This window comes from Monodelphis domestica, chromosome 6 (genome assembly GCF_027887165.1).
Source record: "Monodelphis domestica isolate mMonDom1 chromosome 6, mMonDom1.pri, whole genome shotgun sequence".
Classification (NCBI taxonomy): Eukaryota; Metazoa; Chordata; class Mammalia; order Didelphimorphia; family Didelphidae; genus Monodelphis; species Monodelphis domestica.
The window spans coordinates 92,584,303-92,656,391 of record NC_077232.1 but is presented as its reverse complement, the minus strand read 5'-3'; the positions used below and the strand labels follow the sequence as shown (position 1 = coordinate 92,656,391).

The following is a 72,089-nucleotide window of genomic DNA, read 5'->3' as shown; positions in this document are numbered from 1 at the left end:
ATAATGTCTTGTATTACTGGATATGATTTCTGTTGTTTACATTTTTCACCCTCAGTTGGCGGATCTATTCCTTGAAGGCAAGGAATATATGATTGATAACAACCTAATAACATCGCTGGAAGGAAATCAAATATGAACTAACAAATATGAATATGGATAATTGAGAGTAATTAAGAGATTGGGATTCACTCAGATTTAAAGACTGATGAATAAAACCATAGTCTTTTAGGTCCTTACTTTTTTTTTTCTCTAATGGCTTTAGACCTTCCCTGGCCTATGAACATAAAACTTCCTTTTCTAATAGAAAGAGACCTTTGTATAGCAGAAAAAACATTGGACTGAGATACAGTGGATCTGACTACTGAACCATACCTTACCTGTGTCCCTAGGCACAAATCATTTCCCCTCTGGGTCTTAGTTTTTTCATCTATAGTTAGGAAGATTGGACTAAATTATCTTTAAGGTCCTATAATAACTTAAAAGTCTAAAACATTAGCAACTCTGAGAGAAAATGCATGGCACCTTCTTCCCTTACTCATAAGTTCTGGAGACTTATTTGGATTTGTAATCAATTATTGTTTTCATGGATGAGATGATTCTCCTGATAACTTCACTGCAAAAGGCATTCCAGTTAATATATTAGAACTATGGTTTAAGGTTAAAGACACTTGGAGGTTTATCAAAGTAACATGGAAATGTGCTGGACCAACACATTTTCCATTTTGACAAGTGAATTTGGTGGAAACCGTCAAGGACAATTACCACTTTGGCCAGGCAATGATGTGACCCTTTAGTGAGAAGGGATCCCTTATGGTTAGTAGCTATAATTCATATTACTGCTTCATTTAACTTCAAATACCATAAGAGTATAATCTGGGTTCAAAGAGCTAGTCATGACTTTCAGATAAGATGCAAGGATGAGTGGGCAAATTATTACCCATTTGTTTTCCATGGACAATTAGAAGCCATAGACCTACTCTAAAAGATAGTCTGGATAAACATTTAAAATGGTGAAGAGCTTCAAGATGTCCAGTATGACAGAAAAGGACACTAGATATGGGTCAGAATACTCAAATTCAATGATGACAATGTAAACTTGTGTGATTATGCTTCAGATTAAAAATGTGCATGATGTTCCCAATCCCATAAATAAGGGAGTCCACTCTCCCTGAAAATGTCCATGCTTGTATGCCATGTCAAAGCTCTGGGAATCAAATGGAAATAGAACAATAGCAGATTAACTCCAAACCCTCTGTTCTCTTCCCAATGGTTGACAAATTAACATGTATCTAGACTCTTTATTAAATTTTTCCTGACATATTGACTCCTTCTTAGTTCCCCCTGCCTCTAGTCTCTCACCTTTCTAATCTATCATCCACACAGTTACTAAATAAATATCCCCAAAGTATAAATATATGTCTCCCTTGTTGAAAAAGTTCCACTGATTACTGATTGCTTCTGGGATCAAACACTAATTCTTTTATTTGTTATTCAAAGTCCTTCACAATCTGGCTCCAGTTTGCTTTTCTGTATTGATTGTACATCCCTTCCCTTCACATCAAACAAACTAACCCATTTGCTGTCCTTTACACCTAAGATTCCATTTCCTACCTCCATGCCTTTTACATAGGATATTCCTTTGTTGGAATGGATTCTACCATCCCCTTTACCACCTCTTAAGATCTCTAGTTTACTTCAAAGCCCAACTCAATCATATGAGACATGTCATGAAGGCCATAGCTACCAGTGTCTTCTCCTAGAAATTGCTTTGTAGTTACAATGTATAGGATCATGAGTTTGTAGAACCAGAAGGTAGATCATTTAATCCAAACTCTTTTTACATATGAGGAAACTGAGATCAACAGAGACCAAGGGACTTTTCCAAGGTCATTCATGTATTAAGTGGTACAGAACTGAACCCAAAATTTTTTAAAATATAGTAGCATTCTTTCAATACATGTTTATATGGTCCCCCACACCCAGAATGTAGGTTTCTTGAGGTAAGGGACTCACTTTATTTTTTGTCTTAATATTTCCAGCACCTAGTACAGTACCTAACATATAGAAGTATTTAATAAATGCTTATGGACTGGCTTATTGATCTATCAAATGGGATCTACCAAATTTACCAAACTATTTACCTTATACTGATGGAAAAAAACAACATAAAACTCTTTCGTTGTTTAGGACACGATGCATAACCTTAGGTAAATATTGGCTAAAAGTCATCTAAGTCTATTCTTAGTTTCAGGGGAGGGGAAAAAGTTGTAGCTATAATCAACCTGACACATCAAAGAAGTAACAGGTGCCTAAATGAATTCATTTGATTGGCAGGGTCAAAATGAATCCCCCAAAACATCTCATAGGACCAATATTATCTAGTCTAGTGAATTTTGATATAGGGAGAAAGTGAGGAAGTATGACAATAGGGTAGGAAAAAAAACACTTAATTTGAAATAAGAAGACCTAAATGGTGACTTACTACCAGAAAATGTAAGTGGATTGAAGACAATAGCATATAAAGATGGTTAAAAGACCTTGGAATGTTTGGCCTGGAAGAAAGAAGTCTTCCTGCACATGAGAATATTTTCAGTCTTCAAGACTGTCATAAGAAAGAGGCATTGAATTTATTCTGCTTGTCCCCAGAGGATAGAACTAGGCATGGTGAGTGGAAGTTATAGAGAAAAATATGTAAGAAAAAATTTATGAATGAGTAGGAGTTTCAAAAACTAGAGTAGGAAATTGTAGAATATGGTAACTCTTCCATAACTGTGTATCTTCAAGTTAAAAATGGATGGCCACTTATCATGAATACTGTAGAGAATATCACTTTCCAGGAAAGGATTATATTAGGTGGCTTCTGAAAACCTTTACAACAATAAGATTCTTTTATTTTTTTCATTTTAGTCCAAACACCTCCTTTTATAGATGAACATGAATAAAGAAACAAACAAGAAAAAAAAAACAAGAAAAAATATAGTCCCAGGGAATCCAAGAATTGCCTAAAGCTCAAGTGTTAAGAGAAACTTGAATAGTAGGTCTTCTTCTAATATTAGAGTGCTTTATGTTACCATATAGCAACATTAGCACATTTCTGTGTTTTTACAAAGTTCCATCCCAAATGACTTCAGGGCCAAATTCTCACCACATCAACTACAGCCTGGAACAGATGTATTTGAAAAGCTCTAGGAATATTTACAAGAGTAGATCATTATTTCCTAACATTTGTATTCATTTCTGTGAGCCATTGGTTTATTTCTGGATATTAATTTAAATCTGCTGCTAATTTTAATTAGAGGTAGAATTTAATGATGCTGAATCAATTTCTGCTTTTTTAAAGGAAAGAATAACTTCAGCAATACAGGATTAAAAGTATCTGTATTTATTCCAGGTATTAAGAACAATGAGTACAGATTAATATTTGCATAGGGAATATAGTAGTGCCTGGGAATGCCTCTTGAAATTAATTTAAAATGTTTTAATTTTTTAATGAGCTATTTAGCAAAATCACAGTAAATCCTAGGCATTTAGATATTAGAATAGATATTAGAATATTTAGACATTCAAAAGTTTCTGGTTCTATCCCTCCTGAATTTTCATTCATTTGTTCTTCTCTTCCCAACTCTTTGACTAAGGCCATGGAGTAGGATCATATTTAGGCAGATTTTATTGATTCCCAGCTATTGAGATTATAAATTTATTTTCTCAGCAGATAAAGATAGATTCCAATCCTGAGCTATATCTAGACTTAGCATTATTCAGAGAATTTTCATCTCCTAGGGGAAGGGAAGGAAACAAGGATTTATATAATACCTACTGTGCCAAATACTGTACTAAGCATTTTATAATTATTATCTCATCTGATCATCACAACAACCATGTGAGATAGATACTGTTATTATTCAGATTTTAAATTTGGGGAAATTGAGGTAAGCAGGGTTTAAAAGACTTGCCCAGTCACACAGCTAGTAAAAGTCTGAGGCCAGATGTTAATCTTAGGTATTTCATATTCCAGATCTAGGGTTCTATATGCATTGCATCAACTAGATATCATTTTGCAATTGGAAATAGCCCTAGAGGACTTCTACTTGAACCCTTAACTAAACAAGAATTCCCACTGTAACACCCTCTACCAGAGACCTGCTTGTAGACCTGTAGTTATGGATCAGTATTATTTCCTGAGGCCAGCCATTCTATTTTTGCATAATTTTAATTGTTTGAAAGTTATTTCCTAACATTGGGCTAAAATCATTCTTTCTGTAATTTCCAGTCTTGTTCTCTGGGATCAGGAAGAACCAGTCTGATCCTTCTTCAAATAAAACACATGACAATCTTTCAAATATATGAAGATGCTGATCATAATTGCTTCCTGCCTCCATCCCTATTCTTCTCTTTTTTTGGCTATCTCTAGTCCCTCCAACAAAGTGGAATACTTTTATAAGCAGTCCTATTAATAGTAGCTAACATTTTTATAGTGCCTTAAGGTTTACAAAGCACTGCACAGAAGTTATTCCATTTGATTCTCACAACTCTATGAATAGGTGCTAGTATTAACTCCATTTTACAGATGAAGAGACTGAGAAATATAAAATGATTTATCCATGAATACACAGTAAGTGTCAGAGGCCAGATTTGAACCCATCTTCCTGACTCCAAATCCAGTGCTCTATCCACTATACCATCTAACTCTCCTTGAATGGTATAACCAATAGTTGTTGATATTCTTTTTTGAAAGAATCTAGTAATTCTACCAATTGAAATTGGCAGACAATGGCACTCCAATAGCCTGTTGGGAGTGAAGGAAGAAAACCTATAAACATACTATATCAAAACTAAAGGGGGAAACAGTCACCTGGGGCCACAGACTATTAGGGACAAAAAATACATTGTTCACAAAGGTGATCCTGAATCTACAGAGAAGTTAAAATATGTCTATACTATTTAACAAGGCAAAGAAGTATAATACATTTCACCAAGATTTCTATCTAATATGACATTATTTTTTAAGTGGGGCACTTAAGAGCTATAAGCTTTATTTAGCTTGGAAATATTCTCTTATAGGATAGCTCATCTTCAATTCACTATTATTATAAGTTTCAGCATTTAAAAATGGATTATGGTGCTCTTGAAATGGTGCAAAGAGTGCCATGAGTAGGGTTAGGACACTCTGACTCTCTTAATAATTAGCTGTGTGACCTTAGGCAAATACAGAGCCACATCTAGTGATTTTAGCACTGGGTGCAAGCATAATAAACAATGCCTGAGGAAAGTGGCATTTAGATCAATTTATAGTTCATGATGCAAAAATATTAAAAGAAATAATTAAGAAAATTAGTTCAGTGGAGGGAGATTGCCCAGGACAGCAATGTGTAAGGAAAACTGGAACCTCAGGAAACTAATCCTTCTAGGTGTATATCCCAAGTTCAATGCTGGAAGACTACGGTGAGAGAGAAGACCATATCTGAGACAGGCTACAGGGGAAATTACTTGGGTTATAGCCCATGAGGTAAGAGTGTACGTGTGAGAAAGAGAGAGGCGCTTTGCCATTTTGTGTTTCCTGTGTTAATGAATTTTCTTGCTAATTAGGTACTAAGATTGTAATTGGTTGCAAAAGAATACAGACAATAAAATGGAAATGGAATTTTTCAATTTGTACAATATTTTGAAGCTATTGTTTAAGTAACAGCTCTGGGCAAATCACATCACTAGCCTCAGTTTCCTCATTCATGAAATGGAGAGTGTTAGGAGCAGGGTCATAGAAAATCCTCCAACCCTGATGTTTTGTGTTCTATAGTTAAGGTCCTTTTGAGCTCTCATATTCTATATTGCAAAGTGTTTCTAACATTGAGATTTTGTGTCCCCTTTTTGAAGTTCTCTCCTTATTTTGAGAACTTTTAATTCTATGAACAGGAACAATTATAGAGATTAGGAACTCCTCTGTAGAAACTTTAGGATTGCCCAGAGTACATGACTTACCTAGGCTCACCCGGTCATTTTATGTCAAGGGTAAGATTTGAATACAGTTCTTCCTGGTTCTAAGTTTGACTTGCTAAACATATGCCATGATACCTCTTCAGAAATGAAAGAAATAAATGAATTTTTCATCTATAATGAATTAACCAATTAATAAACATTTATTGAATGTTTACTAGCTACTAAAGAATTTTTGTGAGAATCAAATGAAATAATTTGATGGGTCCATACCTAGCACATAGTTGGTACTGCATAAATGTTTATTCTCTTCTTCCTTCCCCACTTCCCTCCCTTACCTATGATCTCTTAATCTGAATTCATCTCAGGCTTCATCATTCTCCATCTATCTGAGGCATTTGTAATTGTTGACCACTACTTTTTTGTGAATATCCTTTCCTCTTCTCCTGCCCTTACTATTTCCTATTCTCCAGATCTGATTGATCTTCTCAACCTCCTTACTGATTCCTCATTCACATCATGTCTTCTAACTGGGGTGTTTCCCAGGGTTCTGCCATAGGCTCTCTTCATCTTCTACACACTCTTTCTCAATAACTTTATAAACTTCCATGGTTTTAGCTATCATCTCAATGCTTATTGCTCTCAAGTCAATACCTCCAGCCTCAATGTCTCCCCTGACCTTTAGTCCCTCATCACTGATTTTCAATTGGAAATTTTCATTCAGATGTCCTGCAGATATCTCAAACTTGGTTGTCCCAAAGTGAACTCATTATCTTTTCCCAAAACTCTTCTTTTCTTCAAAACTTTACTTTTTCTGGCAAATGTGTCACTATTCTTCCAGTTTCTCAGACTTTTAATCTCAATATTATTCTTGATTCCTATTCTCCCTAACCTCCTTTATTTAATCATTTGCCAAATCCTGCCATTTCTACCTCCACAAACACCTTGCCACTCTGACCCCTGCTCCCTACTCTCACATTTTCCCTTTAGGTTTAGGGTCTTATCACCTCTTGTCTAGATTATTATAATAGCCTACTAATTGGATTTTTCTGCCTCAGGTCACTCATTATATATCAATCCATCCTATATACTGTGACTGAAGTAATTTTCCTTGAACATGGAACTAACCATGTGACTCTGCTACTCAACCACTTCAGTGACTTCCTAATGCCTTTAGGATAAAATACAAACTCAATTTAGCTTTTAAAGCCAAATAGAGCCTATCCCCAATCTATCTTTAGAGCTTCATTGGATATTGCCCATGCTCCTACATTTAGTGATCCAGTCAAAATGGACTTTCTCTGTTCCTCAAATAGGACACTCCATCTCCCATCTCCAGACATTGGTCATTCCATATACACAGAATGAATTATTTTCTTAACTCTACCTCACAGAGTTCCTCTCTTCCTTTAAGAGGCAATTCAAATACCATCTTCATTATGTCTTCTTTCCTGATCTCTGGCTGCTAACCTGCCCCCCATAAGAGTATCTTGTGTTTACTTTGTAAAATTTCTGTTTTTTTTTATTTCTATTCATTCTTTTATATTCATATATGTACATATATTCTCCCACATGAGAAAATTAAGCTCCTTTTGGGTAGGAATTACTTCATTCCTTGGTATTTGTATCTCTAGTACCTAATACACATTAGATGTTGTTTTTTTTAAATACTTGTTGACTTATTAAATGAGTAAAATAAAGCTAATTGTAGGGAGGAAATATTGAAGGAAAGAATCTAGTGGGATGGACTGCGTTGAGCAAGAAGACATCCTGAAGAAACTACTATTTAAGCTGAGCCTTGAAAGAACTCAGGGATGATAACAGGTGGCAAAAGTAGGAAAATCATTCCAATCATAGGAAGGAAGCCAGTATAAAAACTGAGATGGGTGATGGACTGGTGTGTGAGGAACAGCAAGCAAGGAGGCCAGTACTGGTGGGCCATGTAGTTTGTGGGAGAGAGTAAAGTAAGAGAAGCCTGGAAAAGCAAGAAGAGACTAGATCATGGAAAGACTTAAATGCTAATCAGAGCAATCTATATTGGATCCTGGAGATAGTGGAGAATCACTCAAGTTTATTGAACAGAGGAGAAATAATGGTTGCTTCTAACACCTCCTTCTTGGAAGAACACTAGTTGAGTATCCTAGATTTTAAGTTCTGTGAGAATAACAAGGATGTTTCATTTACATTTTCTTCTCTCCCCAGGCCTTGTATAGTATTTTGCTCTATCAGTGTTCCATAAATGCTTGCTGAATGAATGATGATGTTGAAAGAATGAATCAGTAAAGTTACAGAAAGAAATCCCTTCTGTTTTAAGCATAAAACCTGATGAGAAAAATGAGATATTTGTTTCCATAACTATCTATTATTCCCTTTAGGAACACTCCTCAAAGCTTTTCTCAAACTTTTGATGATGAAAAAGTAAAGGTCTAAAACTGGCTGTTCAATGGCAGTCCATATCATCAGCCTGATCTCCCATTCAGGATAACACAAGATAACAAAAATCTTAGAGAATTTCAAGAGCATCTCTCGTCTGTATCAGGCATCTTTTTCAATGTTTAAATAACCTTGTTTGTCTCCACCTCATGATTTCCAGTTTTACCTGAACCAGCTGGCTAATGGAAATAACATTAGCCTTCTGCCTTTCACAGTCAGATATTTAGCACATGAAAGGGCTTCTAGTCACCCCTTGGTTGTTGTTCCTCTAAGACAGGATGTTTGCACAAAAACAGTAAGAATTGGCTCAGAATTCTAATAGTCTTATAATGCTGCCATCCATGACAAATATCCAAATGTGTCTTTCTCCATTTACCTAAAACTGAAAGCTATTTACAAGGAATCTATAATCAGTTTCAGAAATTATGGGAAAAGTCTTAGGAAATTACACAAGGTTTTTATGCTTACTAAACTAACTGCCAGGTTTGGATTGTTTTTTTAATGCCAAGGTTAAAATGAATCCTATGTGAAGGACTTTTTGGAAGAAAGAATAAAAGGAAAGGAATTTTCTCATCCAGACACTACCTCACTGGGGAAAAAAATAACAAAAAAAATAAAGAGTTGCATTCTATTTTCCAAGAAATGATGGCCAACTTGGAAAATAAACAACTTAAAAAAACAAGAACTTCTAATTGCCCAAAAGAGGCTAAATCCTTGCCAAAATTCTTTTCCTCAAGATTTACAACTCATGCCTACTCAGGAAGTTTTGGTTCTTATATGACCTATTCACAGTTTAAAGGGCAAGACTGAAATGATATAAAATGTTCTGGAAAGAGAATCTTGGTTTGCTTACTTTTCTATTTGAGGCAGGTTTATTGAAGTGTTCCTTCATCTCCTTCCCATGCTTAAACTCTCTTTGTAAAAGAGGGAGAAGGGACATGGAATGTTTAAATTAAAGAAGCCAGACTTGAAAAACTGAACATGAATATGATAGGACAGAACATGATGGCTATTGTAAAATATGAGGAGTACTCATATCAAACAGGGATTAGACTTGTTCTACTTGGTCCCAGTGGGCAGAATTGTTCATTCTTCATTTTCAAAGAAAACCAATGATATCACAGGGTGATGCCTTGTCTTCTAAGTCAATTGGATTTAAGTGAGTTAGGGTTAAACAAAGTCATCAGCCTCACTCTCTCTCCCATAGAGATTGAAGTCCAGTGGCAAGACAAAAGTCGAAAAGACTGGTGATGGCTCAGGATGCAGTGGTTGACCTTAGCATCTTTGATATCTTTCCAAGCTCTAAGAACTCCACAGTGCCTTCTTTGGTCACCCTCAAGACTGTTGAGACAAATTGTTCTCATCTGTACATTCTGCCAGGGGAATATTTATTATGCTTGAGGTAGACATCTTCCTAATTCATTCATGGGTTTGAAATTTGAGTTACCCTCAACCTAATTTCACATGTCTACCCATATGGGTATGGCTGTTGTGCTTGCTACAGCTTCTTGGAGCCATAAATGAGAGCTGAGTGAGAAGTAGAAACCAAAGGTGGATGAGCAATCCTGAAAAGGGCCTGGCAAGCCCTCCCACTAGAGGTTGTCATCTTCTTTGAACTCCTCAAATACTCATTTGAGAAGAGGCAGCTTTTGGTTTAGTAGTGTGAAGAATCACCTAAAGGTTCAAGCTATCCCAATGAATTCTAGGTATCACAAGGGGAAGAGTGTTGAATCACTTGAGATCTTCAAGTAGAACTGCATGGTGCTGGAGAGAATTAATCTTTCAGCAAAAAGTTGTTCTAGATTACCTCTAAAATCCTTTCTATCTCTAAGATTTTATGGTTTTAAAATGCTCTCACCTTTTCCTTCACCTTAGTAAATCTAGTGTAGTTATCAGCATTGATCTGTATCAGTGAGATAGGGAGGAAGATGGAAAAAATACGTTGGAAACTATAGCTCAGTTATGACAAATAATAGAGATCAAAGGCTTCTAGAATTTTCAGAGTATCATGTCGCATATCCATGAAAGTTCTCTTCATGAAGAATTATGTCACTCTACATGGTTAGCACAAAACAAAATGACACAAAAAATGAAACTTACTATACCTTAAACAGAAAATTATTTGTTACTGATATATGAGTCATATTAGAGTGAGTCATCTCTGTAAAGCAACACCATTGACTAGTTCTAGTGAAGGTGCAATTCAATATCAAATTAGAAGGGAAATGATAAGACAACACAAGCAATATTCACAAACCTCAAGGTCAAATATCTGTCTAATGGTGATGAAAAATGAGGATCAGCAAAAGGCAAAGATATTGACATTATTTATTACAATTTATTTAAAGGGTTAAAGAATTTCTAACAGTCATCACATTGAGGAGGCAATAAAAGGGAGTGAGAGGGATAAATGGCCCTAGCCATCAAGAGCTCAGTTCACCTCACAAGCAGAAAGACAGAGGCCAAAAGCATCACCAGTTTTGAATAAAAGCATGCATGCAGCACCATGTGAAAGAGAATTACAGATTATGAGCAATATTAGCTAATTAAATAACAACAAACATGTAAATAAAGACAAATCTGTCAAAATCTTTATGTAAGTTACATCATCCCAAGAAAATTCATAGACAAAAAATGTGGGAGAACAGACAAAAAATGAAACAGATTTGTACACTATCAATTTTCATTACTATCTAATATGTAAAGAATTTGAAAATGCATAAAAGCTACTTCAGGAAAAGCAATTGGACCAAACTAAGCCGACATCATAGAAGTCTGTCCAGGAAACAGTATGATGTTGAGAGTTCCATTTACAGGATATTTCATGGAGAAGAAGTTAAAAAAATAATGTGCAAAATAAGGATTCAACATCACTTTAAAAAGAAATGAGAATATAAGTAATTATTGATCTAAATGCAATTTCTCCTTTTTATAAATGTTTATGAAAATGTGATTCACAAATTAAAAGCATACCTTAATGAAAAGATGAGAAAGAAACAGATAGGGGTTTCCAACAATTTTAAATAGGAATACTCAATGGTTCTCTACATATTCATGGCCACTTAACTGGGAATACAAAGATTACAAGGTGTTTATTGTGTTGTTCTCATTGTTGATCTAAAAAAAAAAAAAGAATATTTGTCTCAGTAGATCCAAACATAGCCTTAGTGTCAGTCTTTCAATAAACTCTCTTTCACATCATATCATACAAGAATTCTGGTTAAATGGAATCACTGTAATAATTCTTTTCAATGACTGATTGCTAGCATTAATTGAAGCAAAGAAAATTGAGATGTCCTCCCAAAAGTCAACGCTAATATGGATACTATCCTGTGTGGGCTTCCAATGGGAGATGAACACCCTACGATTGTCAGGTTCTTTAGACTTTTCTACTTGAAAATACTGTTTATTGATAGAGAAAAAGAAAATAGAAATCAAAGGAAAAAATAGAAAATGTCAAATGTCCAAACTATTTCTTTCATGCAGTTGAATGGCAAGACCTTTGAAATTATTAGTACCTTAGTGCAAATATCTAGGAATTCCATGCAAACATAGTTTGCCCTGGAATTACATTGAAGGAAGCAAATGAGTTAGGGACTGAGTTAGGGAAATTGTCCAGTACTTCAATCCTGCTAATCAATACAAAAACCCAACTTTTGGACACAGATGTTCTTTGTTTCTGCTATACATTTATAAGTTATTGAAGACTACAATGTCTGAGAACTCAAAATATCTACAGAGTTCCAACAATGACATTTAGACAAGTGGAATTAACAATACTGCTGAGGAAATATATGAGCAGAAAAGTAAATGCACTGCCAGTATAATGAGAATGAAATATATTTGATTTTAGTTAGAGACTGCTGCATCACAACCAACAAGACTATTTTTAATGCCTAAGAAAAGGTCTCCAATACATTGGGTGGATCCTTTTACTTCTTCCAAAATCATTTGGAAGAACATAAATAAGAATTTCATATTGACTCCCCCCAAAAGGATGTGAGCTTCCTGATTGCAGGGGCTGTTCCTTGTTATCTTTATATCTCCAACAACTAACAAAATTTGGAGCACAGTCGGGGCATAATAATAAATCCTTATGGATTGACTGATTGATAATTATTTGAAGCTATAATCTATACTGAAGAGGGACATGGCCTTATCACTGAGATCTCAAATACACTGAAATGCCAAAATTCGCAATTTTTACTTTTGATAATTTTTCTTTCTGATAAAACAGTAGGATAGTCACACCATTCAAGGTTCTTACTATACATAACACCCCAAAATACCTTTTACCCTAAACTAACTCATGTAGACTCAATGTATTAAAGACCTCTTGGATTTTTAAAAAATATCTTGTGGATTCTACTATAGAAATTTAACTAAAATCAGTTGTTCTTTAGTCTTGCTGCATGGCCAGCCTTTTCTAATCACACATTTCTTAAAGGATACTCTAAATGCCACTTGCCAAAATGTCATAGTTGGAAACATGCTGATAAAGCCTTCTTGTGCTCCACATGTGACTCTCCATTGCTCTGAGGGTTGCCTGACATTTTGATTCTTCAGAGACTCTGATGTTCCAGAATTTATAGCATCTCATCATCAAGACAAAATCTGTGTCCAAAAGATGGGTTCTTATATGGATTAGTATACTGAGGTTGTTAAAAGCACTGTATAATTTCCCAAACTCAGTTTAAGTCATTTACTTCCTCCTATTTAATTCTGGGTCTTACTTTGTTTGTAGCACAAAAGGTCCTTATTAATTCAATGGACTAGATCTGGGAAGGGACAGCACATATCATGTTAAAATATTATGTTTTCCCCATATCTTAATAATTAATTTGCATATAGTGCAAATGAATGATTTTTAATGAATGTTTAGTGAATTAACAAATGAATGGATGGATGGATGGATAGATAGATATATGAATGGATGTAAATCACTTTTTAACTATAAAGTATTTTTTTTTTACCTTAAAGTTGGGGATACAGTAAGGAGGAAAGACAACAGTTTTGGATGACTAGCAATTGGTAAGAAGGAGGAAAAGAAGTGTTGAGAAGTGGATAGAGTTGATTTTTTTCTAGAAAATACAAGTATCCCTTCCACATCATGACTTTCTGCATTTCAATATGCTATAGTTGGCATAAGAAATTGAATGGGAATTTAGAGTCTTGCAGAAACAGAAGACAACAAGCAAAGGTCAACAGATAACAAAGAAAAAGTTTGGAAACTCAGAAATGTATAAGATAGTGTTATGTGATATCAACATATTTTACCTTTTAATACCATAAATATTTATAATTTCTTCTTTTTTTATTTAAGTAAAAAGTTAAAATGTATGAAAAGAGGGGGTAGCTGGGCAGCTCAGTGAATTGAGAGCCAGGCCTAGAGATGGGAGGTCCTAGGTTCAAATCTGGCCTCAGACACTTCTCAGCTGTGTGACCCTGGGCAAGTCACTTGACCCCCATTGCCTAGCCATTACCACTCTTCTGCCTTGGATCCAATACATAGTATTGACTCCAAGACTGAAGGTAAGAGTTTAAAAAAAATAAAAAAAATGTGTGAAAAGATCACAAAAGTCACCAGAGGACACACACAAAAGCTAGAAATGTAGAGATATCTTTAAAAGTTTAATAACTCATAGGGAAAATCTAGAGAGCTCAGTAGATTAGAGCTAATCTTAGAGACAAGCTCTAATCTGATTGATTCTAAGATGGAAGGTAAGTGTTTAAAAAAGTTTTTTAATTCATAATTGCATAAAATTATTTGCTTAATTTTATAATAAGATATTGAAAATACCCCATAAAAGAAGAGGAAGGTCAAAAAAATTTACATAGATTTTCTGGATAGTGGGGACACAGTGCCCTTAAATCCCAAGATATGGAAGGGATACCTATAGCACCCCAGATAAGAGTTAAGGAAAATTATCATTTGCATCTAGGCACTGGCAAGGACCTTCTCATTGCAAATTCCCAGAAGTGCAGGTGTTGTTGTTGCTGCTGCTGCTGGTTTCTCTTTGTAGTTCTTCCCTGCCTATCCTATCTCCAATGCCTAGCACAGTACATTACACATGCTAGGTGCTTTAAAAATGCTTTGGGGGCTAAATTGGATTAGAAATCTGATGCAAAAGTCTTAGATAACAGAATAAAATGAGAGATAGCCATCAGAAATGATGGACAGAGTGCCTAGTATATTTTCTATTAATTTTTGTAAAACCTAATTTAGAAGCCCCCAAGGAAAGGGCCCCTTGTTCAGTGAACTTTGATTTCAAACAGCTTGCTTCCAAATTAGCAATCAGATCCACAGAGAACTGAATATCTCATTTACAGTGAGTTTGAACAGGATGTTCTAGGAACCCATGAGATCGCACTATATTTGGGGTTTTTTACAGAGCCAAGTAACAACCATGTGTTGATCTCCCCAACTGAAGAAAAGGCAAAAGTACAAAAAAACAAAACAAAACAGCTTTTCTTCTTTCTGTTGAATCAAGCAGAATGGCATGTTCCTTGAAAAATTAGAAATGTACTCCAAGGGTTCAACAAAGAAAAAATAATAATGCAAAGAATCTAATCCTATGTGGGGAGGATAGAATCATATGAAATCAAAAAAGGCAAAAGGAAAGAGTGATACACCCAGTCACACAAGAGATGATACATACTAGAGGAAGTGATCCTGAGAATTGTTAGCATAGATTGTTAAATTCTGGGTTAGAAAGTTTAGGGGCACAGATGGGGTTTTCATCACTCCTCCTGTTTGAAGATAGAGGCTTCCCAAGAGAATGGCAGATATGCGAAGTGAGTATCTGGTTAAAGAGATGATGCCAGAGAATGCCATTTGAATATCTGAACAAGGATTTAATCTACAATGAGTTCGTGTCCGAGAATGGTGCACAATTAATGATATTTTAAAAAGGCATTTACTTAGTAACCTGCAGAACTGGGTTTTAAACTGAAAATTTTCTTCCTATTGCTACTAAATCTATTACCACAAAAAAGAGGATTCTCCCATTGACAGGGAGAATATCAATTTTGATGCTCATTAATTCATAACAGACATATGAACAGCAATAATAAAATCAGCAATTTAGGGCTAGAAGGAAATTTAGAAAATGTTTAGTCTACTCCCATAATTTTACAGATGAAAAAACTGAGTCCCGATTAATTTCCCCAAAGGCAGATATAGATCAAAAGCAAGAGTCAGGATTGGAACCTTGTTCAAATGTTCTTTCCACGATATCAGGAACCCCCATAACCTTGGGCTTCTAAACATAAATTAAACAGTGTAGAGTAATAAAGTAAACTAGAGTTTATAATGCATGGTGGACCCAACAGGATTTACTGAGCCTGTGGGAAAAAGGTCGACAGCAATATAGCAATGGAAGGACCATTCAAAACAGATACATTTGATCAAAGATTAAGAGCAGAAAGAGACTGGGCACCTCTCATAAAGAGAATCACAATCTGGAATTGGTAGGAGCCATTTTTTTCTGCTTAGTAACAAAGGAAAGAGAAAGAACTAGGATCAATGGGTAGACATTGCAAAATAAGGCAGTTGTAGGTTTGAATTATGGGAGAAAAAAATCCTAAGAGCTTGAATATACAAAAAGAATAGGCTGCTTCAGTGGGCAGTATATTCCTCCTCACATAGTGTCTTCTAAAAGAGCCTACCTGGCCAGAATTTTGCCATGTTGAAGAGGAGGTTCATGTCCCAGGACCTAGTGGAACAATTGGTGCCAATGGTCCCTGCTACTCTGATATGCTGTGAGCTCATGAAACAGGAGCTATGTGAATTATTATTATTTCTTTCAGTATCATAGAATTTAAAACTGCCAGGGACCTTATTTTAGTCCAACTCCATCATTTCATAGATGACAGTGTTAAGTCCCAAATAAGGTAAATGACTTAACCAAGGTTATGCAGGTAGCAAATGGCAAAATGAGGACTTCAATCCTCCTCCCACCATTCTCTACCCTACCCCTTCCTTTTTCTGACTCCAGACTCAGAGGTTTTTGGGTTGCCATATCAATGGAATATTGCAAGGCAGTGTATGGGTTGAAGGCCATTTTTAACATAAATACTATGCTTGAGAGTGATGAAAATGTAGTATTTTTATTACAAGCCCTTTTAAGGAGTTGTTTTAAGAGCATGATGAAACCTTGAAAAAATCGCAACTTGGCCTTCTTTACTACTTATTTGACATGGTTTCTGTGACCCACTATATCTCCTTACAAACTGCTTCTGCTGCCATTTTCTAAAGACCTAATTCCATTTTCAGTTTTAATGCCTTGCTGTTTTATTCTAATTCACTCATGGAATGTGAACAAAAATGCAATAAGAACATAAAAGAGTCCACATTCAGGTTCTACTTTAATGCTTACAAAGCACTTCAATAATAATAATAAAAATAAGTAGCATTTATCTAGCACTTTAAGGTTTTCAAAATGCATTTCAAATATTAACTCATTCATTCCTTACAACTCTGGAGATAGGTATAATTGCCCCCATTTTATAGATGAGGAAATTGAGATTAAGTGATTTGTCCAGGGTCACACAACTAAAGTAAGTGTCTGAGGCTAGATTTGAATTCAAATCCTCCTCATTCAATGCCTACTATTCTATCCACTGGACAACCTAGCTGCCTTATCAATCCAGGAGCATGCCTATTTTTATCTTCTTTTGACAGCTGAGAAAACTGAGGCTGAGAGACTTGACCTAGATCAAATAGGGATTAGGTAAGAGCATTGGCATCTGGACCAAGTCCTTTGCTTTCTCCACTTGGAGCCAGGAAACCTAACTTGATTAGGGAACTGCTTTAGAAAAATTACTTTGGCAGCAGATGGAGAGCGGGTTGAAGTGGAGAGAGAATGAGATTGAGGAAACTATAAGAACAGTCCAAGCAAAATGTGCTGAGGGTTAGTAATAGAAATGGAAAGGAGACGATGGATTCAGGAGACATCACAAAATTCAAAGGAGGATGATATATCATCATATCTAAATGTTTGGAAAAAATAAATCTCTATTAGGATGCACATAAATGGTTTCTAGGCAAGAAAATTGAACTGTTAATTCTTCTTAGGGGATCCTGCAGTAAATGACCCTGTGGAGATGTTGAAAATATGTCTTAGAAATATTGAGAATATTTTTTATAGCTTAGAAAACCATCCAAAGAGAAGATTTTAAAATAACAGTTCGTGAAATAGCAGAGCAGGGATCACTGAAACAACATTTCATTTCAGGTCTCAAAGAAACCAAACAAGGCCAAAATAGCTTTCAAAGTGTGTACTGATTAATCCCAGCACAGGGAAAAAAATAGGCCAGTTTTTACCTTGAGGATCAAAGAGCTCCACCCAAGGACAGGGGTGCTGGCTCAATGTAAGTGTGCCAGAATTTTCCTTTTAAAGTCAATCAACATAATGTATGACAACAAGTGACTGCTGTACTTGTCTTGGAAATTTGTTGTGCATATAAATTTACAACTTGTAAGCTTTTTATATATTTCAATATAAAAATGGGCATATTTTTTAAAAGATTAGATTTCACTGCAAGCTGGTCTCCAACATGCATTCTTGCCCCCCAAAAAGGCTCATATTGTACTTTGTTTACATTTGTTAGACAGCATTATCCATACTGGGTATTTTTTTCTAGCTGATTATTATATCATTAATACAGTAATGTGGGAAAATGGTAGATAATCCAGATGTGTACTTGTAATTTGTTGATGTTCCATTAAAGCTTTAGTTTGTATTATTGAGTTCTTTATACCAAAAAAAAAAAGGCATGTTTAGTGATAAAGCATCCCTAAGAATAAAGATCTTAAATAAGACAAAGTAAAAGAACATTCCAGGTCTTAAATCTGGGAAAGAAGATTGAATCTCTCAGTCTATCATCTCTAAAACATTGATGTGCATGAATTTACATTCGATGTGAATATGTGCCATCATATCATAAACAATACACATGTACAAGGCATCCCAAAAGTTTTAGTACAATTTTAGGCAATTCAGGCTTTAAAAATACACTATGACTTTTGGGATACCTTGTAGAAATGTGAATGGACATGTCAAAATGCTTGTGTGAACATAGATCTATAGAATATCAGCGCTGGAATCCTAAAGCTTCCTTAGTCCAAACTCACAAATTTTAGAGGAGATAGGGATCCAGAAAAGTAAAGTAAATTCCCTGACGTCACAATAAATGGCAAAGCTGGGCCTGGGACAAGTGTTCCAATCCCAGGTCCAGGACCTTCCATCTTCTACAACTAAGCTAGCCTCTTAAGTACATATGTGTACAGATATGTGAAATGTGAAAAAGGCATGCAGGCTTATAGAGTACTATTTAATCATGAGTATACTTAGGAAAGTAAGTAGGTAGATAATGTATTCTGAATGCTTATTTGAGTATATGTATACATATATAGACATGCAGGAGAATGCTGTGTGTGTAAGAGAGAGAAAGAGAGAGGAGAGAAATGGATGGATAAACTATTAATAATTCAGATTAAACTTTAAAATGTGACATGTAAAGTCCCAAAATAATCGAGTGTTAAACATTTATTAGAATAACTCTGGGTATGGATAAATGTCCAAAGAGACAGAATCTCACCAGATCAGTGACTGTCTTTCTGTAGGCAGCACAAAAGAGAAAAGAAAGTGCTTAATGATATTAGCCAAAATGAATCTTTGCTGGGTCTTCCCTTCAGCAACACTGCCCAATCCAGCTGAATGAAGAACCAATCCCTAAAGCACTCACTTAAATACTATATTCTAGTTCATTCTCATTTGGAGAAAACAACCCCAGTTTTAAAGTCATACAGACTATTGGAGGTCTCATTCTATTTGTAAAACAAACATCGGAAATGGGTCATGTTTTGAGAAAAACGTGCTTTATGTCTACTCTGACTTCAGTTCAGCCCTGAATGGAAAGGAGAAGCCCAGTTTTAGCTGAGAAGTAATAGGGAGTCATTACAGGTTATCATGAAGGAAAGTGAAAGGGTGGAAGCGGAATTTAAGTGAGATCCCCATAATAGTGAATGAAGGAGGCACGTGCTTGAAGAAGGGATCCCAGAGAATTGGTTGGGTTCTGGGCAGTCTAGAAATGAGTTAACCAGGGTACACCTAAGACTGAATTAATGGTAGAACATAAAACAGCAGGACTAAGATTTTCCCTTAGTATAAATCTCAAGGCTAAAATATTCCCTCAGTACATACACAATGTTCCCTTAGTACAACACATCAGGGCTAAAATGTTTCCTCAGTACATGCAATGTTTCCTTAGTACAAAACACTGGTTCTCAAATGTTCCCTTAGTACATACAATGTTCCCTTAGTGCAAAACATGGGGGCTAAAATGTTCCTTTTATACATAGTCACTCAAAGGGACCTTAAATAAAGAATACAGAATGTCAGAGGTCTAAGGGATCTTAGACTATCTTAGAGATGGGAGGGAGTTTAAATCAGGACACAGCATTAAAACTGACATGATTAGTGATCCTCTAATACAACTCTTTCCATTAAAAGCCCCTTTTTTCATGCCAAGGTAGTGAGTGACTAAACAGAATTAATATTATGACTTACATAATTCTGTTCTTGTTCAGTCACTGTAGTCATATCTGCCTCTTTATAATCCCATTTAGGGTTTTCTTGGCAAAGATCCTACAGTGGTTTGCCATTTCCCCATCCGGTTCATTTTACAGATGAGGGGACTGAGGCAAAGTTATGTTAAGTGACTTGCTCAGGGTCACACAGCTAGTGATTGTCTGAGGTGAAATTTGAACTTAGATCTTCTTGACTCCAGCCCTGGTGCTCCATGAATTAAGTCACCTAGCTACCCCTGCTCTTAATTTAATTATAATTACCGTTTTGTTTTTTTTTAAGAGGCAGGTGGAGAGTCAGGCTATTATCTCAGCAAAACAAAGGTTTGGATATTCAATTATATATCTACAGAAACGTGTGTACGTGTGTGTGTGTGTGTGTGTGTGTGTGTGTGTGTGTGTATTTGGAAGGCGGTTTTCTACACAAAAGCTACTGAGGATGCTCTAATTAGCTTTCTCCTTGAACCTGCTTTGCCAAACCCTTATTTGCTTTTGTTACCAGCTGTCCTTCTAAGTTTCCATTAGCTTTCTAATTGTATAAATTCATTTTCACCCTTTTTCTTAAGGATAACTTTAAAAATAGCATTACAGTGTTTCAACCCTTGGAGTTATCATCTCTCTCTTCTCCCTTTCCTTTGGTATTATTAGAAGGCCTTTCTCCATCGTGCTCCCATTTTCCTACAGTTCTATCTATAAGCAAGCCTGTTTGCTCATCACACTTTTGCTAGTGTTAATTCATCTCATATTTCTGATTTCTCACATAATCTTGCCTGCAGTCTATTTTGACTTGATTTCTTTTTGTCTGCTCAGTTTTCAAGCAGATAAGTCTCCCTGTGTTATTTTGTGGGGGGTGGGGGGGAAGTGGGGAGGGTTTGTGAAGCCTGAAGATATAAATGTTTCCATTACAAATGACTCTCAATTATCTGTGTTGTGACTTGTCCATAAAATCGATTTGATGAAGACCTTCTCTAAAAACCTGTATCGCTTATGGCTAGGTTCCCTTAACCCAAGATGCCAGGGTTTGAGGTTTTGCTCAGACACTTATTTAGCTTTCTGACCTTGGGTAAATTACTTCACATCTCTGGGATTGTTTTCTTCACTGTAAAATTAGGGGGCTAAACAAAAGGTTTTCTATTGTCCCTTCCAGCTTTAAGCACTAGAATACTATGAATCTTTGGAAGTATAATAGCTAATAAATTTGCTATTATATGAAATTAAAATACAGTTCTCTACAACTCCTACCTCCTTGGTACTAGCTTTGCCATCTGGGGTCAAAAAAAGAACTCTAATTTAATTCTGCTTAATAAGAATATTTTAAACTTCTATTATATGTCATGCATTATATTAAGCACTGGGGATTCAGAGACAGAAACAAAAGAGTCTCTGCCTTCAATAAGCTTACATGGGAGGAGAGAGTGGTGAGAGGGTAATATTTATACTAATAAATAATAACAAAGTATATATAAAAAACATGGGGAATAGGTGACACAGTAGATAGAGTGTCAGGCCTAGAATCAGAAAAGCCTAAGTTCAAATCTGACCTCAGACACTCCCTAGATGTGTGACTCTGGGCTAGTCATTTAACCTTTTTGCCTCAGTTTTTTCATCTGTCAAATGAACTGGAGAAGGAAATGGCAGAGCATTACTTTATCTTGGGTAAGAAAACCCCAAATGGGGTCCCAAGGATTTGGACATGACTGAAAAAAAAAGATTGAATGACAAAATACAAAAAAATTTACAAAGAAATCTGGAGGCACAAATATTAACTATTTTATAACTTTCCTCACAATAACCCAATGACCAGCATGGGTGTTCATTTTTTTTCTTGGGATAATCTGTAAAAATTTCCCCATGCATTGGGTCTTTCTGACAATTGCTTCATTCCCTACAATAGTTCCTCACAGCATTTTCTTAGATAAGTCATTGATCTTGGATTAGAAAAAATCCAGATCCTCAAAAACTTCTGGCCAGCTCGTGAGTGAGGAATCTTTTCTAGTTTGCTCAATAAAGTTTTTATGTTCCTGGGGCATAAAAAGTTCAGATAAAAGAATTTCTACATCCTCAAAATCTGATTCATAGAGGCAAAATGTTCTTTAGTTCTTTAATTTCAAGATGAAGCTAATAAAAATTTAGGCATGTGTTTATGTAAAGACTCTAAGTCATGGGTAGTGAATGATTTATGAACCTTTCATGTAAGATGCCAGAGCTATCAGTGACCTTAGCTACATCACACAAAGGCATAATCTTTTGAGCCTTTGATGCATTTGCAAGATTGTTAGCAGATGCATTAATTGGTGCCTTGTTGTTTTGTGCCTGTACCTTATTGGCAAGATCATTTCCTCCTATTGCCCCTAAAGGTGTCCCAGTATTAGTATTAGTATCTACAGCGTCCTTATTACTCTGTCTCGTCACATCCTCAGTCTCCTAGTCAGTTCCCTTCCCCATGCCTTGTTTTCTCTATATATATAATCCTGGCACATCTCAGTTATAATAGGGATCTGACCAAACAATGTCTCTAAACTTTTATCAATGACTAGAGCATGTACTATTTTCTTTTGGAAGATGAAGTTGACACCAACTTTGATATTCTTTAAGATGTTAGTCACTGTCACAAACACAAAATAGACCTGGGGTATGATTTGCCAGAGGTAATTCACATCTAGATAACTCATTGGCAACTGTGTCCATCCCATAGTCATATTGGTTAATGGCCCCAGAACATTGTCTATCTCCCTGCCACTGTATTATAAATGATACAGTAGCCCCAATAAATTGCAATTATTCCTAGCACAGCAGACCACAGTATTAATTGTAACATGTTTGCCATTAGACCTTTTCTAGGCTCTAACTGCCAGGAGTTAACAGTTAGAAAATGGTTGTTATCTCCACATGCTTTGCTTCTAGCTAGATAGGCTCCAAGATGGCTAGATCCTATAAGCTGACAGCCCTAGTACAGCTTCCCTTTTATAATAGCCTCTCTTCCTCAGGTTTTGTAACTGACCAAAGTGGCAGTTGGTAACTGAATTGTTTCCCCCTCCACCAGGAATCACGATGTTTTTGATCCTGTGTGGAAACTCCTAGGCAGAGCCAGTGCTATGGCTGCTAGCCTCAGGAGTTGTAATTGACAACAACTTCACAACTAATACTTGATGACAGTTGGTGACAGTCACTAAAGCTTTTTTTTAAGAAATGGGGTTCTTTTAAATCCAGGGTGTCGTCTGTATTTAAAAAAGGTTAATTTGTAACCTGAGGGGTTTGGCCTTTCAGTATTGAGAGGGAAAGAAAGGAGATTCCCCCCCTTATCAAAGCGGGGCTCAGGGAAGACAGCTGATGTTTAGGGTTGGTTCAGAGAGAGGAGAGGGAGTTTGAAGATTTTCCCCCTTCTGCCTTCCCTCCTTAGGGAAAGCTGCTCTCCCAATTCACTCTTGTTCCCCTTGTTCCCCCTCCACTACTCAAGCCCAAAGGGTTTCCCCTTGATCTGTTCACTCACACTCAGCTTGGGGAAAGAAAATTTTTAATGTCAACTCAATCAGGTAATACAAAAGGAATAATGGGCCAGGAAGAATGGGAAAAGGAAAGTGGGGAAAGGAGGTCCCTGTCTCTATCTAAACCCTTTCCTCTCCCTCCTCAAGTTTGGGAGGAACTCAGACATTGGCAGCCTGAGCCCCCTGAGAGAAAGTAAGGTTGACTCACCCCTGGGCAATAGGAGCTGAGGTAAAGTCTCCTCAGAAAGTCCCTTCATTTGGGAAGTATTGGGGGGAAGGATTTCCAGTCACCAGCAGGAAAAGTGGGTAACCCTCAAGAGAAAGTCTTTTTCCCACCTTCTGTCTTTGGCATCTCAAGACCTAGAGACTGAGAGAGCAACTCCTCTACTAGCTGGAGTCTTCTCCTCCTCAAGATTCGCAAACTCCTGGGCCCCTCCCCCATTGAGGTAATCAATGTCACATACTCTTCAGCTTGGCACTTTTTTTCTTTAGTGCCAGCCTCTGTCACATAGTACATATATTATTATTGGCATTTCACTTAAATATAAAGATGTTAAGGATCAGAGAGTTCAATGATAATAAATAATTAACATTTACATTGCACTTACTATGTGCCAGGCACAGTGTTAAAGTCTTTATAATTATTACTTAATTTGATACTCACAATAACTCTTTGTGGTAACTAGTATCATTTCCATTTCACCAATGAGGCTAAATTGAAGCAATGAAGCAAATTGAAGTTAATTTACTTGCCCAGGGTCCCACAGCTAGTAAGTGAAAGAGGTTGGATTTGAACTCAGTTCTTCCTGACTCCAGTCCTGACACTATCCACTGAGACATCTAACTGGCCCAAGGGGAAATGGTTATACAATTATCTGGGAAACTCACTGTGTAATTGAATCAGGAACAGAATAGAAGTTGTTACAGGACCTATGTTCAAATCATTCCTCTGCCATTTTCTCAACAATGTGTTGTGAAGTAAAGCATTACTCCATACATTAAAGTAAAACTGAGTCTCAATTTTTGCATCTGTAAAATAAAGAGATTTTTACCAAGGGTCTTCTTTCAGACCTAAATGCTACCACTCTATGACTAAAACCCAAGTCTCCTAAGACCAAGTCCTATTTTTTTAATTCACCCAAGGACAGACAAAAACTCTCTATAATATCTCTTCTCCATAATAATCTTTCAATTGAATCCATCCTCCCTCCCTTAAAACCTCCAAGAAAGTGGTCTGGACAAGACTGTGAACCAGGGACACTGGAGACTCTTGTTATTTTGTGTAATCAACAGCTGTGGGATAGTTCTATAACAAGTAAATTGCAACCTGAGCAATCCACTCATGACAACTGCTGTGTTGGCCCAGATTGCGTGTAATGGCTATCCAGGACACAATTTTAAGTGACAGTGGAATCAACTGCATTTTAAGCATGTTTTGGGTATGGGAGGCATTATGTTTCTCTTAACATGCTATTCTTTTATCAAATTTGCATGTGTCCTTTGCTTTCATTCATTATCTAATGACTTCTTACATCAAATTCTCTTCTCTCATCTTTATTCCTCTAAATGCATTGCTCCCTTTTTTGAATATAAGCCCCTTAGGGCAGGTACTGTCCCCTTTTTCCATTTGTATTTCCAGTTCTTAGCACATTTTCTGGCACATAGAGAGAATTTTAATAAATGGGTTTTTTTCATTCGTATGTAGATTTTTTCTGAGGAGCTTCAAAACTGCATGTGGGCAATGCAACAATGATCTGATAGGGTCTCCTATAATCTCTTCCTGGCTAGTTGTCTGACCCATTTAGATTCTGTGGATCAAGAACTTCTGAAACTGCTACCCTCCAGGGCTGACAGCCATCCTGATGTGACAGGCCTTTCCTGAAAACTCTTAAGTGGTCTTGGGCAGGAAAACTGTTTCATTTGAATTTGTATTGTCTATGACACTCTAGAATTTGATTTGACACACCATTTTAAATTTGTTTGAAGGGGAATATTAGAAGGGTTCAAGTAAGTTCCTGCCTCTGCACTGCCATTTTGTTTCCACCCCCCAATATACCCCTTTCTTCTTGACTTCTGGATTCCAGATTCCAGAACTCACACCACCAATAAAGAACAAAGTATGGGTTGGCTTTTCTGCATTATCTTCCTGTCTCTTTATGCACCTCAGCTCTAATTCATCCTCAGTCTAGGAACTGCTTTTCTCATACCAGAATTCGTTTATTGCTCCATCAATGCTATTCCACTAACAATGACTTGTATGTCGGTAGCAACTAGCTTTTCCCAGGAACTCCTCAATCCTCCATGTGGTTACATCTCTCCTAAGAACATGTGGTTGTCTGGAGTCCATGGCTACCCAGAGGGGGCATGAGACTACATTGACTTCCCTTTAAGAGACTAGGGAATATGTGTCCCTCTGGCTTCTTTCTACCCCAATTCGTCTTTTCAATGCTAGTACAAGGTTGAAGCCCAACTGTATAAACAGGCTAAAACTCAATCAGTCATTTCTCATATTGTATCAGTGGGCCAGCTCATATTCAGAGATGATAAATTCACACCAACATAAAAATATCATCAGTGTCAGAGCAAGAGACTAACTCTTCTGAATCTTGTTCAAGAGAAGTTAAGTTTGCCAAGTGAATCCTAGGCTTTGTTAAGCAGACACAAGAGGTATTCAGAGAGTTCCAGCCTGGGACAGATCCTCAATGTTTGCCCTTTTCTGTGTACTTAGTTCAGTATACTGCACACAGCAGGGACTTAATAAATGTTTGTTAAATACTGCATGTTGAACAAACAAATGAGCTCTCAGATAATCTGAACCACAACCAAACTCCTGCCCCATGAGAAGGTTTTATGGTGCTATGTTTTTATGTAACTCAATTGTATTCTTTTTCCTGGATATTAAGCCTCATTTCTAATACTTTCCAATCCCAAGGCTTCTTTTACATTCTTTCTAAGTTTCTTTCTAGGGTTGGTTGCTTCATTGAAACTTCACTCCAAAATTACCGTCTCTATCTCATTCCCCCAACAAAGGGTGTACAGCATTCACTTTTGCTGCAGCCCCTCTGAGAAGCATGTTGGCAAAACAACCAGCATAATTATCTGACACTTCAAGGAAGTGATGCTTTTAAAAATAGAAGGCCAAGGGGAGCCAGAAAAATGACACCTGACTTGTATTACTTCCTGTGGCTATTTATTCTAAAATGTCTCTTTTATGCTCAAAAGTTGTTAACATGTCTATCTATTTATAATGTGCAAGACAACATTTCCTTCTTCTCTAATTCATCTCATCTGTGCTCCTTTATCTGTTCTTCATATCTTTGCCCTCCTTTGATTATCTGGTGCATATCTTTGTATGGTTGAAGGCTCCCTTTGAAGCTCTGTGTTCTTCATTGAAAGTCACCTGAAAAAATGTCAAGCTCTCTCATCTGACCGCCTGGTTTAGAGTTATGGCAATTAACTCATCGAACTCAAAGTATCATGGGGAGACTGGAGGAAATGTCAAGGACATGGAACTGAAATGTAAAGAATTAAATGCAGAAATGTGGGCCATATTTCCAATCAATATTGGTGGGTCAAATCAGACTTTAAATCAGGGAGGTCATTGGCCCAGAGAAAAGGATGAGTATGTTGAAAACTAGCAGAGTGGAACCCATAACACAACTGTGCAGTTGAGGAAAGTATCTCAACTGACTTGTTCTTTTTAGCCCTTTTCTTTCATCTCAGAATCAATACTGTACATTGGTTCCAAGATAGAAGAATGGTAATGACTAGACAATAAGAATTAAGTGACCTGCTCAGGGTCATATAGCAAAAAAGTATCTGAGATAAGATTTGAACCTGGGACTTCCTATCTCTAAGCCTGGCTCTCAATCCACTGAGCCATCTAGCTGTCCCCTCCACTAATTTACAATGAAATCATAAATTATTAGAGCTGGAAAGCTAGGAATAAAACCTATAATTTCATTAGTATGGGGAAATTCTAGGTCTTCAACCAATGATTTCTCCATGCCATAGTCTTAAAAAAGTGTTTAGATGATAGAAAGATTAAATAACTTATATGGGGTTATTATGTGGCACAGATGAAACTTGAATCCCAATCTTCCTGGATATCCTGCTTCTACTTGGAGAGTTTAAAAAAAAAAGCCTTAGAATATAAAATATAAGGAGGCATGATCTAAGAGCTTAAGAGACTTTTAGAGCATAGAATATTAGAGTTGTAAAAAAATTTTAGCATAGGGAATAATCAAATATAAAATGTAAGAACAAAAATAGTCTCTGAAAAATTGAATATTAGATCATAGGATATTAGAGCTAGAAGGGACCTTAGGATATAAAATATCACAATTTATATAATTTTTTAGAGTTGGAAGAGACATTACAAATCATTTTACATTTGAGGATACTGAGGCCCATAAAGAAATAATGCAACTTTCCTTGTCCGACTTTAAGCAGTGAATTTTAATATGTCACATCCTTTTGGTTTCTATTTCACAGCTCATGCCAATCTGACCAGTGTCCTGTTGATTTTCATACTAAACATTACATCTTTGAGTTATGGAATTCTGCTTTCTATTTTTCAAATCAATTTCTTCCCAGGAGAATTTGGCAGTTTCAAAATATCTGCTTGAAATTACATGTAGGAACTTATCTTCTGGGAAAGTTCAAGGATGCTTCTTTCATACCTTATGAGTACAAAGATAGAGGTTTGGGGATTTTATCATGAAATTTCAATTAGACATTAAAAGCCATTGTTATCAAGCCCTCCCTCTCTGTGGACCAGGCCCCAATCTAGTAAATATCATTGGCATGTCCCAGAGAGATGTAATTATATAAGAATCAGTTTATTCATAATTGAAATCTTCTACAATTAAAAAGGTTCATGAGCATCAGAATATATTTCCATCCATTTGGTTTTTTTTTTAATTTTATATTTTTCCAGCTCACATGTAGATACACTTTTAGTAATCATTTTCTGACATTTTGTGGTTCATTTTCTCTAACTCTTCCCACCTTTCCACCCTATCCAAAGCAACAAGTAATATGATATAGGCCATTACATATGCAATCCGACAATACACCTTGCCATGTTCTTCATTTCGTGAAAGACATATTTCACTGTTACTTGAGAAAAAAATCATCAAGGAAATAAATTAAAGAATGATATGTTTCAATCAGCATTCAGATTCCATTAGTTCCTTCAATGGCAATGGATAGCTTTTTTCATCATGAGTCCATTGGGGTTGTCTTGGATCATTTAATTGTGGCTAATATTTAAGATATTCATAGTTGATCATCATCCATTATTGCTGGTACAGTAAACAACATTCGCCACATTCTGCTCACTTCACTTTACATTGCTTCATACATCTTTCTAGGTGTTTTGTTTTGTTTTCTTAATTATTGACCTGTTCATTTTTTCTTATGACACAACAGCATTCCACTGCAATCATATACCAGTTTCCATTCATTTGTCAGAAACATGCCTACTGAATAAAAATATGCATGGGGAGAGCATATATTATAGAACATAAGATAACAAGTAATGCCCAACTATATGAAAGTGCTCTTGGTAACATTCTGAAAAACTCAAAGAAGCTTCAAACGGAAATCAATTCACACACCACCTTTGACATTAGAATCACAGACTCCCCGAGTTGGAATGACCCTTAGACCATAGAATGTCAAAGATGGAAGGGATCTGAAAATCCAGTCCAGCCCCATTCATTTGAAGGATCAGAAAATTATAATCCAGAGTCTGAGATCAAGTGAATTCAATTCAATTGACATAAGCATTTGCTGTATGAAGAGCATTGTTCCAGGCACTGGGTAAGATTCAGATTTTTTTATTAGATTTAGAAAGTTCCCTTGAATCAGAGGTCTTACAGTTCTTATAATTCATATATATTTTATATGTATGTAATATATATAATTTGTATCTATATAACATATATAATGTATATTTATATATATATATATATAATTTATATATATTAACAATCATAATTGTTACAGAGAAAGGTACAAATTCAGAGCCATTACCAGAAATCCTTGCATCCAGAATAAACACCTAAACTAGACCTGGAGCAAAGTACACACACACACACACACACACACACACACACACAGAAAGCCCTTCATTTGTGAGTGTAGACACAAACCAGGATAGGAAGAAGAGATCCTGGGACTAACCTCCATAGACAGAAACCCTACAACACCATAAGTCTACTGAGGAGAGAGAAAGCAGGCTATCTGGATCTTCCTATTTAAACTAATTTTTTCAATATCTTGAATCAATCTAATTTTCTTTACCCTCAGGAGCAGAGAAGCCTAAATACTTCTGACTTTGCTTGGGGCTTTACAAAGGGTGGGGGAAGGGGGGGAATGATAGCCCTCATAGCAGATGGGTGATTTGAGGTAAAGGATTGAAAGAAGACTTGAGGCCAACTCTCATACAAAAAAAGTGTTAGATCTTAAAGCAACCTTAGTGGCCAATAAATCCAATTTTATGAGGGAAAAGAGTGAGTCCCTAGATAGGCAAATTAGATTCTCCATAGACACAAAAGAAGACACACCTCCCTTGCTAAAATTAAGGCTGAGCAAAGGTGTCATGAATAGAGCCCAAACCCTATGATTTCGAGTTTTGTAAGGATCACCTAATCAATGCCCTCTCCCCCACTACCACCAGCACTTTTTCAAAGAGAAGAAAACAGAGACTCAGAGTTAATGTCAAATAAATGGGTGGAACCTAGGATTGCTACTTGTCAATTATTTCAGACAAATTGTTGAAGTTTGGTCTCCCTTAGACATACCAATCCTTTAAAAGAAGCAAACGATGGTTTTATAACTCAGGGCAAGCAGCTGGAATGGGATAGAAGATTACATCCCTTTATTCTTCCAGGTGTGCCAAGGGACCCAACTTGCTAAACTCCTTCCCCCTCCATGACTTCCATAGGCAGAAAAGTTTAAACAGCCATGCTAGACAATGGGAAAGAAAAGATTTCCATGATGACAAAGAGGCATCCCTAGGAAGAGATGGCCCTTAGTGAGGATTAAGTCTACACTTCCCTTCCCTCAACTAAAATACTTTCATTACCATCTCTCTACAAAATACTCCCAGATAATGCTGAGAAATAATAAAGATTTCCTGTACCTGGGGAAGTATGTTTCCTTCCCTCGGTTAGTCTAGATTCTATTTCCTAAAGAAGTCAGGGATTCTGAAGTAAAACTATTGGCTAACAGATATGCTTTCTATTCATTCCACTTGGTCTTTGTGCAATGATTTGGGAGTATGAATAAAAGTAGAGGAAAACAAAACTTCAAAGAAAAAATAACATCAGTTGGGGAAAAGGTGCCCTAGATCTGAATAACACTCAGAAGAGACCAAGGGGCCACCTCCCTTCCTTGGCCTCCTAATGATAATAACATTTATAGAACAACTTATTGGATAGCAATATCATACACACCATATTATTTCATCTTTACATATATAAGGTAGATACTATTATTATCTCCAATTAATGTGTATGGATTATTAATTAATTAAAATTAAATTTAAAAGACTTTAAAATTAATTTAAAAGATATTAAGAAGTGATTGCAAATAGTCATTGTTTGAAGAAGGACCTGAACTCAGATCTCTTTGACTCCAAATCTAGATGTAGCAATTCATGAGATACTCCACAAACTAGTAAGAAAGAGAATCAGGTTTCCCAGTCTCCTGACCCTCACAATCTTGGTCTTAAGTTCCCCATCCCTGTTGGTCATAGCCCTTTCTTTATCAGGCCCAAATCAAATAGAAAAACTTGAAGTTCCAATTTTTTTATTAATGAAATGAAGAAAATAGAAGTTGGCCTTGCCCAGGATTTGTCAAATGCAAGCCTGAAGATAAGATCCAGGAACCAACAATGGCAGATGTGAGTTTAACACAAGAGGCATCCATCTAACTACAAATTCAAATTTCCTTCCCAATGTGAGAAAATGTTGTATTTGAACACAAAATTAAGTCAAAAGCACTATTAAGAAGATTAGTTTATTGGCTGTCCCCTTATCCACTTTCCTCAGAGTCTCTTTAGTAGTTAGTCTACAAAATAATAATTCTTTTCTCGGTTCATTTTTGCATTGAGAAATGAAACAGTCTTTCCTCTCACTCACCATAATATTCTTCAAAACTCCTAGCTTTCTTTTTCTGACTTCCTCCTGGTTCCCACTCACTTTCAAGACTGGCCTTCCTCTGATAAATCCTCCTTAGTTTAGCTTCTCACAAGAAAACTTTTCTAGGGGGAAAAAATTCAGATAGGATTTTCTGCCAGTCAGGTGACTCAGGTAACTACTCTTCCCACTTCCATCCTATAATCTGGCATTTTCCTTCATAAGGATTCTGATTTACAGAACACTTCAAATTAAGGTTTCCTAGAGAGAAAAATGCTGATGGTTGTATTCCTCTTCATTTTTTTAAACAGTATTGAATTTTTTTTCAATTTCTAAACTGTCTTAATGTTCATTTTGATTAAATTATTCCTAGTTCCTGGATGTCAGCACTAATGTGTGATTTTAATTTTCAAAGCTCTGTAGCAATATTAATTGGAAAAATCTTCCTGGAGCCCTTGAGGGGGGTGGGAATAATTGACAAGCTATGATTCCTCCCCTGATGGGTCTCTGATTTTAGTCAAGTCATGAAGCTGTGGGTCCTTTCTAGTAGTGTCAGAAACTTATTAGAAAAATAAAATCCCTTATCCTTTAAATACCTCCAGCAGTATGCTAGTAAATGTTTAACAACCAGGTCTCAGGGGAAAATATAAACAAGACATATGTTTAAATACATCCTGCTTTAGTTACATCACTTTCTTAAGCCTAGGCAACCAAAATCAACAACAAAAATAAAGTCTTCATTTATAGCTTTCTAATTTCTGATGTGTAAATTCTCACACTAAACATTTAACAATCAGCTTTTGTCAAACAATTTAAGTTGACTCCAGCATACTCCTGGGGACCTCCATTTCTCCATGGAGTCATTTTTGCTGTCTTTTTCACAGGAGTATGGTAAATAACAGTAGCAGCAATAACAGTAGATTTGGCAATACATTTCTACTTTTGATTGCTTTAGGCTGTCACTTCACCTTGACAGTTAAATGGAGTTGATAGATTGCCCCACAGGCTGATTATGGCAGGATAGATTGGAATGGGAAGAGGCTTAAGGCAAAGAAATTTCTCTGAAAAAAATTCTCAGAAGTCACTCACCTTTTGATCAGAGTTTCCAAACCCCTGAGTAGGTTTTCTTCCCCACTTCTCTAACTTTTTTCTGCCCTTTCATTACTCTTACTCCTTTCCCCAGTCCCTCAGGCTCATCACACTTGCCACATCTCTGTTATAATACAATCTCTTCTTCATTTCAACATTTCCCACAAATATCTGCGGCCCATCTTACAAACACCATGACTGGGAGGAGTTAAACCATTCAACAGTGCCATGCAATCTCATTTTCACTCTCTTACTATAAAAAATGTAATCAAATCAACATTAGCATTGCCTCTGGAAACCTGTTAATAATTAAAAATGTTTCAAGAGGCTGATTTGGGGTAAGAATATAAGGTTCATTGGTTAGGCTGGCACCATGACCAATAAAGTGATATGGGTCTCTGTGACTCTTTCATGACCAGGAAGCACTTGAACTGGGTCAGATAGCTTAAAAATAAATTTTAGAAGCTCTTTGTTCAGCACCTCCCTTGAATATCCCAAGATATCTTTAATTGGTGATAACTAATTAAGCTATTCACCCCCTCCCTAATACCTACAAATGGACAGGTTATGTAGGATGGAAAAGAACCCTTCTTCCCCTCATTTGTTAACCAAATTTTGTTAAAAAATAAGCAAGACATTTCTTGGGATTCCCAAGGACAAAGAAAATGTGAAAAAAGCAGCAGACTACATAGTATCTCTGACCTAGATCCCAGATGCAGTGATACACATTAATTCTCCCCAATATTCAAGAATTAATGCAGTACATGAAAAAAGAAATTCTCACAATGTGCTTGTTGATTGACTGGAAAGCAGCATAGAAAATAATAGCTCAAATGCTGGAAGAGAGCACAAAGGCCATCTAATCCAAACCCCTCCCATTACAGAATACTGAAGTGAGGTTTATGGACATTAGTGACTTGCCAAGATCATCAGAGGTGGGAGTTGAATTCAAATCCTCTAAGAGACAGTACGTTTTTCTGCTGTACCACCCATTCTCAATAATATCTTAGTCTATCTTTCCCAGGAGCATTGGCTTTTCAAGGAAGATTACAAGGAAAGGATAATATTTTACCCAAAGGAATTAATCTCTAATGATATAATTTTAGACATCCCCATGAAAATTTTGGAGAAGGGAAGGAGATTTCTGAAGGTCATTTATAGAATTATATATTATACAATATACAATATACTATATAATAATATATTATATAATATACAATATATTATACAATATATATAAATATATTAAATAGAATTATACAAGTGATATGTATATAATGTGTTATGTCTTACAAAGTAGCAGAGAAAAATAATGAATAAAAGGGGGGTAGCACAATAAAATGTGTCCCACCTTGATGTGACCATTGAGTTCCAAAAATCATCTCAAAAGGTAAGGTCTTAAGTAGATCAAAAGTAATGGAGCAATTATTGGCATTTTAATGAATGGAACAAAGGGTCAAATGTTTCTATCCCACCCCCAAACTATTTTCACAAGAAGATTAGAACCTATGATGCACTGATTTTTCATTTCTTTCTACTCAGTACTGAATAGATCTCCAGAAAAGGAGGGAGGAAGTTTGGTTTCTTCTTTGTTTTTGTTTTTGAGGAAGTGAGGACTTAGGTCCCATACTGATAGGTCTCATACAAATGAAACCAGTATAAAGGAAGAATAGTAGGTAATTATCAGACTAACCTTAATCAGATTTGAATTTCATCACAGAAATTCAAAATTTTATGCCAATTATATATTTCCCTCCTTGAAAATTACCTCACTCATCTTCACTGGATCCATTAATCAAATAAAATCTACTGATGACTTCATCAAGAAGTCACTTAGCCCAATTGCCCAGCTTTTCTGCCTTGGAACCAATATTTAATATCAGTGCTAAAACAAATGGTAAGGATTTTTAAAAAGAAAGAAATATTCCTTTTCCTTTAAATCAAATCAGGTATCACTGATGTCATGAAGTCTTCTTAATATATTGTAGAATGCAAATTTCTTTAGAAGAGGGAATATTTTGTTTTATCTTTTGGACAGCTGGGTTCTATAGGCAGAGTACCAGACCTGGAATCAGGAAGCTCTGAGTTCAAATGCCAACTCGGATACTTAGCTGTTTGCTCTTATACAGGTCACTTAGTTTTTGTCTATTTCACTTTTCTCGTCTGTAAAATAAGGACAATAATTGTACCTTCCTCCCAGCATTTTAGCAAAGATCAAATAAGCTAACAATTACATAGCACTTAGCATGGTTTCTGGAACATATTAATGCTATATAAATGTTAGTTGTTATCATTAGTTTCCCTAGCAATTAGTAAAGCATTTTATTCCCCCAGTACATGATAAACATTAAATAAATGCTTGACTGATCCCTCCTCTGCCACCCAAAGTTATTGCTTGCAGCTTCTCTAAAGAGCTTTTGAAGTCATTTATTGATCTGGTGATGTCACCTTCACTGGCTTTTGCACTGCACTATCAACTGCCGTTGTCACTTGCTGGTCTATCATCTGGGTTGCATTGCCTTCTGCAGGTTCTTCACGGGGTTAGAGTTGCTTTGCAGCCCCTTCCCCACAAGAGGATGGTCAGAGCCTTTTTGGTTAGCCACCAGATCCTTTGGCTATATTAACTCTTATGTAAGTCATATTCCACAATAGTGATGATGATGATGTAGAACTGAGAAGTTTGCAAAGCATTTTACAAATATTGTCAAATTTTATCTTCACACATACATACCAAAAAACTGGGAGATAAATACCATTACTGTCCTCATTTTACAGATGAGGGAACAAAGGCAGATACAGGTTTGTGACTTGTACTGAGTGACACAACTAATAAGGGGAAGTGGAAGAGAATAAGCATCTTTTAAGTACCTACTCTATGCCAGGCTCTGTGCTAAGTAAATACTTTACAAATATTGGTTCCTTGGAACCAATAGATGTCTGAATGAAATCAGGTCTTCTGACTCCAAGTCCAATGTCCCAGGCACTATAACACCTTAACGCAAGCTTTGGTAGGTGCTTCTAAGCATTCAAGTGTCTGAGGAAATAGAGGTTCATCACCAAGAGATTGGTCTAGTTAAATTGGGACTTAGAGGTAGAGATGAAAGGAAATATTGGCCATGTTAAATTTGGGGTCTAGGGGGTTTAAGAGGAAACCATAGCAACACATGAAGATTTGATTATAGACTGAGGCATGAAGGGATGATATTATCCACACTGACCAAATCACTGATGCTTACAAGGCTCTCTTATTTTTAAGGTTTCTTCAACTTCCACAAGGATTTATTAAGAGCTTAGTAGAAACCGTGTACTGCCAGGTACCCAGCAGGAGATAGTCAGAGAACTCACCGGATTTCCAAAAGAAAGAAGTAGGAAGGATGTGACTTATGCAGAAAAAAACTATAACCCAAAAGGAAACATTAGTGCCTAAGAAATGTAGAAATGAAGGACTATATCAGGACCAAAAAGGAAAGAGCATTACTGACTTCAGATTTTGAGAAAGGAAGTAGCATTTGAACTTTGCCTTAGAAAAGATAGTAGGATTTCAGTAGGCAGATATAGGTATCAGTTCTGAGATTCTACAAAATTCCATGAAAACTAAGTTCTGACTATTTGAGAGAACTATATGATAAGATGTTAATCCAGGAAGGGCATATAATAATAAATCACTGGGGAATGAGTTATTCCACAGAAGTAATTTTTTCTGATAACCAATGTTGCTACTTCACGTGCCCCAAGTTTGTTTGTTTTTCACAGTTTATTGAGGTGGTTTCTTCTTTTTAAACAGATGATACTAAAGAGAGGTAATATTCTACCTATTGTGGTTGAAAGTATATTGAAACTCGAGTCAAGAAACATAAATTTAAGTCCAGATCTCAATGTAGAAGGAGGTCTCCTGAGGAGTTCCACTGGAGACCATTTGACCCTGTTCCATTTAATATTTTTATCAGTGACCTGGATAAAATTATATAAGACACGCTTATCAAATTTGCAGAAAACCCAAAACTGGGAAGGATCGCTAATATAGTGAATGATAAAAGCAGGAATCAAAAAGATCTTAACAAACTATAGCATCAGGCTGAATCTAATAAGGTAGAGACTGAAAGGGATAAATGCATTACACTTAAAAATCAATTCACATGTGATACCCAGTGGAATCATGCACTGGCAATGGGAGAGGTGGGGGGGGGGAGGAAAAGAAAATGATTTTTGTTTCCAATGAATAATGTTTGGAAATGACCAAATAAAATAATGTTAAAAAAGAAAAAAAATCAATTCAACAAGTGAAATATGGAGGAGAAGAAATAAACAGTAGTAGGCCATCAGAAAACCAAAAAATTGTACCAGGATTTTGGTAGACTGAAGCTTCAATGTAAGTCAACAATGTACTACTATCAACCCAGAAAGCAAATATTCAATCCATTGAAAAGGAATAAGGAGGTGAGGATCATCTGTTCTGATTAGACTACTATGGTCAGTTTGGGGTACCATATTTTAGGAAGGACACTGATGGGCTGGAAATGGTCGAGATTAGGGCAACCAGGATGCTTAAGGAATTCAAATTCATATCATATGAGGATCAGTTGAAGGACCTAGGACTTTTAGCTGTGCTCAAGTATTTAAAGGACTACTACATAGAAGAAGGAATGAATTAGTTCTGCTGAACCTCATCAGACATAAATAAGATGTTCAGAAGACCTCAGTTCAAAGCTTGCATTAGACACTTACACCCTGTTATAATTGGGTAATATATTAACCTCCATCTACCTCAGTTTCTTCTTTTACAAAATGAGGATAGTAATAGCACCTCTCTCTACCTCCCAAAGTCATTATTAGGGCAGATTAGATATTTTTACAGTGCTTTTCAAACCTCAAAATAATGTGTGTATTTGTGTATTGCTAGCTATTATTATTACTAGTGTTAGTGGTGATAGTGGTGGTGATTGTAATAGTAGCAATAGTGGTAGTAGTACTAGTAGTTTAGTAGTAGTAGCAGTAGCACTAATAGTAGTAGTTGTTGTTGCTGTAGTCGTTGTTGCAATAGATAGAAGTTCACTATTTGTGAACTCAAAATTCTTCCAGATAGTTAATGCTGAAGATAACTAACCAAGGAAAAGAATATTTGAATATTATAGAGAGTCTCTTCTGTTATATTTGAAAAATATGTTGGCTTTAGGGCCAAAAGACCTAATTTTAAATCATTGCTCTGTCAACCATTAGCTGTGGGGCCTTGAATAAGTCACTTTGCTTTTATGAGCTTTCATTCCCTCCTCTGAAAAACTGAGACAATACCACTTCCCTTGCTGAATCCATAGAGCTTTGAGGAGGAATAAATGAGATCACATAGGGGAAAGTGCTTTGGAAACTAATGAGCTATACAAATAAAAGGGAATATTATGAATCTCATTGTTATTCAGAAAGACAAAGGCCATTTTCAAATACTCTTTCTCAAGTTATAGAGAAAGCCAATTATTCTAAAAATCTCAGCAAAAAATCAAAGTTTTCAAAATTAGGAATTCTAAAACTGGATGAAAGTAAAAAATATCTCATCCCTTTTGAATTGAAGCTAAACTTGTCTTTCAGAAGAGATGAGTTTAGTAAATAAGCTACATAAAGTATTTGCTTGTAAAATGTGTTCTGTTCCAATGTGCTTTAGGCCATGTGGTTTTAAATATTAGTAATTTTTATATTTAGAACTCATTTGACAGTCATTATTTTGGAGAGAACATTCTGTTGCTTGGTACCATGTGCCTAACAATGTCCTTTGCAAGGTTAAAGAGAAGTCTTCATTCTATTGATCCAGATATATTTAAGAAAGACAGCTGAAAAGTTCTTATAAACCTCATTGCTAGTGGAAAAGTTATTCTGTTAGCTGGACTGGGAGATGGACATTTTGCTCATATTCTCCAAACTAAATCAAACTAAGAACCATCATATACAACAGCATTTATCAAACTTTTTTTTTCATCTTAGGACTATTTTATATTTTGAAAAATTGAATATTCTCTCAAAGTGCTTTTGTTTATATAGAATATTTATATAAATATATACATATATACTATACTGACATTTACCATATTGGAAATTAAAATGTTTTAGTATTATAATGAAATATTTTCAACCTCAAGAATATCTGAAAAGGACTTGTGGACCCCCCCCCCAAGATCATTGGATTATACTTTGAGAACCTCTGATATAGGGAAAAGAGGTTTAGGTCAAATTAGAGCAAAGTATCAACTATTTATCAAGTACTTACTACATAAGTATACAAAGAAGGACAAAAAAGTAATCCTTGCTTCCAAGAAACTCATTTCCAGTGTGGGGGACAACATTTAAACAACTATGTATACACAAAGTAGATTCAGGATAAATTAGAGAAAATCTGAATTGAGAAAGTACAATGGTTAAGGTGAACCAGGAGAGTCTCCTTACAGAAGATGGGATGTTAACTAAGATTTGAAGGCAGTCAGAGAGGCCAATTGACCTAGGTTTTAGCCTTCACTCTACCATTCACCCATCCATGACTGTGGGCAAATAGCTTTACTGCACTTTGCCTCTCAATAAAGTGAAAAGTTTGGGGTAGATTGTCTATAATATCTCTTCTGACTATGAGATTCCATAATCCATGAAGTAGTGAGTTTCCAGTTACTGGAAGTCTTTGAGTGGAGTCTTGAAGATCAGTTGTGTGAAAGGGATTCTTTTATTACTTCTATCTATTTTAAGTTAATCTTCGTAAGTGACTTACTAAGTGTTAAGTAGGGATACTTTAAGTTCTTGATCAACTTAAAATAGACAAAAGGAATAAAAATTCCCTTTCACAGTTGTTTGGGAAGTTAAAGGACAGATTGAGTTAATTTGTATCACTTCCTCCTTCATTTAACTTAAACTAAAGCATTTTAAAAAATATTGACATTATGTTAAGTATGGAGTGGAGATGCAAGGTTTAGAGAAGATAAATGCTATCTATCTATGATGTAGCTTACAGTAGGTAGTCTCCCAATCAACTGCCCTAGTGGATATATAGTACAGGGGTATTTGGATTTGATAATAGTTGAAGTTTCTACCAGATTTGCTATTCAATGGCTCCATGAACATTTGTAGTATATGTGAGAAAAAACAAAGCCCACGGAATGAATGACTTACCATAAGTCACAGAGCAAGTGAATGGCAAAGCCAAGACAGAAATCTATGGCTTATTATACCCTCCCCCACACAGCTCAGTGCTATTTCTACTAAACCATGATATCCAGTTTTTTTTTATTTCATTGGACTGAATTAGAAGATATGTAGAATCCTAGGAAGAGATGATTACTCAAGATTTGGCCATAGGTGACCAATTTTAATCTAGCCTAGGAGGTGGAAGGAAGCTGGAGAATAGAGTTTTAATCCAGCTCATTGTTTTCCCTATCTATACAAAGAGAGGGTTGTCCAAAAGTATAAAAAAGGGGAACTAGAATAGAAACAAGCAAGTCATTTTGAAGACCTCATGATGGTACACTGACATGCTTTAACATATTTTAATACTATTAGGATTAGGCTCATAGAGATAAACTTAGCTCACCATACATTTATTAACTTCCTACTAATATGGCCTCAGACACTAACTAGCTGTGCAATGTAGAGCAAGTCAATCAATCTCTGTTTGCTTTTGTCCACTGAAGAAGGAAATGGCAAACCAAAGACAGTATTGGTATGCTAGGGTCCACAGAATCATCAGCAAGTCACTTAACTCCCATTGCCTAGCCTTTGTACCACTTTTCTGCCTAGAAACCTGGCATTGATTCAAAGACAGAAGGTAAGGTTTGCTTTTTTTAACCCTAATCTTCTATCTTAGATTTGGTCCACTACTTTACCCTTTTAATATCTTTTGGGAGATGGTTTCTGTCATCCAAAGTTAATGATAGCCCTTCTAGCTTTATACAATCTACAATTTATCCATGCCTTCATCCACTCTGATAAAAATATTGACAAATAAATGACACAAGGGAGATCCTTGTGTCAGTTCATACAAACTTTCTTTCTAAGATGATATAGATATGGTAATTAAATAGCTTTGGATACAGGGATTTATTAATTCTGGATCTACCCAAGGGCACTAGCATATAACCTACATCCCTCCATGTTCTCCACATAAACTCAAGCATTCTTTCCATTGCTGTATTAATGCCTACTTATCCATGAAACAAAGACAAATCTTTTCAATGCTAACTTTCTTCTAAGAATGTCACATAATGACTAGTAGTAGAGTACTATAGTCTCTGAAGATGTAAAGGTAAAAATGAATAAAGGTAAAATAAGAGCTAAATCATGAGTTTCTGTTTACAAATAGAGAATTAGGGAGAAGAAGTCATCTGAAGGTTTTCATCAGAGAAAAATAGAAAATATCACACACACACACACACACACACACACACACACACACACACACACACATTGATGGGCTTCTCATAAAGCAAAGACAAGGGACGATTGATGGATAGCCTATATGCTGCTTGTTTACTAGGTTGTATAAGAACTCCAGAATGTTGAATGGAATATAATAATTTATGGAAGAGCAAGAGTGAGTGGGCTTGGGCATGGATGGTTTGCCATCTGAGTCTCTGATGTGAAAACATGTATCAATTTGATCACTTGTTCATATTTCATTTTGTACCCCATAATTTTAACATCTACAGATCATTGTCATCCCCTCCTTCTCTCTCCCTCCTTCTAGCTCTGAACCATATTAAAATCAATGTTGCTACTGCTACTGGAAAAGATGTATCAATATTGTCCCCTATGGCACTAATTAGCATCTCAGTGACTTTTTAAACTAAAACTTAACTCACTAAATATGTTGTCTCCCCTATTAGACTATAAATTCCTTAAGGAATTATTTCAGTTTAGTATTTATGGACTCCAAAGTTGATATGATTCTGAGAGAGAATAAACATTTTAATTAGTACTTTTTTCATTGAATCATTTATTCATCCATTTATTAAATAAATTTATTAAATTAAATAAATTAAATTAAATAAATAAATCATCCATTTATTAAAAGAATCCTGTAAGATAGGCAGGATAGGCATCACCATCTTTACATCACAGGTGATGAAACTAAAATGGGATTTATCTTCTTTTTTTGTTTTTGTTTGGTTGTTTTCAGTCATGTCAATTCTTCATGACCCATTTGGGGTTTCCTTGGCAAAGATACTATAGTTGTTTGTCATTTTCTTCTCTACCTCATTTTGCATCATCTTCTCATAAATACCACTAAGATTTGGTGAGATGATTAAAGCTTTGAATGTGACCAAAGAATGGTTTACTTTTTTCAGAAGAAACAAATCAGATTAAAGAGGTTGAGGAATAGCACTTTATATCATGAAATTCAATCCTATAAGCATTTATTAAGTTTCTACAATATGTATCACTCTATGAAGAAATATGAACATAAAGGAGAGCTTTGAGATGAAGATCTTTATAGTAAGAAATACAATTAATACTAGGAATTAAAGATGAGATTCCTGTGCTTAAGGAAATTATATTCTAACAGGGGAAGCAACAAATATAGTGAGATAAGTTTTGGTTAGAAAAGTCACTGAGATGCTAATTAGTGCCACAGGGGAGAATATTGACACACCATTTCCAGACTGAGTTAATCTCATAATTGATTTTATATAGTTCAATAGTCTATAAGATTCTTTTTCATGATAATTAGTACAAATATTATTGTGACTATTTTACCACAAAGATGAGATTATTTGTCCATCATCATATATCAAAGAAAGACTATTTGAGAATAGTACTTGGGTTTTCTTCCTCCAAGTTCAATATTTTTCCCCTACATCAGGTTGGCAAATATTTCCAGTGGCTCCATACAGTTTTATGTGCTGATGTGTGTGTGATGTAATGTCATTAGTATTGGGAAAGGTATCATTCCATGCCCTTCTCAAGAAACATAACTCACTTATTCATTTCAGTGAAACTAAAGGCTCTGAATCAATCTCATTCCATTGGTTTTAACTGACCTGAGAATTGGTTCCTGTGCCTCCTCCCATTAAATTGCAAATAGCTCCAAGAGTGATTACTCTTCAGGTATCAATAGTCATTTCCCAATTCTGGAGTCTTTCCTCTTTTTAGCTTTTTAGAATTTCTTACCATTCCCTGGTTTCTTACTTACAGCTCACAGAATGTTGTTTTCTTTCCTCTACTCTGGTCAGATGTTGACAATAAAGAAATAAAAGGAGTGGGATGAAATAACACATTCTCAGTGTGAATGAGCTTATTGGATTCTTTCTTAGAAACAGTTTTTGAAAGGGGGTTTAGTGGGAAGACACTTTGATTTCCTGTAGAGGAAGTGTGCTCCCTGCATTGTTATAGAAACTATCAGTGTAAGGAAAAGGATAAAGGCACTTTGATGCTCAGATTATCAGACTGAGGTCCTCACCTCTGGGCTTGGTGAAAGTCAGCAGTCATCTGATTCAACCTTTCAACCACTGCAGGAATTTTCTCTATAAGACACTTAACAGGTGGTTAGGCAGCTAGATGAAACAGTGGATAGAACATGGAATTTAAAGTCAGAAAGGCTTGAATTGGAATAAGTCAATTACTAACTAACAGTGTGACTGTATAAGTCAATTAACCTCTATATGTTTATGTCCTCACTTGCAAAATGGGGAAAATAATAGTCTCCATATGGGGTTGTTGTGAGGCTCAAATGAGCTAACATATGTAAAGGTCTTTATGAACCTTAAAGTATATTATATAAATGCTAGCTATTAGCCATCATTCCTTGAACATTCCTGGTGGTGGCAAGAGAGATCTATATCCATATCTCAAATCTGGACTTCATAACTCTGATATTGGGTAAATTACATTCTCTCTCTTGCTCTCAGTTTCCTCATCTATATACTGAGAAGCAACTTGGGAACTTCAAAACCATTCAAGGCAATCTATTCCATTATTGGACAGCTCCAATTACAAAATTCTTCCTGACAGTAGGTTGTTTTGTAACTTTCATTCACTGAAAGAAGCAATCATGTCCTCTTCCTGACCCTTCTTCCCAATACACACACACACACACACACACACACACACACACACACACACACACATGTCCCAGGCTTTTTCTTCTCTAAACTAAACGCTCCAATTTCCTTCCTTTAACTGTTCATCATGACATGCATTTAATTTTCCTCTCTTTCCTAGTTGCCTTACTCTACATATATTGTTCTGTATCAACATCATCCTAAAATGTACTGCCCAGAAACAGAAATAATACTCAAGATGTGGACAGACCAGAGCATAATGTAGCTACCCTCCATCTGGACACTATATTTCTGTTAATACAAACTAAAATTTAATAACTTATTTAACAGTCTCGTGAGACTGATCCAAAAAAGTCTTGTAGTATAGTAAATTACTACCCCTGGTTACCAACTTTCATTTAAATTCTTATATAAATGAAAAATCTGCTCACTACTAAATATTACTATGAGATTATTAGTATATGCCCACTATAAAATTACACATAGATAGTATCATTATCTAAGTTGTTAATAGATTAAAGAGAATATCAAGGATTCTATTGATAAATAAAAATAGACTTATATTTATGAAAAGTTGGCATATTACAAAGTAAACTGACCTTTCATATTGACACCATCACAAAATGAGAGGTGTGTCCCCTTTAATAAACATCCTAGAATTCAGCAAGTTTAAAACCATTGATGGCAAAGAATTATGGCCAGACTCATATAAAGGGTGTACAAAAGTCTTAGTGAGGTTTTAAGGTATTAAAAGATTAAACTGCACTAAGACTTTTGGAATATTCCATATTTCCTGCCATTATAAAATCAATAAAATGACCTTTTATGGAAATTGTCACACATACCCATAGAAGTTCACTTCACTTTTAGAACTTTGTCAGATTCTGTAATTATTCATCTTCATTTTCACTCTTGCCCTGAATCACAGGATTCTATGTTTGTTTGTTTTAAGTCCTGGGCATTCTTTGGCTCCAGGCACCTGCAATATTATTAGTTTTCTCCACATTTGATCAGGTTTCTTATAGTATCTAATAGAGCTGAGTTATGATGCATACTTCATTAGTAATGCTACTCAATACCCAAATCATGATATACAACATGGCAGAGCAGTTAGATTGCTGACTTAAGAAGACCCAAAGATAAGGCTGTTGACACTCACTACTTATGTAAATCTGGTCACAACCTCTCAATGCCTTGATTTCTTCACAGATCATCAGAGAGAGCTAGAATAGTCTTTCAAGTCTTTTCCTGCTCTAAATTAAAGAAGTTCTCATAGAAGGTGTGATACTAGGACACATACCTTGAAATTCATTACATTAAAGCATACTCCTCTTAGTTTCCAAGACAATAATCTATCAGTTTCTTAAATTTAAAAGTCTACATACTGAGTTTAATTAACTAACAATGTAGATCAATAATGTACCTTTGGGATCATCTTTCTAGACTCACTTTTACAAGTAAATCAATTAAAGACTAGCACTTTGAGGTGACCTGTCATGGTCACATAGATATTAAGTATGCAGCACTGAAATTTTAACCTAGGTGTCCTGATTCCAAAAGCACTGTTCTTACCATTAAATCAGGCTTACTCCCATAACAAGAGACACCTGAAATAGAGAATTTCATAAGTCATTAAAGTTGGAAGATACATTAGAGATGATCTAGTCTGAAGCTTTCATTTTACAGGTGAAAAAAACTAAAATCCAGAGAGGAAAAAGGATTTACCTCTGCCTCTCAAAGAGATTATATCTCTTGAATCATATCATTTCATTTTAAAAAAATAACAAAATCAATTATTTTGGCATAGGTTTTGCTTTCTTAATAAATGAATAGAGCTTACTTTTGTTTTGTTTTTGACCTATAATGTCATCAACTTGGGCATTTTCTTCCATCAGATCAAATCAATAATACTTATAAAAATATAGCCTTAGTAAGCTACCAGGATAATAACACATTAGGTACATGTACATGTCCAAGGAAGGATTTGAACATAGATCTTTCTGACTCTGAGGACCATATTCTAACCTACTATACCATAATACTTCTCAAAAGAGACATAGCTTTCTTCAAAGGTATTTTAAGAAAATATATTCCTTCTTTCTTTTTAACATTAATTTTTCCAAATTTTGAGTTCCAAATTTTCTTGCTCCTCCAGTTCCTTCCCCACCCACTGATAAGCAATTTAATATCAATTATATATGTGAAATCATGCAAAACATTGAAAAATATATTCTTTAAACCCATGTAGTTATGAAGGGGAAGCTTTTTTTCATTTGTATTATTAATAAAAGCAAAAACATTAATTTGTATAACATTTTATCATTCCAGAATCCTTTAACACTAATTAGTTCTTTAAAGCCTCAGAATAACCTTGTGACAAGCAAGACAGGTATTATAATTCCCATTTTACAAGTGAGGAAATGAAGATAGATGGAAGGGGATTGACTTGCCCAAGGTCAAAGTTTCTGATGGAGCAAGTATTAGCACCCATATCTCCTGAGTCCTACTCTTCAGTGACTTTTCACCTTCATAATTTCCATACCATATGTAGATGATAAACCTCACAGTTGTATAAGAGAAGGCATTTCTGAATTCTACACATGTTTTAACAAAAAAAGCTTTCTCAGCTCAAACTTCCTGTTTATATTACTCTCCCAGGACTAAGAGAACAAGTCCAAAGATGGCCCTAGGTCTTCAAACAGATGTAGGAATATCATTTGATGGGGATATTGTAGAGAGGATTCCTATTCCTGTATCTTTTCCAAACTGTGATCTGTAAGTTTGTATAAAGATGGCAACATAAGATTTTAACCTCAGAAGATCAGGGGCAAAGAGGCAGGTAGCAAGAGGCCCTGGAGGAAGTGTGTCTGGCACAGAGTCTGCTGTTATCAGTATATATAAAATGATCTGATGATATATCTGTTCTCTACTGATTCCATCTAGGAAAGTGCATGGGTTACTTTATGCCTTATCATTTCAAGTTCCCAAACTGAAGTTCATAGCCACAGTGGTATTAACAAAGGACAACAAGGCCAATTCTTATATAAGTTAACTCTTCACTTCTAAATGTAATGCCATTTGAGGACAATTGGTAGACAACAATTCTAAGGCATCCTCTGTCATTGGTTCATATCATTTTTTTTTCATGAGACATATTGAAGAGGAAGAGGATAAGTATCTGCAAGCACAAACTCTATGATAATGTCTCAACTCTACCACTTACTAACCACAAGTCTCTTAGCCTAAGCCTAAGTTTTCTGACCTATGAAACAGGAATGACAATACATTTTGTTGAATCTATTATCTCATTTATATCTTTGTCATCCTGTTTAATTATTGTAATGTCTTTCTATAAATCCTGAAAAGAGAATCTACTCACTGTGCTGGAGACCTTTGTTGATATCCTTCTCTTTGTAAGCATTCTTTGGGTGCCCATGGATGGACAGCTCTCAATCCCACTACCTATTATTCATTGCTCCCTCTACATGACCAATCCATCTAATTTTATGATCATATGTTTCCAGGATGAAATCTTTTATGACACTTTCTGCATGCAAGTCATCATGGGTAATGTGTTGAAGCTGGATAATAGCTACCCTGTGTCTCTCTAGTTCTTTTTGGCTCCTCTATAATTTTGGTTATTTGAAGATAGTAGAATTCCATGAATAACAGTCATATAGCAGAACTAGAAGAATTCTGATGTTTAAAAAATAGATGTTTGTGTCAGAGAACAGCTTGGGATGAGTAAATGTGCTCAGCAATTTTTCAAATGTGATGCATTTTGTTCTTTTCTTTCTCATCAAATCTGAGGCCAACTCACTGCCCAGAGACAGTTGAAGTCCAAGAACAGAAATCTAGAAAAAACAAAAAGGACTGAAATCATAATGACAAGTCCTTCATCTATTGGCTTTTTCTAATAGGTAATGATGATAGGCTTCTCTCTTTTTGATTGTCATTAAGCAACATGATATAAAGAAAAGAGCACTGAACTTGCGGTTAGAGATTCCAAGTTCAAATCCTAGCTCTGGTTTGTGTTCATTATTATGAGCTGGTGGGGGTGGGAAGGAATAATCATTTATTGAGAGCCTTCTAGATGAGAGTTCTGTGCTAAGCAATTTACAAATATTATCTCCCTTAACCCTTCAACAGATCAATTTACCTCTTTTGGCATAATTCCCATAATCTGTTAAATTGAGGAGTAGTGAGCACCCAATGTGAGGTAGGGAAGGCAATTAGATGGGCTGGAGGGTTCTATCCAGCTCTAGACCTATACTCAGAGGCAAGTCTGTATTATTCTGTGGCTTGATACAGTCAGAATGACATCTCCTGGTAATTAGCATCTGAATCTTCTCACTCTCTATAGCCATCCTATTTCTAAATGGACAATGATCAGAGCATGCTATATGATCTTTGCTTTTTGACTCTTCTCTTAGTTTGATAGAAGGCTGCTGAATGGAGTTACCTCCATGGTGAACTTCATCAAGAAAACTTTTATAGTCTTAACATGCATAGAAGTTACCTTGATTGAGGAGAGGTTTTATGCCTGTATTTTGCTCTCTTGAATCATTTTTTAAATAAATGATGATCCCAGTGGGATTTCATATTCTTAGTATCTTTCAATCAATTGTATAGCTATAAGCATATGGCCAGCTATAGAATACAATTTGTGAAATGACACCTGTTCCCTTCTCATATTCCCATCACAGATGCCCTTGATGCATGTGTTGATCATTCTCATAAAGTTTTTATAAAGAAGAAAACATAGGCATATGTATCAATTATGGATGCCTTCTAGATGACTTTTTTTTGGAATTAATACTGTCAGTGATTTTCCCAATCATGTATTATTTTCCCCCTTTCTTGTTTACCTTAAAAATAAGTAAATCTGTCAATTAACATTTATTAAGAGCCTATTATATGCCACACATTGTGCTAAGTATTGCAAATAAAAAGAGAGGTAAAAGGCAGTCCCTGCTCTCAAGGAATCCAGTCTAATGAGGGAAACAACATGTAAATAACTATGTACAAACAAGCTAAATATGCAATGAATTGTAGATAATCAATAGAGGGAAGGAACTAGAATTTAAAAAGGATTAGGAAAGACTTCCTGGAAAAGGTGGGTTTTTTTAATAGAATCAGAGAAACTCAGTAAGATGAAGTGAGGGATGATTGGATTCCCAAATTGGGGACAGACAGAGAAAATGCCTGGAGATGAAGTTCTTGTACTAGGAAGAACAAGGTCAGTGAGTAGGGGCAGGAAGTGATGTTCTATAAGGCTTAAGACTAGAAAGATAGGGAAGGGCTGGGTTATGAAGGGTTTTGAATGTGAGAAAATTTTATATTTTAATATGGGAGTGATAGGTGGTTACTGAAGTTTACTGAGCTAGGAAAAACATGGGTAGATGTGGGCTTTAGGAAAACCACTGAATGAAAAATGAACTGGAGTAGAGACAGTCTTGTGTTAGGAAGACCAACCAGCAGCTCTCTCAAATGCTCTCAAGATTGTACTCCTTCTAGGTCTGCTTGTTTCTCTAGGAGTTAGAATCCAAATGTGGTCATTTGAATATCATAAATAATGGGGCAAATCTGCCATCATTTCTGTTACCTGCTTTCATTTTCTACCTATTTATTATTCTCTTCCCTAGTTTCATTGATAGATGCTATTGGGGTTATCAGGTTTATTTGCTGATCAAATCTTCTTAGAAACTCATTCCCTTTCACTTGCCTTCATAGTTTCATGAGATAATGCTTCTCATAATCTTCCACCCTCCTTCTCCATAAAATCTTGCAAATGAGAATTTATACTTTAAATTATTGTTACCCTTAGAACTCCTTGTTTTTTCACTTTGCTAGATCAACTCCTTGCTGGCTAAGACAAGGTCTTTGCTTATGACCACTTTACATTTGCTTTACAACTTTAAGGTTTAACCATTGTCTTCTTCATCTATTTCTCTGCCCCCCACCCCACAACAATGTCACTTAAATACCTCAGACTGGAGATATCCTAACTGTATGTATTGCCTTCATATATTTATCCTTTCTTTCTTCTGATTTTGCCTTTGGTTAATCAACTTTTTTTTAACAACAGTTTTAATTTAACAACAGTTTTTTTGTTAATTTATTTTTTTAATTTTGTTAATTTGTTAAATTTGTTAAAAAATTAAATTTGTTAATTTAACAACAATTTAACAACAGTTGATTTAACAACAGTTAAATCAGCTCTTTAAATTTTATTGCCAAAAAGTACCAAATCAAGGAATGCTGTTATATTATCAATATACAATAGAAGGAGAACGACAATAGACATCATCATGATATGGAAAAAAAGGATGAACTTTGGAGACAGAACAGAGTTCATGTCATCCCTTGAGAATAAGTCACTACCTCTTACTCAGAAATACCAGTTCTCTCTCTTCTTGAGGAGGTTAATATTTGTTTCTTATCTTTGAATGTACAAGTCCTTTTCTCTTCCACATGGCATTTTTCCAATTTCCAGCCTATTGAAAGAGATCAGGGCTCACCTCTTATTTCTGATGACTTTCTATTCTTTGTTTTCATACTAAAATGTTTCTTCCCTGTCTTCTTTTAAAAATACTCTATTGTCTCTGAGGGAAAAAATGTACGGGGAGAAGCACTCACTCTTTGACTCTAATTTCTTCTTTTCCTTTCTTCTTAGGTTCTTCTGCTTAAATCATCCTTCTCAAAATATTCTGTCTCCTTCATCATCTCAGTCAGTCCCAAACTCACCTTATTTACTTTCAGTCTCAGAACTCAACAATTCCCCCCAATCTTTCCAAATCTTTACAATTTATCCTTCTCCTCTTCTTCCTCTCTTCTTTTTCTCTCCTCTTCTTCCTCCTTCTTCCTGGAGAGATTTGATCACATCCTATCCATCATATCAAGACTCAATTCACTCCTTGAATCTTCTAAAAACATTTCCCCAATGACTCCAACCTATAATTGATTCAAGAAAATGAACAAATAGTAACACAAATTGAACCTCCATTCAAGAAATTTACAAACTAAGAAGATTAATAAGAACCTTTGTTAGACTTCAAAATAATTATTTATTTATTGACTGCTCTCATACAATTAACATACTATCAGAATACATTATTTAATTGTAAATCCAAAATAATTTAATTTAACCTTCCATATGTAATATTAATAATAATCAGCATTTATGTAGTGCTTTAAGAAGTATTTTACCTGCATTACCTCATTTGATCCTCAACATTGTTATTATGATGTCATTTGTATTGCACCAATTTTAAAAGTGAAGAAACTGAGTCTGAGAGGTTAAGTGACTTACACAGCTAGCAAATGTCTGAGGTAGTACTTTGACTTAGCTCTCCCTGACTACAAGTTCAATTACATACTAATTCACTATCCTACTGATACACTGACATGTGGTCAGTCAGCCATCTTTTACTTAAACACCTCAAGATTGGGAGCCAACTTCAGCACAGAGAAGCACCTTACGCTATTATACAGCTCCAATTACTAGGAAGTTCCATTTAATTTCATCATATATTGAACCAAAATCTGTTTCTCTATACATTCCACCCATTGGTTCTAATGCTGCCTTCCTAAATCACAGGCTCTCAACACATAAACACATTGGTTATATACTCCCATCATCCCTTTTCCTGGGTAAACATTCCAGTTCCAGTTCCTTCAATTATTCCCCATGACAGAGTTTCTAGTCTCCTTACCATTCTAGTCATTTTCTTTAAATATATGTTAATTTTACAATATCCCTATTGAAGAGACAACTCCAATGGGTAGTTCCAACTTTCCAGTTCTCAAATAATTTCATGTCTTTTTTAGCCCATATAGATAGAGACCTTATCTTACATGTCTTTCATTTCACTCCAGTGTTACCTGATATGGTGCCAAATAAATGATAGCAATCATAATATTTCACACTCCTATAGCAATTAAAGATTTTTTAAGTGACTTCTCCTACAAACCCCTAGTGATATCTTTAGCCTCATTTGACAAATGAGACAAGTGAAACTAGGACAGAATAAGGGACGTGTTTATGGTCCTAGAACCAGAAAGTACAGAAGTCAGGATTCAAACCCAGGTCTTCTAATTCTACATCAAAGGGTCTTCCACTCCCTCAGTCACCACAGTGCATACTTAAATTCACTTATTCATTTTAGAAACATTTGCTAAGCAATCACCACAGTGAAGAATGTGAAGACAAATTAGATGAGATCCCTACATGTCTTAAGAATTTGTCATTGAGAAGAAAGGGAAAAGAAGAAGCCCTCAACAGAGGAATGAACCAGATTGCCCCTTAGGACTCTGATTGCTCGAGAACTTGAGTCCACAAGGTTCTCCTACAAAAGCTACTGGCCTGATTTCATTTGACATTTGTGAAGCTCTATTTCTTTTATTTTGTTCTTTGCATTCTTCACTCACAAATAAAACAGCGTACAGGCTCCCACACAGTGGCTGTTCCTCATGGAAATGGATCTGGAACATGGCTGAGGTGTTCATTGTGCCCAAGTGTGACTTTTGTGAAGGATCCTTTAATTGTACCTGAATTAAACAAAACAATCCTTCTCATGTACAGATGGTGTGGGGACCTCTGCCCTGCTCTTGGGCTGTGCAAGAAATGATTCATCCATTCACTTGGAGCTGCTTATTTTGCCTACATACTATAAAGTAATACAGTGATATTAACCCCAGCGAAGTGGGTTTGGCAACAAAACCATGGGAGATGTTTTTTAAAGATATTTTGGATGATATAACATCTGTCAACCTTGTCCAGAGCAGATGCTCTGATCAAGACAAATGCAAGGCTATGATAATAAATTTTAAATGAAATGGGAAATTAGAAGAGGCAGCATAGGTTCTAATCTTGATTAAACCACTAACTAGCTGCATGGCCTGGGGCAAGTCACTTATTTCTATGATTTTCAGTTGCCTTATTTGTAGAATGGGGAGATTAGGGAAAATTATGTCTAAAATGCCTTCCAATTTTAGTAATCTACATTTTGTGTTCTGAGGTCTTTTCCTGGTCTAACATTCTGGGTACTGTGGTGATAAAACACCAGTAGATAAAACTGAGTGGGATTTGGTTTCCTGGGTTTCCTGTAGGTACTTGCCTTCTCATAAAAATATCCTCAAAATCACAGACAATGCCACTTTAGTTCAAAATTTGGATATGCCTATTCTGGGCTTTTTTTGTTTTAATTGCAGGACCAAGGTCAACTCGCTTTTCTGTCACTGGAGCAAAGCCAGCTTGGACAGAGATCTCTGAAAAGAATTCAACCTATTTAGTTGGGAAAGAAAATGATGAGGGCTGAATGGGTACTGATGGAATAATTCATATGATCTTTTGAGTCATGCTTTCTGATCTACCTCAAGGCCAAACAATTGATGAACTTAAAAGTCTTGTTGCTGTTTGGTCATGTCTGACTCTTTATGGTTCCGTTTGGAGTTTTCTTGTCAAAGATACTGGAGTATTTTAACATTCCCTTCTCCAGTTCATTTTACAGATGAGGGACTAAGGCAAACAGAATTAAGTGATTTACCCAGGGTAGCTAGTAAGTATCTAAGGCTGGATTTGAACTCGAGAAGATGAGTCTTCCTGATTCAATGTCCAGTTCTCAATCTACTGTACTACCTAACTACCATCGGTGGTATTATATTAGCTCGAATAGTATCATCAATATTAAGTTATACCTATTATGTTCATATACTTGGTGGATAATAGAAAAGAAATATCATGAATGGATTATTATTAAATTATTATTATTATTAAAAATCTTTTTTGCCACTACTATGTTACATCTCAAGATGAGAGACAAAAATCAAATGTTTCCTGCTTTCAAGGATTTTGGACATAGTAGGAAACATTTTCCCAAAACAATTCTTTTATCAGATGATTTCAAGGCAATACCTGAAAAATCATATCTATTACAACAGACTTGCTGTGTCTGGCACTATTATGTGACACTACTGTCACATAATAAAAATAATAATAGCTAGCATTTAATTGTGCTGGTGTGCAAAACACATTTTACATATTTTCTCATCTGATATGCTATTATAAAAGTATCATTACCCCATTCCTTTTTACAGATGAAGAAACTGAGGAAAATAGGTTATATGACTTGCCCAGCATCACCCTGCCAGGAAGTATCTGAGGCATGATTTAAACAGGTCTTCCTGACTCCAAAAATCAACACCATACTATATATATAGAAAAAAAAATATATATATATAGTACACCTTAGGTCATCCTGTCCCCCAACTGCTATCCCTGTCAATCTCTCTCAAATCAGAACTAGAAAGATCTCAGAAACCCAAAATTAAAATGTACCATGTAAGAAAGCATATGATGCCTACTATTCCAGTGAGTATTGGTTTGTTCCTTTCACAGCCTCCATGTTTAGGATAAGCAGGTCAGCCATATCTTCATTCCAGTCCAGGCTATACCCTTGAATTTCCAAATTTTCCCTCATATGCTACAGAAACTTCTTTACTCCACTGCCACATTTCTCAAGCTGGAAGTACCCTCCACTCTGAAGTGTCTTCCTCTAGTTGACTAATTCCTTCCAGAATCTTTACCTTGAGAGAAAGAATTAACAAACAGAAAAAAGAAAAATATAACTTAATATATACATATATCTCTTTTTGTCAGATGACACCTTTTCTACTGCAAGGGCAGGGAGGGAAGGAGGCACATGGGAATTTTAATGAAACCAATTAACTATTTTTTTCCTAAAAACAGGAAAACACAAAGGCCAACCATGTCTTCATTTCTCTCCATACTGTATTCCTGACTCACTAGACTTTCCCTACCATGCTTCCTCCCCTTCCCCCTTTTTTGTGCCCCCTTTTCAGCATCCATCTTTATGAAGTGTTCCTCCATTAGAAAGTAAACTCTCTCAAAGTGAGAACTGTCTCTCTGCTTATATTTGTTTTACTAGCCCTTACCACAATACCTAATACATATTAAGTGCTTCATTTATAGACTGGCTTAACTGAATAACTGATTGACAGGGAACTAGAGATCAGAGGCAGTCCCAAGACCTACCAGGTCACTGTCCAAGTCTGTACACAGAAACAGGCTCTCTTGAGAAGTATCAAAATAGGCAGCCCTGATAGCACTCCCAAGTGTAGCCCAAACAGGATTGAAATATAATCAAGAAATATTTGAAAAAATACAAAATACAATAAAACACAGATTGTATTACTATGTGGTTTTATAAGTCAACATACAGCCTGCAAAAATTCTTATGAACAATTTAGTGACCCTGATTTATTCTTGAGTTTGGCAGCACTGTTCTAGAGTTCACCAGATCCTAATGTTCACTTGTACCTGCCCAGTTCTGCTATTATCCTGACTCTCCTCTACTCTCCTATACACAAGCCCTAAAATTCTCTCACTATAAGCTCAGTGCACATTGTTCTCTCACTCTGCAATCTTATTACAGAATCTAGGAGAACCATTCCTTCCATGCTTCCTTTATCATTTATCTCCTAACATCTCTCAACCTCTTCATTCAACCAACACCTGCCCTGAGACTACCTCCTGGCACTCTTAAATAGCCTTGTAAAATCTCAGGTACCCAAAACCTCTTATAGCTTCCAGGGCCCAGCTGTTTCTCCTTTATCTCCAGACTCTGAAATTCCAGACACCAATAAACAGATCCTTTCCTCCAGGGAAGTTACCAATCACACTTCAGGTACATTACCCAAGACATTCAGAGGAGTCAGATACAGATGCAACATACTTACTCTCTTGACTGCCTTCTTGTAGGCTGGCACACTGGGGAAACATGAACAAACAAAACACAGGTATGAGAAATTCCCTGGGAAGCCCAGACAATGAAACAAATCCTTCCTGAGATTTAGAGGATTCAACATATCAGATCCTCTCTCCAAGAATAGCCTGATTTATTCCAAAGCGATAGTTATGACCAAAAGAGTCACCAAATGTACTTACCATCCTTTCTTCTCCATTAACATCCTGGTTATGCACTACATGTAAATAATGATGGTAAAAATATTAACTATTCAGTTTTCTTTCCTAGCTATTATGTTTTTTTAATCGAATAGAAAAAATAGATTTTTTTACACATGATAAACAAAATGATATTGGATGTAAGTGGAAAGGAGGAAGAGATGAAGGGATTATTTTGGTATGCAATGGTTGGAGAAAGCTTTGTGGAGAAGGTGGGACTTAAACTGAACTTTAATGGATAGGCATAATTTAGGCTGCCTACCAAACTGAAGGTCTACAGAGCCATTTTGCTGACTTCATTGTTGTATGCCTGTGAAACCTATATAATCTGGGCTGCCAAGAATTTGAATTTTTCTAATTGAATTGTCTTCTGAAAATTCTGTAGATTGCCTAGCAAGATAAGGTCTAGACCCTGAGGTCCCTTCTCCAACTGAACTGCCAAGAATTCAGACTCTACTCTAGAGAATGCAATTCTCCAATGGGCTAGCCATTGTGTATAAATGCCAAGCACATGCTTGCCTAAAAGACCATTTTATAGAGAATTCACACAAGGCAAGAACTCACACAGAAGTCAGAAGTGATATGAGGACAATTCTAATGGTCTCTTCAAAGAATTTTATATTCATTTACAATCAATTACATGATTTTAATACTAGAGAGGGAGACAATGTCATAGGGCCATGGCCCATCCTCTTCCAAGAAGATGCTGTGTTCTATGAGAAAAGCAGGATTTCAATAGATCAAAAGAAATGTGAGGTATACCAACTTAGAGACATTGACATCATGCATGTTCATACAGGTTTTTAGTATCAAAATTTGGTAGAATCTTCCAAGATTACTTATAAAGCTGCATAATGCTTTCTGTGCATTAACTCCTTTGCTTCTTTTCAAGAAATGAGTATGGAAAGGTTTATAATTTTTGCCTTACAAATGAAGAAAATGAGACTCCCAAAGGTTTAGTAATTTGGTCAAGGTTCTATACATTTAGAATTCAGATCTCTTAATTACAGATGAAGTATTCATCCACCCACCAAAAATGAGAAATGGAAAATAATACCATATCCCCACTGGACTACATTTTGAAAAATCTGTTTCTAAACCAGTCTTCTCTGTTCATTCGTAATCTGGAATAATGCTGAATTCAGGGCAATGACCAGATGAAAGTCTGTTTTTCTTCTCCTGCTCCTATTAACTCAGAACCATGAAGCTCCTAATAGGTACAGGAGTAAACCCCCAGGATGAAATGTAAATTTCTCATATGTTCCATGTACCTGCTCCATGGCAGGAGACTATAGTAATGACTGTTGGCAGCAAATCCTTTTTGAAATGCAAATAAATGTTAGATCACGTCAGAGGCATACATTGGAGGCTACTTTCATCTAGTTCCTATTTTAGACCCTTAACCCATTGATCGCTCTGTTGCCCATGGAGACATGCCCAGCTTCTGACCCCTATCCTATAGCTTGCAAAGATGCCGGAAGCCATGCTCTCCTTCTTTCCTCTAACAATATGAAATGCCTTTCTAAGCTGGAGGGAATTGGACAAGGAGGCAAAAATAATAACAATTTTAACCATGATGGATGCATGATCCTCTTCAGGGCTCCATTTCTTCTCCAGGAAGCAAAGGTCAGCCACTCTACCTAGATCACCTCCTTAATGCATTGAACCCTATAAAAATGAATAGATTTACTAATTTGTTATTGTCTAATCATGGTCAGGCATCAGAGCCTGAGAAGAGGTCCTGGTTTAGGAGCTGGATGGCACCTGGAGGGCAAGACAAGGTTTTTAAAAGTTTCTTGGCCCTTCAAAAAGCTCTTTACTTATAGTTATTTCTCAACATCATATTGCCTGATCCCATCCTGCTTGTCTGTTCTGTGCTATGCCTTGCCCTATATCCTGTATTTATCTCAATATTCCTTCTTCTTGACTTCTTGATCATAGAAATTATTTCATTCTTTATATAAGCTCCATAAATGATGCTTAATGCATTGACTTCAGAGACAAAGAACTATGCAATCAATGAGCTCAGGTAAATAGAGTCAAATGGAACCAATTAAATGAATATTCAAAAAGCATCTCTCAGTACAGATTTTCTAGTAGGAAGGTGAGTGTGAGAGATTGGTAATTTCTCCATCCCAGGTTCAAGGATGAAGTTGAAATTATCATGTAAAAAGAATGCCAATGCAATGATCCAGGACAACTCAGATGGACTTATGAGAAAGAATGCTATCCACATCTGGTGAAAGAAATACAGAAGTAGAAACGCAGAAGAAAAAATGATTTATCGCTTGTTTATATGGGTATGTGATTTGGGGGGTTGGTTTTAAAGGATATTCTATCACAAAAATGAATAATATGGAAATAGGATTTGAATGATAATATATGTATAACCCAGTGAAATTGCTTGTCAACTCCAGGATGGGGGAGGAAGATAACAAGAATCATGTAACTATGGAAAAAAATAAAAAATAAAAATAAAAGAATGCCAGGATTTATGTAAGCTGATCATTATCTAGCTCTAATACTCCAGGAAATCCAAAGCATTTTATAATGTCATTGGATTGGATTTGGGAACAGGAAGACCACAACAGATTAGGAACAGGTCAAAATCCCAAGATATTTTCCATACCCACAACTGTTTCAGGTTGCCACTCTTTTGCTACCTCATGTACAAATGATCCAGTCTCACTATAGGTTTTCTTCCAACCCCCTCCCCACAAGAGGTTAGCTTCCTATCTATGTTACAAGAAGCTTGAAGTCTGACAAGATCTCTTGGTAAACCTTCATATTATAGTCACTGTAATCCATAAATAAAACAAGATTTTTCAGTATTGTAAACTGAGATGGAAAGTGGATAGGACAATTTCTTTAGGAGAGTGACAGAAACACTTTTTGAAAGGGAGGACAAATATTTAGATTTCCACTTGTGTCTATAGTAATATCAATCTGCTCATCAAAAAAATGAGTATGAAAACTTGGTTCTTTCATCCCAAATTAGGTAACCGATGTAAAATATTACTATGAGGAAAGTACTTTAGAGGCACTGAGGCTTGGTGGGTAAAATCCTGGAAATGGAGTCCAGAAGACTTGCATTCAAAGTGCCCTTTGTCTCATACTTAATAATGGGCTAGTCACTTACCTTTTCAAAGTTGGGGTATTCTTATCTGTAAAATGGAGATAAAAAAAGACTGTAGCAGCTATCTCTCTAGGTTAAGGTGAGGTTTAAATAAGTTAATGTATGCAAAGCAGTTTGCAAACTTGAAGGTGCTATTTAAATGTTAATTATGACTATAAAAAGGTGAGTTATTATTGGCAGCAACTGTGGCATTACCCAGGCAATATACAAAAGGCAGGCTACAAAGTTCACTTGAGTTGAGCTAGACTAATCCTACTTGAATCATATATCCATGAACTTCAAAGAGGACTTTCTTTAAGGATCCACAGAGAGGAAGGTTGAGCTAGCTGAGAAACATTCATTTTGGACATGTGATTTTTTTCTATGTGTTCACATGTTTTATCCAGGGAGAAATTCCCCAGAACTTCATGGCCAGCTTCTCTATGTACAGGTTGTTCTTATATGTAATGAAGTTCATCTACCATCCATATCCTGGAAACAGAATTTCTTTTTATGCAACTCATTTATGCAAAATTGGACTTCAAGGGGAAAAAACTGTACCTTTCTGAAGTCATCAACAAAACCATAATAAAGACGGTGGTTTAATTAGGGAATTATATAACTGGGGGAAGAAGAAATAAGGAAGGCAGGGGTGAAGGTCAACAGCTGCAACTCATCTCTCCTGGGTTGTAGCTCCTATGGAAGAACAATGAATGACCCAGGATATCATAGAGTTTTTTTGTATCAAGGAAAGACTGGCTTGTGCTGAGGAGATAGGCTGCAGGATGAACTAGTCAGTTATGGATCCACCAAACAAGAAGAGGGAGTAAACCCTGGGAAATTGTACTGATGCTTTCTAAATATCAGCACCCTCAGACAAAACCCCAGGCATCCTTCCTGAGTTATGTTTCTGAGTCAACTAAACAGAATGGAAACCAACAAAAGAGATTCAAAAGTATCAGTCATACCTGAATGAAGTTAAGTGACCAGATCACCTAAACCCCCAAGCAATCTCCCAGCTGATTAAATGGAACATTTCTCCAATTCAAATATCATCTCTTCTAGGAAAAAAATCCTTGATGTTCCATTTGGAAAAGGGGTTGAATAGGGATGTTTTCTTATATCTCTTCTTTTGAGCCATGCTTATTCTTAAAAATTTTCTCACAGGACAGACAGGAAACAAAGAGGAAGACAAGGATTCAAATCTGGACTGTCTGACCTCAAATACAGTGTTCTTTCCATCATACCACACTGCCCCTCTGGACAAAGGTTAAAAAAGGTCTTAGGATTTTGTAAACATTTGATCTCTACTATTCTGTGTGTGTGTGTGTGTCTGTCTATCTGTGTCTCTCTCTCCCCTCCCTCCTCCCATCCTCTCAAAAGAGTGACACCTATATATCTATTACATATATATAACTTTTAGTCTATTGATACACAAAAAAAAAAAAAACTCGGCCATCTTTCACAAATAACCTCTTTTTGTTGAAACAAAAAGGGGCACACATGCAGACCAAAAAGCCAAAATGCCCTGAACACCTTTGACATTATTCAAAGACCACAGGCAGCCCAAGAGGGGACTTCCTTTGGCTCAATAGAAGGCAGGAAGAGGAAGTGGAAGGTGTTTGCTGGTCAGCCCTCTGAGCCTGTGGCTGACTTCACAGGAAACCAAGCCCAAAGCTGGGCCTGAGGAGGTCTTCACCAACGGCTGTTTCTCATTCTCTGGCACACATTTGAGAATGACCTCTGGGAATCATTGTATTCGGGAAGCTCCTAGCTCTGACCCCTGGCAGAAGAACAACACCTCAACACCCAGTTGTATCCTGTCCCACAAGCATCCAGGTAAAGATGAAGGGCTTCACTCTCTCTCAGTCTCCCAGCAGTCCAGCCCTAAATGTCCATGGCCAGGTCTCAGAAAAGGCATTTTCTACAAAAATCCACAGGAAAGACCTTGCATAAAACATCTGAAGGCTGAAGAGCAAATCTACCCTTTTAACTCAATTTTTAAAGAATTTCGCTTTCTGCAAAGGGAGGGAAATCAATATAACTACTTGTAATTTATTGAAAAACTAGATCTTTTCAACAGTAACTTCCTTTAGTAGATGGGCTAAGGTTTCTGGTTAATGTAAAGTAGATCATGGCCATTTCTTCCTTTCTAAGCTATCTGAAAAGAAAAAGAGCCTACTTGGAGCCTGCTCTCTGTTTTAAACTAAAGCAGAATTAGCTCTTAGAGCCTGGAGAACAATTGTAGTTTTCTTTTTTTATCAGCTGTCTCTCTGGTGTTTGATTTTTGCTTTGTTTTTGTCATTTCTTAATATAACTCTCTCTTTGCTAATTTTACCTTGATTAACAATAGGCGTCATTAGAAAGAAGATTCGTCTTCTCCTTGACCTCTCTGAGGAGATCAAGGAGTAGTGGGTAAAAGCTGAAGAAAGACATATTCTATTTTCCTAAAAATTGTAACACTTCTGACATAGTTCAAAGACCACAGCCCAAGAGATGCGCTGACCAGCACTTACTTCCTTTTCTTGACTTCTATTGAGCCAAAGGAAGACCCCCTCTTGGGCTGTGGGTGGTCTTTTGAACAATGTCAAGGATAGTAAGGGTATTTTGACTGTTTCCTCCGCGTGCCCCATATCATTTCAGCAAAAAATTGTTTCTTTTTTTTAAACCCTTACCTTCCATCTTAGAATCAATACTGGATATTGGTTCCAAGGTAGAAGATTTTCAATGCACTGAGCCACCCAGATGCCCCCCAAAAAGTTGTTTCTGAAAGATGGCTGAGGGTTTTTTTAATTTAATATACTAAAAGTAATGTGTATGTATGTAGCACTCTTAAAAGACTGAAGAAGAGAAAAAGAGAGAAAAAGAAAGGAAGAGAGGGAGCAGAGAGAAGAAGGGTAGTGGGAGGGAGAAGAATGGAAAGAGGGAATATTGATAAAAATAAGAACTATGTAAAATTGTACTAAGCTTCTCCTGGAATTATTTTTCTGATTGAAGGTCTTCAAGCAGAAGCTGGAGAATCATAGAGGACTTGGGTTCAAAATATTAGAAGTCAGAAGACCAAGATTCAAACTGCCCCTTATTATTTGTGTGATGTTCTCTAGGCCATGATCACCTTATCTGATAAATAATGGGGTGGGGAGAAACTAGATCAAGGGCTCTTAAACTTTTGGAGACACAAAGTCCTTTTTTAATTTGGTGAACCCAAGACCCCTTCTCAGGATATTTTTTAATCATTGAAGGAAATAATAATTTTCAATTAGAGATTAATCACAATAAAAATGTAGAGTGTGATTTTTTTTAATCCAAATTCATGGACACCCCTAAAATCTAATTTGAAGACCTTTTGAGAGACCCTGGTTCCCAATCTGAGTCACTAAACTACATGGACTCCAAGGTCCCTGGCAACTCTAAATCACACAAACTTTCAAACTCCATATACTCATGTGTAAAATGAAAGAGTTGATCTAGATAATCTTTAAAACTCTTTCTGCCTCTAAGTCTTATGTTCTCACCATTTGAGAATGTCCAATCGGATAGAAAGTGTGAAATTCTTGTCAGCAGAACTAGAAAGAGGGCTTCTTTTCTGGTTCAGGCCCCACTTCTCTGACCCTTTCCAACTCAGAGATTCTATGATTACCTAAACACTTGGAAGCAGCAATGAGATGGGCTGTCTCAAGAAACAATAAATAGGTCCTCATCATTGGATGGGATGAAGCTGAGGCTTATTGGACGGACTAGGGCAGAGAGGGGTAGCAAGTTTGCAAAGTTCAGGGATTTGACTGTGTTAACTAAAGTCCTTTCCAGCCTAGGGATTCTGTGAGTCTATAGGATTGGGGGGGGGGGTAGGCAGGAATTGTGCCAATTTATTGGTATCAATAAAATTATATACAAAAAAAAAGTTCCCATCTGATAATCTCCAAGACTAGGTCCATTGTACAACATTCACCTATTCCCTAAACTCATAAAAAGAGTCACACATTCCTATAGCACATAAAGTTTACAAAGTTATTTTTCCTCAAAGCAATTGTGAGGTAGGCAATAATATATCCATTCTCTAGAAGAAGAAATCGGAAGATCTGAGAAATAAGTTGATGGATAGTTCAAGTCAGATAGTTAACAAACATCCTTTGAGTTCTTACTGTGCCAAACAGAAAGAAAAGTGAAAACACTGTCCCTATACTCAGTGTTCCCACATTCTAATGGGGAGACAGTGTGCCACAGAGGAATATACTCTATATGTGGAAGGTAACTCCCTAGGAGGGCACTAGTAGAATTGAAGTAGAATCTCAGCCTGAAATCTTTTCACTCTGAAACCAATAAAATCACATTTAGAAAATTAAGAAACCACAATGAACAGCAGAATCAAAGGATAGAGATAACCAAAATGCAAAGCATTCTATCACCTCTGATAAAGATATATATTTCATTAAACATCATTGGTAAATTCAGTGCATTTTCTTGCCTTAGATACTATAATTCTCCCATGATAGCATTTCTTCTGATTGGCTAGAAGTTCTTTTATAATTTTGAACTAACCGTTGTGCTACTGGTATCATGGGTACCAAAAATTTCCAAAGTACAGAGTACTAGGAAACAAAGAATGAAAGCAAAAGAGATTCAACTAACCCCTGAGCAGGGGGTGGGAGAGAGGGAAATAAAATTTAATGTAATCAAACCTACTTCATATTTATGGTAGCCAAATCTCACCCAGCCATCCACATTAAATAATGCTAGCCATAGGAGCAGCTAGTTGGCTCAATAGAGAGCTAAGCCTGGAGATGAGGGGTCCTGGATTGAAATCTGGTCTGAGACATTTCCTGACTGTGCGACCCTAGACAAGTCACTTAACCCTACTTCCCTAGCACTTACAGCTCTTCTGCTTTGGAAGCAATAATTAGTTTCTATTCTAAGACAGAAGGTAAGAGGTTTTTCTTTTGTTTTGTTTTGTTTTTTTTAAGTGCTAGCCTTAGAGTAAGCAAACCTAAATGTGTGACTCTGGGCAAGTCATTTTCTCTTTTCTCTTGTTCCCTTAAATACAAAACGGGGAAAATAACTTCCCTGCCTCACAGGGCACCTTTTGCCCTAAAAATTTGGACTCTCCCTTTAAACAATTTTTTTTTAATTTAAGTCAAAATCTTTTCCCAAATCCCCACATAAGATGCGGTTTGGTTTAGTGTAAAGAACACTAGCCTGGAAGTCAGAACATCAGCTCATGTCCTATTTATGCCACTAAGAAACTGAATGACTTTGGGGCTGTCACTGAACCTCCCTAAAACTAAGTTACCTCCTCTAAAAGAAGGATGAAAATATTTGCATTGCCTACTTCATTGGGCTGTTAGGAAAAAAATCTCCTTGCAAAACAATAAGCTCTATGCCTATGAATCACTACCATGCACTAAATTAATAAAGATTAATTTGAATATCTTTTTTTAAAGAAGATAATCCCCTTGGAGAAGTGCTCCAGTTCTGATCAGGTGACATTTCCCTACTTGTCTCACAGGGCTGTTTTGAAGATCAAATGAGATAATCTATGTAAAGCACTTTGTAAACTATAAAGCATTATATAGAAATGTCAGCTACCATTGTTTTTCCTTCTCTAAAGTCTTCCTGTGATGCTTCATTCCAGTCTAGAAGTGACCCAGGATCCTTAAAGGCAAAGGCAGTAAAATGTAATTTCTAGCAGATCCAACCAAACTACAAAAGCTTCCAGTACAAGTTGGGTAGTAGATTCTAAATCTATTGTCCAGAGCTGGGCTCAGAGAAATTCAGAAAGGATGTTTTGTTTAATCTTAATAAATTCAGAAAGGATTTTTGTTGTGTTTTGTTTTTCCTGTGCAACTCATGCATCTTTCCACTCGATTACAGAGAGGTTGGGATTTGAATCCATGAATACCCACACCAATGGAATCATGGATCATTAAAAGTATTGAAGAAAAATCATCATCATCAACAACATCAATAACAGCAGTAAGGTATGAGTTCTTTACTACATTTAAGCTGAAAATGACCTTTAAAATATTCTGGTCCCAGCTCTTTGTTTTACAGATGAGAAATTTAAGCCAAGAAAGAACAAATGACTTGCAACCAGGGTAAAACAGATAATGAGGAAGTTAACCCAGTTCTTTGTTGACAAACACAATACATTTTCCATACCATGTTCAGCACATGAGGATTCCTCCTTTTTTCCCCCTTAGGGTTCCACTATGACATTCAATTTCCCATTTCATCAACTTCTTATGTTTGAAAGAGTTAAGTCCTCAACAAAGAAAGATTAAGAAATTGAATGGAATACTTCTAATTAGAAATCACAACAGATAGAAATAAAACACCGAGCATATGGAGAGAGAACTACCTAGTCTTCTTAGTCTCAGAGTAAAAAAAAATGTGTCAGAATAAGCATCATCCATGTGTTAATGTTTTGTTTTTTCCCCATTTTCTTTATTCGTTTCCCTAGCTTTTGTATTTTGTCCGGGTCAGAGCATTTTGGGGATCATTGTCAAAATTTTTTTCTTAATGATATTAACATACATATAATATTTAAGAAATCCCAAAAAGCCAGATGTGACTGAACAATAATAAAAAATATTTAATGGTTTCAAAGTACTCTCCCATAGTTTTATCATCTTTTCTTTATAACAACCCTCCGAATTAATCTCATTTTGCAGATACACAAACCTAAGCCCAAAATTATATAGCTAGTACGTCATGGAATCATGGAATTTTTAAATAGAGAACATGGAATGGTGATATTTCTATCAGTCCTTAAAATATAGAATTCTAGAGATAAAAGGGACCCCAGAACATAGAACAGAAAATAGAAAAAGAGAGTGAATGGGACCTTTAAGAATAGAATACTGGAAATGGAAGGGTCTCAGAGATGATCTTGTCTTTGTTTTACAGAAGAGGTAACCAGGGCTAAGAGAGGTGAATTCATTTGCAGAAGGTCATATAGAACGTTAGTGGCAGAGCTTTGCACCAAAAATGGAAGGCGTAGAGCTCAAACCCAGGTCTTCTGATCCCAAGGCCAGGGCTCTTATCATTTTCAACATTCTGCAGTCCAATCTTCGCACTTGCAGAGATACAGTCACAGTTTTGCTCTCACGATTGAATTTCTGTGATGGTTTGTGACTCTCAGATGCACTGCAAATGATAACAAAATGCTTATGTGAGCTTGGCTCATTGTTTTCAATAGAGCTGTTCATTTAAAATACCTCATTCCAAACTTTTATTGACTAGAAATAACCTTCTAATGTCTTAGCCTGACAACATTTGTATTGTTTTTGCTATTTTGTTTTCTTGGTTAAAAAAAAAAAAGAAAAGAATTGAATGATCTGCACTCGCTCGTCAGTATGCTGCTACATGTGGTCACTGTCTTCAAAGCAATAAAGGACATCCATATAGAGGAGAATATGGTCATGATTTATGTTCCTTCTTAAGGCAGAAGGAGGACCAATGGGTATAAGTTAGGAGAAGGCATTTGGGGCTCCATATGGAGAAGTTTCCTAACAAATGGAGCTATCTGCTATATATGTGATGAAGTTCCTCATCAATGGAAAGATTCAAGGGGAATCCAGCTAACGAGTTGTGGAGCTAAATGGACCAGATGACCACTAATACAAGATGTATAAAGCTGTTTCATGATTCAGAAAGGGGCTAACTTAATGACCTGTTAATGTGTCTTCTAATTTCTTAAATTTGAATATTCATCACTTCTATGGTGAATGGTCAAAAAAACTGTTTTCACAATAATCACATTTATAGTTTAGATGTTATCACTGCTGAAACAATTTTCTTTCATAAAAATATGAATTGAGGGATAAGATGACTGCAGTTGAAAGAGATGGACAGGCAGAGGAAAAAGACAGCTAAATAGGCAAATCCAATTTTAAAGAGCAGACAGAGACACAGATAAGAGAAAGGTCTACCCTTCAGTGACTGATTTATCAGTTCATTGCTTCCCCCTCAAAAAAATCCTCTTTAATTCTATGATCAGGGCAATAAGAATATTAGTAGCAACATTTCTTAGCAAGGTGACCCTGGACAACTCACTTCACCCTTAATGCCTAGTATTTCCAGCTCTTCTGCTTTGGAACCAATACACAGTACTGATTCTAAGATGGAAAGTAATGCTTTTTAAAAAAAGAAAATATAGGAATATCAGAAGCAGATGATTCTCAAAAAAGAAACAAAAATCACTAGAGGAACTGTAGAAGACAAATTCAGAAACTATCAATTAGATCAAGTCATTTGAGATTTTATTAAAGATCATTTAAAATTAAAAATAGACATAAAGGGACTTTGCTCTGAGTCTCTTAGTGGGAGTAACTCCATAGTGAAGACAGTTACAAAATCATCTACAAATGTTTCATCCTTAATAGTAAAAAAACTAGGAGCATAGTCTTTGTTTGAAAAAAAATCTATTCTTATAATCCATTTGACTTCAAATCTCTTCACTTATTGGAGAGCTAATAAGATTAAATGTAATATTTAATTAAATTGAGCTGATTTACTTGAGTACAGAGTGGAATTTTTTTTATCTGCTCAGAATATATTTCCTCCCCTGTACACATATCACTGAAATGCACTCTCCCTCTCTAAAAGAGAAAAAGAAAAAGGACTTTTCTCTGAATCATTACCAAATAAACAACTCTCCAGATCTGAGCAAAGTTGATTTCAAACTTCTTGCTTATAGTAAAAAAGATGGGTGATTTTTTGTTTTTCCCCCAACACATACATCATTTTGGACAGGGCTGAAATGATTCTGTGAAATCTGAAGAATCAAACGTGTTGTCCTTAGCAACAGTGAAATGTGTTGCATTTTAACTTGGAAAAATAAAGAACAAAGGGTGCCTGCAGAGACCTATGCTGCCAGCTTTGCTAAAGGTCCTTGCTGCAGACCATCATCTTTCTGTCCCCTAAACACCACCTTGTGTTTTCCTGCATCTTTGCATTTATTTCTGCTTTTTCCCCTGCTGGGATTTCTTCCTTCTGCCCCAATCCTTGCCTGCTGAATTTCCATCCAGCTTGAAGGCCACCTCAAATGTCACCTCCTCCAGGAGTCCCTCACCTCCCAATTCTCTTTGGACAATAACAACCTTCCCCTTGAGAACCTGACACTTTGTCTTCATTAATGCATTTATCAACTGTATTACAACCCTCTGTGTTGGTGCATTAACCTTCCCTCTGTTTTATGGGGGGACCCTGTTGGTAATGAGCATCTCCTCTTGGGAGATCCCTGGTAAGTAACTCTTTGCTCTGTAACTTCCTCATGACTTTACAATGGTACATAGAGTATCATTTTTACCTCTAAAGCTCTATGACACAGAGTAATAGAGATCTGTCCTTAGTGTCCCAAGAACCTAGGTTCAAATCCTACCTCTCACACATACTAAATGTATGACACTGGGAAAATCATTTAATGTCTCAGTGCTTTAGGCAATTCTATAAGATGTTAAAATTGCTTGGAGAGAGAGGCTTCTCATCAGGAAGTAACCTAGACCAGAAAATAATATCTCCTAGTCCATTTCCCCCATATTTGTATCTTTATCTCCCTATTTCAAGTCACATCCAAACAGAATTTCCTATGTAAGCTCTATAACCTCTAGAGATAGTCAGAGGGCATAGTAGAATCAGGAAGGTTTGGGTTTAAATCCAGACTCAACTACTTACTAATTTGTGACCCTAGTCAAGTCACTTAGTGTCTGTCTTCCAAGCTTCTCCATCTGTAAAATGGGGATAATAAAACCTACCTCACAGGATTAATATGAAGATCAAAAGAGATCTTATTCATAAAGTTCTTTGCAAACCTTAAAGCTCTATATAAATGCTGGCTGTTATTAATGCCTTGCACAGTGCTCTAAACACAGTAAAAATTCAATGAATGGATGTTGGCTGAATTTGCTAAACTGCATATGCCATTTCCTTCCCCCTCCTTTTCCTGCCCCAGGCTGATACTAATCCCTTGAATAATTTCTCCTTTTGCATTTGCCTCCTTAAGCACATTATCATTGTTACTCTATTTTAAAATTAAAAAAAAAAAAAAGAAGCATCAGTCCAAGACTACTATTTTTCTGTTTGAAGAGTAAGAAGTAACAGAGAATATCTTTTTCTAAATAGCATTCCCTTTCCCTACCCTACCTCCTCCTTCAAATATTTCGTTTATTTTTTCCTTCATGAAATATTCATTTAGGGTAAGGTTAAATCCAGCAGAAATATTTATGGAAAAAAATGTATTTCTTCCCAGCACAACTCAGAAAGACAAAGGGATTCCCCATGGATAATGAGCATTCTCCAGGATAGGGAGGAAGTCTAATTTGTAGGCTTGCATGCTTTTACTTTTGTAAACTTTCCTCTGTTATCATGTGAGTATTAATTATTTCTGGATTAAGTTTGGCACCCAAGCCTAATCCATTTCCAAATAAATGCTTTCACTTACAAACTAGATTTCCTCTGTGTATGTGTGAAAGAGAGAGAGAGAGAGAGAGAGAGAGAGAGAGAGAGAGAGAGAGAGAGAGAGAGAGAGAGAGAGAGAGAGAGAGAGAGAGAGAGAGAGAGAGAGAGAGGGAGGGAGGGAGGGAGGGAGGGAGAAAGAGCAAGAAGGAAAGAGTGAGAGAAGGAAAGAGCAAGAGAGACAGAGACAGAGACAGAGAGAGAGAGAAAGAGAAAGACAGACAGACAGACAGACAGAGAATTAGTTTCTGGGAGAAACATCAGTCAACATAGAGGGTATTCTGGCCTTAGCATCTTGAACTGACATCTGTGTTTTCTGGAGAACATTAAGCACAATTTAATTTGTACTATTCTTCAGCTCATTTTAAAAAATAGACTAACAAAAGACAATGATTTCTACTATTATCAGGAAAAAAAGAGTATTCCAAATAATTAAGACAATGTCAAAATTGCCATTTCTCCAAGTTCCTCAACATAACATTTGACCCAGTGGACCGTCTAGGATCTAGGACATCTTTACCTAAGGATCAGAGTACAGGACTATTTTAATCTTGAGGTACTAAGAATCTGGGAATGAGATGAGATTGTAGTTCAAACAAGAGATAGGCCCTGTTCCTACCCAAAAGAAAACACACTAACTGGAAATCAGAAAAATGTTAATGTGACAGCTTCTCCTATATGTTTATCTCCTAAAGCCTTTGTCTGTCTCTCCCCATTGGTCTTCAGTTGGTCTCCAAGAGAACTTAGAACTATGTGTCTCCTTGCTCAAAGCAGGAAAAAAATATCTTTCCCTTCCAAACCCATTGTGCCAATTCTATCCTTCCTACAGTTATTTTCTCTACCAATTAAGAAAGATATGAAAAATGATTCTGGTCTGGCCACAAACACAAATTATACTAGAAAAATTCAAAAAAGACATAAAGATTGAGGATAGACATCATCAATTAAAAATCTGGCTGACATGAACCTAGAGAATGCCACACTAAATTACATTAATAGGACAATAGACAGAAAATGCCAGTATAATGAGAAGTTCTACTTTGGTTGCCAGTCTAAGAAATGTGGATGCATAAAGTACAAGATTTGGGGGCAGTTGGGTGGCTCAGTGGATTGAGAGCCAGGACTAGATATGGGAGGTCCTGGGTTCAAATCTGGCCTCAGACACTTCCCAGCTGTGTGACCCTGGACAAGTCACTTAACCCCCATTGCCTAGCCCTTACCACTCTTCTGCCTTGGAACCAATACACAGGATTGATTCCAAGAGGGAAGGTAAGGGTTTTTTTTTTTTAATTTTAATATTATTTTATTTGGTCGTTTTCATACATTATTCACTGGAAACAAAGATCGTTTTCTTTTCCTCCCCTCCCCTCCCCCCCACCCCCCCCCCCCCCCCGCCTTTCCCTCTCCCATAGCCGACGCATGATTCCACTGGTTATCACATGTGTTCTTGACTCGAACCCATTTCCCTGTTGATGGAGTTTGCATTATAGTGTTCATTTAGAGTCTCTCCTCAGTCTTATCTCCTCCAACCCTGTAGTCAAGCAGTTGCTTTTCAGCGGTGTTTTTACTCCCACAGTTTATCCTCTGCTTGTGGGTAGTATTTTTTTTTTAGATCCCTGCAGATTGTTCAGCGATTGCATTGATACTAATGGAGAAGTCCATCACCTTCGATTGTACCACAATGTATCAGTCTCTGTGTACAATGTTTTCCTGGTTCTGCTCCTCTCGCTCTGCATTACTTCCTGGAGGTTGTTCCAGTCTCCATGGAACTTCTCCACTTTATTATTCCTTTTAGCACAATAGTATTCCATCACCAACATATACCACAATTTGTTCAGCCATTCCCCAATTGAGGGGCATCCCCTCATTTTCCAATTTTTGGTCACCACAAAGAGCGCAGCTATGAATATTTTTGTACAAGTCTTTTTGTCCATTATCTCTTTGGGGTACAAGCCCAGCAGTGCTATGGCTGGATCAAAGGGCAGACAGTCTTTTATCGCCCTTTGGACATAGTTCCAAATTGCCCTCCAGAATGGTTGGATCAATTCACAACTCCACCAGCAATGAATTAATGTCCCCACTTTGCCACATCCCCTCCAGCATTCATTACTTTGCATAGCTGTCATGTTAGCCAATCTGCTAGGTGTGAGATGATACCTCAGAGTTGTTTTGATTTGCATCTCTCTGATTATAAGAGATGTAGAGCACTTTTTCATGTGCTTATTAATAGTTTTGATTTCTTTGGCTGAGAATTGCCTGTTCATGTCCCTTGCCCATTTGTCAATTGGAGAATGGCTTGATTTTTTGTACAATTGATTTAGTTCTTTATAAATTTTAGTAATTAAACCCTTGTCAGAGGTTTTTATGAAGATTGTTTCCCAATTTGTTGCTACCCTTCTGATTTTGGTTACATTGGTTTTGTTTGTACAAAAACTTTTTAATTTGATGTAATCCAGATTATTTATTTTGCATTTTGTAATTCTTTCTAATTCTTGCTTGGTTTTGAAGTATTTCCCTTCCCAAAGGTCTGACATGTATACTATTCTGTGTTCGCCTAATTTTCTTATAGTTTCCTTCTTTATGTTCAAGTCATTCATCCATTTTGAATTTATCTTGGTGTAGGGTGTGAGGTGTTGATCTAAGCCTAATCTTTCCCACACTGTCCTCCAATTTTCCCAACAGTTTTTATGAAATAGTGGATTTTTGTCCCAAAAGCTGCGATCTTTGGGTTTGTCATATACTGTCTTGCTGAGGTTGCTTGCCCCCAGTCTATTCCACTGATCCTCCTTTCTGTCTCTTAGCCAGTACCAAATTGTTTTGATGACCGCTGCTTTATA

At 36.3% G+C, this 72,089-nt stretch overlaps 1 long non-coding RNA gene across 2 annotated transcripts; it reads right to left on the bottom strand.

Moving 5' to 3' along the window:
- Positions 1-49,918: 49,918 nt before the first annotated feature.
- On the bottom strand, positions 49,919-59,365 carry LOC103105076 (uncharacterized). Of its 2 annotated transcripts, none has more exons than XR_469187.3 (3): positions 55,460-59,365; positions 54,039-54,286; positions 49,919-50,653 (listed from the first exon to the last, which is right to left on the bottom strand). It is a non-coding gene; the product is annotated as an uncharacterized LOC103105076 (long non-coding RNA). The 2 variants fall into 2 exon arrangements; XR_008912823.1 differs by having other exon boundaries at positions 54,065-54,286.
- Positions 59,366-72,089: the final 12,724 nt, after the last annotated feature.